Genomic DNA, 55,682 nt, shown 5'->3' with positions numbered 1-55,682 from the left:
TAATTGAATGATTGATAGGGTCTACCTCCAGTATCTTGTCCCCAGCACGATAATGAATCCTTCTTAATTCATAGCACAATATTCGGTATCACAGGCGTTAGATTTATGTTCATTATTTAGCTTAACGGACCAAATCTGTGTCGATCTATCTTCACATACAAAGTCAGGAATAAGACCTATTTCTTTTCCTGTTTACAATTTTAATAACATTTTTCACCGTAGACTTTTGATGGTATTTTTAGTAGCGATCCTCTGGTTAACATACAATACGGTATCCTGCATTTCATTGATATATCCGCCATTGGAAAGGGTTAAAAACAATACCCTGTTATTTCGGAATGTGTACAATAACACATTGTAATATTATGCATGAAAACGTATATGTCCATCATATCGATGTTATTGGCTGGGATATTGCGCTGGCAATTTTTACAAATAAAGCATCGCTGTAAACTGAATTGTTTAAAGAACACTTTTGCTTTCTATCATTTATTCTTGAGCATAGTGCTTTATAATTATCCTAAGGAGGATACAACCCCCTTTTATCTTTTAAATTAAAGTAAACATTTTCTCTCATTTCATGATATTTACGACAAAAAATAAGATCTTTTGATATGGTGGCTAGTAAAGATCTTACTGACTAGTCTGGTCATATGATCAAGGTGGTTTGTTTTTCTTGACCACACATTAACAAAGATAAAATGTTTTATTACTGCTTAACGTTATTTTTAAGGAATGTTCAAAAGTAAAAAAATATCCAACGATCCGCGATATTTAACAACCTTGACTTAAAATGTATCTTGCGATGAAAACACATTTGAAATTAAAAGCAACCAATTATGTGTATAATTGTTTCTATTTCTTCAGATTAATAAAGAAATGAATAATATTTGGCAAAGAAATTAATAATCTTTCAAAAGAGTAACTAATAATAAAATATGAGAAAATAAAAATAAATTATACACAAGCAGAAAATGCTATATATTTTGTTGTCAAGACAATTACGGATCAGAACTTGGTACTTGTGAGACTGACAACAACAGAATACAACTAACTAAACTTATGTACAGTCTCTTAACATTACTTGGATTATCCAAATGATTAACGCAATTGTACCATTGCAGAAAAAATTTTAAAAGTACATAAAGCTTTCGCTCACAGATACAAATTCACTGTGTACTCGTGTTGAATCAAGTGATTTCTGAAATGACATTAAGCAGAATATCAACTTTTGTGATGGGTGTGTTATCTATAAAGAGGATATTAAGGTACTTGTGTAAATCAGGAAGAATTTCATGATGCACTATCTCTTTAGGAATACTAAGGAAGAATACTAAGGAAGAAAAGAAAGCATGAAAGGAAATAAAGAACTGCTGATAAAGAAAGGATATAATTTAAACTGCAAAATCAAATAATAATAGTACTAATAAATGAATAGTAAAATATGTATTAAATATAATGTGGACAATCCTTTAAGACACTGGTATCAATAATTGTTGCTTTCAGTGTAAAGATTTAAAACGTTCTTAATAAAAACACTTTGTTAATACAAAGTATGCACATAAAGACTAAGAAACATTAAATCAACTTTAGAAAGAATTCTGTTAAGGGATAGTTACCAATTAAATTGATGTAACAAACATTACTCTGACAATAATTAAAGACATTACTTGTATTTGACCCTAAAGACTAGAGAAATTGCTTTAATTAAAAAAGACTAAGACTTATCTATGCTATAGATGGCAAGTCAAAGCATGATAAATTGGCATCACAGATGGAGATCAAAATAGATACGATCCAAACACGTGAATTTATTAGAACCAAGCTGGAATAATTGCACTATGTAGCAATAACATATCCAGATGGAAATGCTAACATAATAAGACGTTTTCATCTTTTCTTATAATATAGGTTTGTGAGTATATTTTAGTGAATAAGTGAAGACATAATATGATTCTGTCTGTCTAGTCTGTAAACAGGAAAATACCTCTCAAACAGTTCAATAAATCTCTGTGAAACACGACGTATGTATTGATATGCGTCTTGCCATTAAAGGTTCCTCGTTTTCAACACTGTTTTGTTTTCGTCCGTTTCTCTGCCCATCCATTGTCCACATTTTCGTTTCCAGAGCAAAATGTCAGAATCCATTTAAGCTATATTTGTCTTAGACTAGTAATCCAAGTGTGTATTGTGATTTTTATAATTCTTTAGTGTAATTATTTGTAATAGTATCATCCTTTTACATGTTCATCCAACCGTCATTCACACTTTAATTTCTGGAATAAGTCCATCGCGGCTCAAATTAACCCTATGACATTTGGTACATTTGATGAAAGTCATTTCCCTGCTTTCAAAGAACGAACATCCCATGTATAAAATCTACCAAAAATAGTATGTCTTCTATGAGTCAGCTGTATGAAAACAGTATGCAAACAAAAACATAATTCTGCACACCTCTGATAATCCCCTAATTATTATTCATATCTATATCAAAAATGCAAATTAAATGTGTAGAGTCAAACCTGAACCATGGCTGTACCAGTACTTAAAATATGTATACTACTATTACTACTACTAATACTGCGAGTTTTTATTGTTATCGATATATGTATGTTGTCTGCAACTCTTTTACATCAGAATTTCAATCAAGCAATCAGAAAAGGTTGCGCAAAAGTACTTTAATTACGTATCGAACTATGAGAATGGATAGTTCTTATGAGATGAAGGTAAGAGTTTAAAAATTATATTCTGCGCCATCTTCCAACAAATTCTAATAAGGATTTGTCTATGCAGACAGGAAGGAACCTTTTGGTTTAAAGATTTCAATGTCAAAATCCATCAATCTCTGCAATCCATATTCAGGCACTAGATGCTAGTGACAACATAAATAACTCTAAAGAAGGGGGCGGAAATATGATGGTAATTGATTGCCCGCTGTAATGTTCTGTACACATTTTGTACCACGTTTAAATGAAATTGACCAAATGAAACCAGTTACATGGTCCATAACTCCAGCACAGTTTGAAGATTTTGCAAATCATGAAAGTACATCCAATTTTACTGTCTTACGTGTATTGTGTTGAAAATATAGACCCAGTGAATTGAAATATAATATAAAAAGTAGATAAATGGTTTTTGTCTGACTACTCAGCCGGAAAATACAGATCAATTCAGACTTCTAACTGTTATGACTGTACCTATCAACCTAACAAAAATGATGAAACATCTTGTCTTCCGTGTGACTGTGTTACATACAAAACTCAAACTTCCCAAAACCTCTAGTTTCCTATATATAGGCCTACAGCATGTATAACATGCAGTGCAGGCACTTATCAATCAGAGGCAGGATCAGTTATCCAATATTGAACACTTGCCCCCCACCACCACCACCACCACCACAGAATGTCACCTCTAAACGTTTTGTGGCTTTTATACTAATGTTTAATGACTGACCACTACATGTTTCCCCATGTATGTGCGCACCCTTGCACTTACTATGAACATATGAAGAAGAAAACAACCAACGTATGAGTATTGGAAATGGCTTACATCAACCTTAATAAATTGTGTGTGTTGTCTCTGAAGATAAGAACTTTAAAGTATTTTGTATGGCCATACATAACGTTCCAGGTATCACGGATGTAAAGCGGATTTTATTAGACATAAATTGTTTGAAATATACGCTGCAGACGAATATCCTAATATAACCTGATATAGTTCCAATAATGATGACACATCATGAGGAATATGGGGAACACTTAATTTCATTTTCTCTCTTCAAATAGTTTCTTACCCTATTAAATTCGGGACAAAGCTCGTTACAAGCTCGTTTCAAGTATCTACAGAATACACGAGCATGCACTCAATATCCTACAGAGGATTGATTAAAAACAAAGTACTATGACACTGGTGACAATGTAATTCCATTTTCTTTTCCAGGTTATATATCGACTCTAATGGCTAGTGGTTTATGATTTTAATTATCAGTTATGTTGTCTCCTGTCCTCTGCGTGTAATCGTCGACTACATTATCTACCGCATTATTTTTATCTTTGAATCCATGAACAATTGTCAGTGGCGTACTAAGGCTAAATGGCGCCTGGGGCGACGATGATAACCGAAAGGGATTTTAGCGCCCAAGACCTCTTGCGCCCGGGGCAACCACCCCATGCAGTTCTGCTAACACCTTCTATAAAACATTCCAGGATTTAAGGCCATTAGCTAGTACCCTACAATTATTGCTGTCTTTCTTAGTGATAAGCATTTATAGTTTTATTTCCACTCATTTAGTTTATCGATATTCCTGGTTACTGGTGATTTTCACACTGAATTTTTCATTACGACCACTTTACAGACTCTCTCTCTCTCTCTCTCTCTCATTCTTCTATTATCCAGTGTGCAGTGTAACATGTTCAGTCACGAATTATATACACAATGCACTCATGAAACTAGCATGGTTTTGAAGTGCTTGTATAAAGATATTGAATATTCCAGTGCTGTGGATATATCAAGTTTTTGATTTGCTCAAGGCTTATGAATATTATATAAGTATGGTTTGAACAGTAGAAAATTGATCCTAAACTACTTTGCTCAAGTGATGGATTTTCAGTTATTAGTCAATAATGATATTTACAAATAACATGACAAATATCCATACTCAAGATTTCTTCTACATTTTTCAAATGAATAAACACTTTGATCCACTTCATGAATATTCGTTTCACTCTAAACTATCAGATAGGTGTGCCGCTTCATTTCACGTAAGCAATGATTTGAACATTTTGCTTTCGTGTGCTTTCAAATAAATTTGAAAAAAATATACTTTTGTCCTGAGAGAATTCCATTTGATATCACATATTTATTTATAAACTGGCTGAAAGAAACGACACTTATGAGCTCCGTGCCTTAATTAATATCCATGAAGGTGGACAAATTGTAAACTGCAAACCTATGATGCGGGCAGCTGCTACAGCAGTAGGTTTGTATGTTGTGTAAATTTTGTTGATAATATTTGTTTCATTCTTCATTTGTCAGCATTTAAATGATATGTATTATCCAAAAATGGTAAAGCATCAGACACGAATAGCCGAAACATAATTGTTTACATGACTCTACAGTGATAAGAATTTTGTTCCGTAAAACTCATTTATCAACATTTGTGTGATTTTCATCACAACTTATTTTGTTTAAATAAATATCTCATAGACTAGGCTATCGTCTTTTATAGTGTACCTGTTTGTCAGCTTTTGAGATGTATATGCAATCAAATCTTAACTTTTTCTTTCATTTTCTCTGTAATTTCACTCATTGCCTTGCTAAGTTATTTTTGCACTGTAATCGCCATATTCAGTTTGTCATGTGTACCAGTTTTATACAGATTTCGATTATAGATGTACCTTATTTTACCTCTTCTATTTTATATATCAAGCCTGTGTAATTGTAGTCTTTTTCTATTGTATATTTGTAGACATCTGTAACATTCTAGAAACTTATTATCTTTCAACGAACCAAACTATCCAGGTTCCTTAACACTGCAGTTTATATAATATTTTTTTCGTCCATTTATTTTAAGGGTACTAAATTTCCACTCGTTCCCAAGATTTAACTGATTCATCATGTCCTTTCCAATTCAGGAATGCAAATGTCTTGTTATTTCTCCCCTTTTAATGACTTCAAATATGTTGTTCATACAACATGCCATCTCTATTCCTCTAACTTCAAGTCATTCTTCCTTGCTTGCTTCACCCATGTATTTTAACCTATGATACATGTTATTATATCCCTCAATTAGCTTTGGGTAACGTCAACCCATTTTCTGGTTTTATTTTGAGTAAACCAATTCCAGTTTTGTTTTGGATCGGGGTGGGGGTGTCTGCTGTTATATATTTCCAATACAAATGCTGTTTTCTCTAGGTAAGTCAGATAGTGTCAATGCTTTCCTGCATTAACTCTGTTATCAGTATATCTGCACGCTTTCTCTCTTTCAATATTTCTATAACACTTTATGTACGTCATCTACCTTTATCGTTTATACTTTATCAGCCAAATATATTTATAACAGACATTTATCATTGTCAAAATGTGTTGTGTCATATACTAGTATGCCAACGATGCCTGCCACTGGTCATCCACGTGCTCTCTCGCGCATGCAGGTTCCTGGATGTAGAATAGGCCTACTGATATAGCTCCTGCTTGTAACAAGATACGTCTAACTGAGGCAACCTGTACGCCTTGCGCTGCGTTCTGTGTCGATGGATTAGAGGATCCTGATAGCTGAGCAAAGTAGATGATCTGTTGTTCCCTCTCAGATTCAGCACACTACCTCGGTTTCAGCATCAGCTAGACGAATGGTCAGAATGGTTCGGTCTCATGAAATGACTACTACGGCCAAATATATGTGGTGATGTCAATACCACCATGTTTTGCATGGTATAACAATGCAATAAGTCAGAGTAAATATTTGTCCACTGGTTGGATTCCGGTGCGAGCAGGAAGCAAAAGTAATGAAATAATATTTTTCCATCTGGGAAAATGCGCAAAAACAGACAATCAATAGTGCAATACCTGCTCTACAGTAAATCATGACTAAATTTGACAAGTGCTTTGGAGAAGAAACTGTGTTAAGTCAAGTCAGTTTGTCGCATCTTCTCATCCTAGAATGGACTCATGGGAATCAGAAAGTTATTAATTCCTCGCCTTTCGTCATTCCAGAAATATGTCACGGTCTGGTTGGAGCGCAAGAGAGTAAAACGAATTTCAATTCGGACCAGTTACTTGATGAATGCAAAATTAATATGCTCAAAGATGGTCGGATAAATACCCATCAATGTGTCTCCACATAAATATTGAAAATGTCGAGGTGTCGTGCGATATAAGGATTTAGATGGCCGTAGTGAGTCTGTGATGTTTAAATGCTCTCTGATTTCAGAACGTATCCCAAGTGACACTAATCAACATTTTCCAAAATGGCAAGTTGATTGCCACTAACATTCAATGTTGAAGTTTGATTGCGATACATCCTCGCATGAATGAAATATTCAAGTAGACCGATTCACCCCTAATCCCTTGCGATGAAGTAACTATCAGAAATATTATCGCAACAAACACCTTGCGTCTCAGATATGCATAGGAAAGCCAGAGTGCATCATCACACAATGTCAAAAATCTCATATAAGAATTGCCAGGCTAGCCACTTCTAATACATGAGGCACTGCCCAATGTAGAAGCGGGATAATTAAAATAAACTTGAGCTTCCAAGAAGCCGGTAAGCTCTGGAAACCACAACTCAACAGACGCTAGATCCTTCTTGAAGCGGCTGGGTGGAGACCAAGCCTACAACAAATTCGGTCCTTATCCAGACAGACATTATCAGGTCACCGGGTGAATCCAAGTTTACAGTATTAATACTCCCACCCCAACATGTGCAAACAACCATTGAAACTGTTAGTAAAGCATATACTCATAGTAATGAATGTATCAGTGTGACAATAAAGAATAAAAGGCTGCAAGCGATTTCTTGTATCTACCCAACCCACAAAAAGAGCATCAATGTGCTGGCTCCAGTGATAATTGCAACAGTGTGAAAAATAAGAAACCCCTAACTACTAGCTCAAAGTCTGTTAGATAAGGACAGCAACAAAAATCAGTCAATCAAATGGTCACAACGGTGATGCATACTAAAGACAAAACGATACACGAATGAAAGACTAATAAAACCTTTTGAAATGAACTGAAGATTGTATGTAGCCCCTCAATCCATTTCTAAGCTCAGAAAGTATAAAAACTGGGGAGACTATGATCCCACGCCATGGAAGCCTACTAAATGTTCTCTGCTTTTCATAAATATGTTTGACACGATAATATAATGGAAGTCCCGATGATTCAAGGCAAATATTGATACGGTGTGTTTTTATTTATGGATCATGACCCAATAATTTTGCCCTCATGAGATTATATTTAGAAAGCGAGAGAGTTAATGCAATAAATTGTATTGCATACAACAACGTTTCAAGTAATATTGTTAGAACCGATGCAGGAGTGTCCATCATCATTATTCACAAACTCATCTCAGTCAAACACAGGTTATATCTTTTCTTGTGTCTATACAGACAACTCTTACTCTGTGCTCAGCATATGTTACTCGTACATTTCAATCACACATTGTCTTTACCATTTTATTGAACAATTATAAGTACCTTTAGTCCTACTTGGCGACTTTATCGGCAACAATACTTTTCAGAGTTGCAGAGATATCAGCAAGAGAAGAAAAAATTGAAGACTTTGTTTCACTACACAAACGTTGCTTTTATTAATGATGAATCGTATACCTACTTTCATCCTGGCTCAGAATCCCGTTGTAATTAGATCTGGCTATTTGAGACTCATCTCCATAACAGTTCTCTTTGAAGCTTGATGTGGCCTATGGTGGTGACCACAAAAGAAGTAATGGTCTTAAAATCTGCACGCGTACGTGTGTGTGTGTGTGTGTGTGATTTGGGTTTTTAACGTTGCTTTAAACATTTTCAGTCATATCGTAATGATGTCTGCAGTATGGGAGATTATAATTATGTCTAGCACTGAGGCATCATGGCACATACATGTTGCATCATCCGAGGCGGATGACCTAACCAGTTAGCTAATCGAAGCGGTAGCTCTTAAACTTAAATTGCTACGTCAGAGATGGACATTGCATAAGGCAGATTGGGAAACGAGACCCTACAATCTTATTTGCAAACATATTCCATGCCCAAGATGGATCCTTTTGCTATTCCTAAACGTATCAGCGAATCGGTTTGATCATGCGCGCAATAACCAGTCAGGGAACAGGACGAAAACGTAATTGAATACCGCATATCGGAGCTTACCTTCGTCGTAATGTCAGAGAGAGCAATACTAAAATAGGAAGATTATACGTCTCCGTGTTTAATTTTGTTCTCCTCTGTTACAGCTATCTGAAATATATTACGACAAAGACTCAACCTAAATAAAAATAGAGATTACAAAAATCAAGCGCTTACAAAAATCTGTTTAATTGGCTCTTGCTATATCAAACAATTCAAACAAAATGGTTAAAACATTCTCTAAGCATTTTCCACCAAGAAAACCATTATATAAACTTCCATCGTGACAAGAAAATAAAAGAACAGATTCCTTTCTGCTAATGCTAAGGTTAAAATAAAAGAACTCGCTCCTAGAGACCTAAAGACTTTTTCAATCGAGACAATGATAGTTCATCATGGCCAGATTATATCTATTATCGAGTTCGGAAACACCGGGTGCATCTCTCAGCTCGCTACTAAACGTTTCAATGTAACTCAATAACTGGCGGCCGTCGTTTGTCATTGCGGGAATTATGAGATAACAGTATATAAACCTGAAAGTGGTTATACCAAAGGCTCTAGCCATCGTCTTATAGCACTAGCACAAAGCTATGGGACAAATTATCAATGAAAGACTCATTTTGGTATATTGAATCCAGCAAGCTGCTAACAGGCATTCGATGTGAATTCAAACGCCAGAGGAACTTAATTGACCATCTAGTCATATCTGAAACATTTAACAGAGAAGCTTCAAAGAAACGAGCATAAATCAGACATCTGTCTTTGATCCTGGAAGTGCGGCAAATTGAATTACTTATTAAATCTAATCCTGCCACATTCTTTTACGTCCAACATTTTCAAAGAAGGCAATTTAAGAGGTACGGTAGGCTTCTCCGTCTCTGAAATCTATCTTCAGAATATGAAAGTACCTCGGCACAGACTACTTTTAGTCATCCACCCTTCTCACATGACAATTAACGACACAGTAAATGCCATATTCGATGAGCGGAGTGCTGAAAATACGATGCTGTAAATCAAACAGTATTTTAATTATTAAGAGTCAATTAAAGATATAATTCAGAACAATTTAGAAAAGCTCAGAAGAAAATGGGTTTATATTTTTAATACTCTAAACTGTTTCTATCAACTTGTACCGACTACATCAAATCCATTATGACCCAGAAATGTAATCATTGATCTAATGTGCTTGATCCGATATATAATCAAACTTAGATTTTTTCAGGGAGCATTAAAATTTCTTCGTCATGTGTTGTTATCCTCTTTGTTCTCCATAAATTTCGCATCTCTGTTTATTCTTATCTGACCTTGCCAAATTTGCTAAAACCTTAAATTATTCTGTAAATTTAGCAAAATATCATTTTGTGTATTTAATCCCGTCAAATGCGTGTTTTATTCTTTCTCATCTCGTACTGCTATAACCATCGTGACTTTAGGGTTGTTTACGCGTATCTGAATAATATCATTATATATGTAAGTAGGTAAGAAACCTCATTCAATAGTCATTGTGTCTAACAGGTTATCATAGCAGAAACTCATTCGTTCATTGACACTCGTTCTACTAGTAGTACAAGGATAATGATATTGTTTGATTCTAATTAGGAATAATAAATTGCATTTCTAAATTTAAATTAATAGACAAACAGAAATCAAAGAGTGGAATATTAAATGCACTAAGCTATATAATCTCAAATATGTACTTTTAATGGCCATATATTACAGTCTCTAATGTGACTGACTACAATTCTATATTTATTATGTCTATTGTTTATAAGAAATTAGAGGGAATAGTTCGTTGATAAATCTGAAAGATTATTTACAGTATTAGAGTATAACCTATTTCTACTAATACCCTACTAAAAAGAGATATGAAAAGACGTAGAAAAAAGTAAAGGAATAATTTGTAATGAGTAACGTTAGGTATAGCAAATAAGCTTTAAATGCAAACACAAGCATGATACATCATACGTGTGCACTACGGTAATGCATAATTATGATACGATATTTAAAATGATTTAAACACAACAAATCACTATATACACATTTGCGTTGTACGTGCATTTTGTCTAGGATGGAACATATTGGAGCTTACTGTTTGGAAAGGGGCGTGAAGGTGAACAAAATGAGGACAAGGAGGTATCAAATCATTCCAAACTTTCTATGTACAGTAAATTCAAATTATGAAAGTGATCACTCTTTATAAAATTTCATCATGCGAACGATTTTTAATTACCCTTTTCGATCGATACTCTTGTCTGAAGACACTTGCATGAAGAATGTATAGATTTGTAGCATCGCAAGATTCTTATCAGAAGAACAAACACAAATGGTTTTGACAATAAAGTATGTGATATGTGATATAGTAACTGCATTCACAAAACCTAAAATGTGGCCGAAAACTGAAAGTTCAATATTAACTTGTAGGATCAACTACTATAAAGAAACGAAGTATGAAAATCAAGAAATAACTGACAATTAGTAAAGTTACATTTAGGTAAATTTATCTATGGAATATATACTGTAAAGGCAAACTCATTTTTTTTTAAATCGCCAAAACGCATATAATATGGCAACAACTAAAGCGGACGGGGTGTAAAGAATTTATAAGAAGTACATTACAAAGGGCAGTACTTATGGATGAGACAGTCCACAGGGGAGTTAAACAGCGTCAATTCCACACAAAAAAACTAATTATACATTCGATTAGACCATCCATTAATCGCAGCTATACGTAAGTTTCACAACTGTGGTTATGACTATCATTCAGGAAATTAGTCTATATTTCAAATTCTTCTACTGATAACAGCTGTGCCCTTGTTCTCTATGGTAACATATCGTTTAGCTTTTGGATTCTATTATCGTTGACTGCAGCAAATGCTAGTTTGAGCCATAAATGATTTTAGAAGCTTTTTGTTGCTCGTGGTACTTTTGGGTTAAATTGAACTTTTTAATATTCACAGCTTATATATTTAACTGGCTTGATGCAAATGCATCATAAGATCTACGCCGCTGTTTGCCGCAGACATGTTCCCTTAAGTGAGGCATATATCATCTTAAATCCACTTTTGTCTTCAAATGATATGTGACGGGGACCATCTCCGTCAATTACGTTTGAGAAGGAATTCGTTCGGAAATACTGATATAGACATCACCCGAAGAAAGTTTACGAGACACGTTTTCAAAATGAATTCATCTAACGTGCTGAAATAAGTACAAGAAGAAAAATTCAAAGAAATGAAATGATTAACTTCAAAGCCTGGATTTGTCACTAGTAAATCTGAGAGGACTGCCAAAATACTGCATCCAGCATTTTTATTCCAGTAGTGAAAATAGTTCAATATGTAACATTCTTTGTAATCATCACAACAGAAGTCATTACGTGGTATGCTTAATCTGTGTTACAGGCTTATCCCAAATACATATTTTAATACTATATATACAGATCGATTAATTGAAACCCTAAAGTTTTAAATTCAAGAGAACTCCATTATTGACGCTTTATCTTCCGCTGCTTATACGTATGAGTTAGAAAACTCTGATAATATATTAATGATTATTTCCTAGTTATTCATTATACACAGAAAATTTACCCCGACAACCCACCCCAAAAGAAGAAATTATGGCTTCTTCAACTTTCAAGCTTGTGTTACGCCAATAATAAATCATATTAATTTTAACAAAGAACAGAATAAACTGATAAAATACATTATTTTAGACAACGTTTCCCACTTAAAAGTTATACTGGCATAGACGTAAAACTCAATTGCAAATTTCAAACAAAACTGCTCAGCGGACTGAAACGAAGATTATAGTGACCGATTGCAGCTTTTGAAGCAGTACTCTTAAGTTTGAAGGTTACTCAGTTTCGATAAAGTTTTCATAAGCTGTCTTTCCAAATATCTCCAAAATTAAAAAGATACATTTATCTTTCATTCGCTAACATCTTCATCACGCTTTCGGTAGACTGGGGCTGTATATAACTATCATTATCCATCCTAATTAATTACTGCGTGCACCACACAAATATGAAGCTTCCAGTCAAACACTGAAGTTCCAGTGAGCGTTCCCAAACTAGGCATCATGGGAATGGCGTTCCTGCTGTGCGAATAATGCCAGTGACCAATTATTTGTAGACACGTGTCTTGCTTTTTTCTGACCTGTGATATTGTATACCTACCTGCACATTGATTTTAATGATTAACCGCAAGGCCACTGTAATTATAAGATAGGATGAAAGTGACGTCGCAATTTGCTAAACGCGTCACGCCATCCTCGTTCTTGACTGGATTTTAATATGTGCATAGAGAAGAAAGCTAGGAACCAGTCGAACTTCCCATGTGCTAATCAGCGGAGACAATGAATTAAAGCTTAAATAACCTAGAAATCTAAACATAATTACAAAAATTATATTTTCTGAAAGAGTATGAGCTGTGTGGAGCGTGAGGGTCCCTGGTCGGAGCTTTCCTATCCAATACCAATAAATATGAAAGATTGTATTATTCTCGTTCTGCTTGGCAAGTGAGACAATGACAATGTACCAGTTTTATTCACCAAAGTAAATTTGTTTTGTGCAAATACGTCCAATATGTACAATATTTATAATTAATTGGTAATAATTAAATACAGAAATCTTCTGGTATATGTATCTGTTCAAACTATTTTCTTTTAGAAATAAACACAACACATTTCAGTAACATTAGTTATACAATCAATTTACGAATTAGTAGCTTGGAAAAGCTATGCTTAATAATAATACAGATTGTTTCTTATCGTCTACGGCAAAACAAACATCCACGGAGTTCCAGTTACACTACAAGCTCCATGGCGTGTTCTTAGCCTCTCCACTTATTTCTTACAAATCTATGCCACGAGAAATTTTCCTCAGAACTCGCCGGATTGTTCTTGCCGAAATCCATGGAAATTATGTTTTTATCATAATCATTTGGCAGATTTCGCTTATTCTAATTAAAGATGCGATCTCCAGAAATACAAAAATTGGAGGTTTTTACAGTTTGTTTCTGAACTGGAATCGTGGTTTTCGAAATAAAAGAAAAGAAAAGAAAAAAGTATAAGCTTCGTTTGTAAAATCTTCTAACTTTATATTGCACTGATGGACGGGGTTTTCTATGACTAATGGTGAATCCAGACAAGCAAAATGGTCAATAGCACTGGAAGTAACATGGAAATGCTGCATAAACTAATATAGCTGGCAACGTTACAGCCATCTGTTCCGCAGGTTTTATAGCACAATGTTATGTTGTCTATTCCCCGGTTGATGCAAGCCTCACCAGCCGCCACCGTCGTACAACCTCGGATAAACTTGATCTGTCGACCTGCAGCAAAAAAATTAGAAAATTTTAGTACAGCCTCGGATAAACTTGATGTGTTGACCTGCAGCAAAATAATTAGAGAAGTGTACACACTGTAGAAAATATAAGCAAGATTTCATGGAATACTGATACCCGACCCAAGGTCCATATCACACAGACCGGCTTCAATCGTTGTCATTAAGTGTCTACCTTTCGCAAATCTCTGTTCGGCCTTACCACTCGTTAGAAGAGTACTTGATGTGTATCTGAATATTAGCGCACTTTCAAGCTGCGATGCGGTAGAAGAATTAATATTTAAGTATTAATGGTACAATTTAAAAATGGTTACATAAATAAATGAATTTTATTTGGTATGACGAGATTCTTTATTGTCTTCTTTTACATCAGCCTTTTGGGCTGAGTAATCTGTGAAATTTCACTCTTGGACTAAACGTATTATGCAGCAACCATTTCTTTCTTAGGCTTAACATGAATCTGACCTCTAACTTTTAGAGCTGAAAAATCTACATTTTTCTTTATTACCCAAAGTGACATTCATACAGTTTGTACAATGCACGTCGTCTATGACAATGGATATTCTCCAGAACTAATTCCTTTGAACAATTATCACCATGACATTTGAATTGTTGACCCAAAAATTCGATAAGTCTATCTCATATTTTAGGTGCAAGCACTCCACAAACCAAATTATTGTTCCGTCTCCGTGACTTTGACCTTTGACCCCCGAATCGAAAGACTTTTTTTAACTCAAAGTATAAGTCAGACACAGTTTCGTAATGCATACGGACGAAAACTGAAAACGTCTGGCAGAATCCATTTTTCAGCGGCTTTCACCCTTGACTTTCTGACCCACAAATTATCAAGATCGTTCCTTACCCCCAAATGCAAACCATCCGCACGGTTTAGGCCAGATCTGTTATGTAAAACAATATCACTTATTTCAGTAATAATTACTTTGACCTTTGACCTGAGGATCACCAAGTAAACATTCATACGTTGATCGATGTATATAATGTTGAATTAATGTTATTGTGCCGATACTGTTTATCGTCCTGCAGTCACAGTGACCTTTTTCCTTGGTCATTTAAGCCCAAGAGTTTTTACTTACTCAAAGTTCAGGCCATATGCAAAGTTTGTTAACACAATATTCTGATAAATCGAGCTATTGTACAGAATGAAAAGTTGTGACTGAAGAATGGACGAACATCATAACATAGTGCTCTACTCCTTATGGCGGGCGTATAAACTATCAACAGCAGCGTACATTACGATGTAACCTAATGAATATCCCATCCAAATGGTAGTGCATATGCATGCGGCTATAAAAATGTTTTAACAAAATCCTGGCAATTACAACAACAACAAAAATTTGCAATGTACATGTTAGATAACATTGGAAAGTGATAGAACGTTTGCTAACAATCATAGTCTCATTTCAAAACTTATTGACTTAAAGAGCAAAATAAATAAATTTAAACACTGTTATGAAACAGACGACAAACGATCAGTTTCTTGCAAAAAGATTAATCGTCCAAGGCAAGCAATGTACAACGTGCACATTGGTTCTAGACTGCATGACAAATTTGGCCCAAAAAATCCAAGATTAAGGTTTATTTTTTAAATAAAAACTGCTTGAGTAATTATATTTTGCCCGTCCACTTTGTATATTTCCATTGTTGATTGATTATTTTCATTATTATTTCTACAGTATGCGCTAGTTTCAAAGGACCAAACAAATCACGCCGGTGTAATCTTTCAGTTGTAAATAATATGTGAAATCTCTCCCTAAATCTTCAATCTTTGATTATATTGTTATCATCGACTCGTATTATAATTGGGGCTGATGTGGTAATCCTTACTACGGTCGATACATACGCTAACGCTCTGAGCTGTTCTACGACATCACTTCTCCTGATGAAAACAAGGCTGAACTGCCAGCTTGTTTTCTTGACAATGATAAATGGGTGATCCTTTATTAGAAGAGTTTACCGCAAATTGTGAATTGAATATTGCGATATGTACGTCGATAAATTCCTAATTTATACCATTACTGTAAACAAATCTGACTTAGTACATAATTTTGCCTCCTTCTGTCTGGGTTTTTTTCGGGGTCGTGGTATTGTTGGAATTGGGGGAGTACTCTATTTACATGCACTCAAAATGAAATATGAAACATTGCTTTATTGTTTAGAATCAGCTGCTTTTTGAAGAAAAAGTAAAGAAATCATGAGACAGTACGTTTAACTGAGAAGGGTTTTAAATATGGACTTTTGCTTTTTTATTCGAAAATTTCAATGTACTATTCACAAACTACCCTGGAGAAAACAGAACGCATACAAAAATACGAAGTCATTGTTTTTGTTATAATTATCAATGTGGGAAATCAAACACTAGTAATATGTTAACCTAAAGCATTTAACCACCATGGCAATAAGTATCCGTGTTATCTCTTAAGAAGTATTTACACGCTATAATACTGTGATTTTCACAGGATCATGCATGCTCATGTGTGAGTAATTACGCCATTGGATACATGAGAAATAAAAGCAATTACGTACTATTTTTGAGAAACTTGCAGCGTTATCTTCGGATGCTTCGGATCAGATCGGGTTCTTCAATTTAACCAGTATTTTTGGACGGCGCCGCATTACAAAATGAATACTGATCTGCGCATAAATGCCACAAACAAGCTTCTGAACGAATTTCTAAAAGTTATGAACAATGCCGTACTCGGCATGACCAGGAATATTTAGATAGTTAACAAGACAAGCTTCGAAGGGTCATCACGGACCATGCATTTCAGTCACACAAGCTATTTAGTAGAGAACTTGTATCTGTCGAGAACAAGAAAGATAAGCTGAAGATGACCAAACCAATCTATGTCCGTGCTAGATTTGTCAAATCTGATCATGTACGAGTTTTATTATTACAAGATCAAACTGTTGTACCAGGATCGTATCAGGATGCCCTATAAAGGCCCGAATTCAATTATGCTTGTCACCACTGACGATTTATATGCGGATATGATATCTGACATATTTGCAAAAGAATCTGACACAAGTGATTATCCAAATCATCAATCGCCCCATATTAACATCAATGAAAAGGTTGTTGCTCAGTTCAAGGATGAATGTGTGGTAAAGCCAATTGACGTGTATGTGTTACTGAGTCCTAACATGCACTCGATCGTGGTCAAACCGCAAAGCGGTACAAACATTAAAAAGGTGAATTCAGCTCCCGGGTTGTTGTTTTCAATAGATCTTAAGTATGACAATTATGTGAAATGTTTTTCAGCAGTAATGCGAATTCGCACAAAAAGCAAATCTGATCTGGTCTTAAAAAAAATCATATAAATGTGTATTGTTGCACAATGGTAAGTTTGTCTCATATCAAGCGATGGATATTTCACGATGAAATCATCAATCATGTGTAAGGGTACCGCGAAATTGATAGCTAGCGCATTAAAAAAGATCTTGTAGTTAGTTCTTTCTAAGCAAAAATGTCTTACAATTCTAAGGGAAAAAATGCTCTGCTTGGTGGTAATGCTTCTCGTTCGTCAGCGGGTGCTAAATTATAACGTTTGAGCTTCTCTGATCAATCAATCCGATAGACTATACCAGGTCAGTAGCGCGACGTTTCCTCTCCCCCCACCCCCCGTGCATAAAAAACATCGAGCAAAATTATTTCAGAGTGGGTCTAATACAGGTTGTTGTGCAAATGACTTATGCGGACGGTGACAGTCTTCAGCTGAATCGCCTCAGCAGTTTTTAACTTAAGCACACGCGGTATTGCATTATTTAGCTCTTGTAATGGAAGTGATGGAAGTCGTGTTACCCTTTTGCGAGATTGCTGCTTGATCGGAGATGGAACACTCCAAGACATTAACAATTCCTATGCGTACTATGTCTGAAACACCGTTCCGCACGTGTATGGTTAAATCATTCCGCAATAGTTTTTTGCAATGTGTGTTAATGTGTCCAACACAATCAAGTACAGTTTATTTTGTTAAGAAAACAGCAACAGCTCCAAGAACTTATTTCCCGGGATCGACCTGTAGCAACCTTGAGTAGTGTTTGTAGTGAATTTATATAAGTACTTTTAAGCGCGTCTGCGACACTTGTTTATCCTTTGGACGTTAAATGATCAGCTTCCTTGTATCTGCTGGCAACATCTAGAATGATCAACCTGTATATGTATGAATGTTCGCGTACCCGATCTTGTAGAAGAAACACATGATTAACCTGATGAATTTCATTATGTGTTCTTGCATCAAACCATCCACGAAAAATCGTTCTTGATACGGGTAGATAAATTTACTACCATGTTTCTTTTGGCTAACCGTAATCAAATAATTCCATGGGTGACTTTTGTCGCGCTCGCTAACTTTTCAGCGGCCGTTTTCAATAACAGCGCGAACGTGGTATATTTTCGACAAATTTCGTTCAGAAACTGCGATTTTCTTATTCATGTGTGTTTGTTTATTATACCTATATATTTTAACTCCAATCAGTTGATTTAGTCCACCAAATGAATCATATTTTTCAATAACTACTTTTATGATTAATCTGTCTCCAAGTGTAAAACTGATTATGGATGGGATCTATATTGTTGAAGCGCACTGTCTGCCTTAATAGCAAGAGTTTGTCGGTAACATGTAGCATTAATGCAGTTTATAGATGCTACTTCAGGCCTATATCGATTGTTAGAATCAAGTAGTTTATTCAGCTATTTATTATGCCCACAGTAATTGTGTTCTGGGATATGTTTTTCACCAGGGTGGTCCTCATACCTTTGTTAATGCAACATCGATATCATTTCGAGCAATTGTTTTAATGAATATTAACTTTCCTCAACACCGAATACAAGTTCCTGTGATCACATCTCAAACTTTACGTGTTTGAACCTGCGTTGGATTTGCAGTGCATGTTTTCATGCGGCTTTGCACTCACTATGAAGGCAATACTGAGTTATGCATCATGAGAGAGAAAAAGCTCCACTTTTATCGTCATTGAATTTTCCTTGCAGGCAAAGCCCAAACTATCCACGTACAGTGACATGTTTCCATAATCAGTTCACGCGTTAGTCATTGGTCCAGTTTGAACAGGGGAAACCCAGCTGTCATTGAAAATCATTTTGATATGGCTAACGCGGGGTTGGTTGTACTAGCTGTGCCGTTAGCGGACGATCTGACATTTTATTCTGTACTCTGCGATTTCATAGAAGGGCTTCAGTCGTAGCAGAGAAGCAAATATTCCACTGTTGATTGCATTTCCACAGTAGATAAAGATCCGATCATTGACGACCTTAATGCGAGTGAGGATAATCTTGTTGTGTACGACGATGTGATGCTTGAAAACCAAGACAGTCCCCCGAGAATATTCTGTCGAGGCCAATGCGAGAATAAGGGCGTGATCTTTGTGACTCAGTGATACAAACACGTGTCTAAAGGAATCCATGACAAGTTGAAGAAGTTTATGATATTTCGTGGAATTGACGCATATGATTTTGCAAATATTCATTGGATTTAATGTGCCGCGGGATGAGTTTCGGAATAATTTTGAACGGGTCACTCAGATGTTGCTCAAATCTGAATCAATTCGGGTGTATTTATAGTGCTTTTTAAATGAAGCGGTTGATTAAATTATATATATATATATATATATATATATATATATATATATATATATATATATATATATATATATATATATATATATATATATATATATATATATCAGAGTTATATGTGTATACAACCTATAAGATCACTTTAATATTTCCCCATTTTAATTGCAATGTCTTTATTTACTTCAAATGTTATTAAGAGAATAAGACAGCAGTTCAAGGCAACCGACAGTTAATAGCTAATCTTCAGCTGTATGATACTCAAGTAAATCGAGGTTATCACCTTCTTGGAAGAGTGTAACTATCGACCTTTTGTGCGACAATGATAAATGAATACATCCTCCCTTAAGGTCTGCGTCTTCCGAAAATGTTGCCTGCAATACTCACTTGTAGAAATTGGCTGGGTTTTTTTCCCCATGTAAAGACCATTAATTTCCTTCTCAACCAATTCTCCATAAACCCCATGACACTTAAATTGGATATGTAATCCCCTTTTCTGTGTCACTTTGTCCAAAACTAATTGTTTTTGCAAAACACTGGAAGCCTCTCTGATCGCAAAATTAATATTGAATTACAAGAGATTTAGGCCTTAACGGGTATAGAAATTAAATTTCATGTCAAGTCATAACGCAGCAAATACTTGCAAAAGATTTTTGACTACTTCAGAAGAGACTCGGGGGACGGGAAATTGACTGTAATCCATTGTTCATCATTCGTATAAATCATTAACAAACGTATACGGTATTAAATTAGTTTGCCATTATAAACTGCCATGATCTATATCCGATTATGTTTTGAAGTATATTACAATAACATTACTAGAAATAGTATATGTTCTGCAGTTGTTCACTATACGGCTCCTCGAACGATAGAACTGATATGCAAATGAATGTGTGACTATTCAAAGGGGACGAGATATAAGAATCAATGTGTATATTCCTCCTTCCGTCCGTCAAACAATCCAGCGAATGCGAATTGTCCAGAATTCGTTTATGGATTTCCATAAACTTGATAAATATTATAGTCATCACAGGATATTAGGCATATCGGCAAATTCCTTTATTTACATAATTTTATATATGGTTTGCCCCTTTTTATTACTTGGAGATATATTGTCCATTGCTTCTTGCAGTTGAACGAATCTTGTGAATGCAAATAATTTCAGATTTTAATTAATCGTCATGAATCTCTGGAAATATTATGGCAATTATTTGAAGATATACCTATCGAATCTTTGTTATCCTCTTTAAATTATTGTTAGAGTTGTTGCCCTTTCTGTCGAGCAGCTTGACCATATCCACTGAACACAATTTAGTTCAGCAGGTGTTAATGGCTTACTGTGAAATTTGGTATATCGTATGATCATTATTTGAAGATGCACGTGTTTTAACGTTATTGCTCTCTTTAACTTTGAACTGGTAGTGGTGTATGACAGAATTTGTAAACGCTACCAGTCTCTCAGTTTTTGGTAAATTGCCACGAAACTTGGTAAATGTTATGTTCGTCTTCTGGAGATGCGTATATGATCAGATCACTTTGCTTCCGCAGTTTTATTAGAGTTATTGACCTTTTGACCTAGAGTATACATGATATTAAATTTATATTCAATGCCGACCTAGAACTCTACATGACAGGTCTAAGCAATGGTTTGTAAGCTTTAACCTTGCAAAACCGGAAGTCATGCTTTTCAGCAAAAATAATTACCCACTCGTTCCCAAATTAAACTTCCAAAACAAATCGCTGGCTTTTGTTGACAGTCGTAAACATATGTGCTGTACACTTAGTGCACATGAAATCTGCATACTGAGAACACTTTCAAAAGCATCTAAACTGCTAAATATTACTGAGTATATAAAATTTACTTGTCATATATTAGGCCCATATTAAAATATCTGATATTTGGAATGGTAATTATAAAGGAGACTCAACTAGATTAGAAAAATTTCAGCTAGAGGATGCTAGGATAGTCACAGGTTTAACCAGAATGGCCCACACGTGCAATATTTATGAGGAATACAGATGGTCCCCACTCTCAGAAAGAAGAACATCTCACATTCTACACTTTTCATAGACGTATTAATGATTCAACAAGTTATTTAAATTAACTGCTCCTCTTTTATGGTAGGAACGTCAAGGTACGATTTACGAGCTCAACAAAAATGCCAGACTTGAAATAAGAAATAATCTTTTCTTAACTCTTCTATTCTCATTTGGAACAATAGCGTTCCTACTTATCTTCGTGGTGATCAGAAATACTATGTTATTCATTCTAGGATCAAAAACCAATGTTATTCATTCTAGGATCAGAAACCAATAAAGCGACCTCCAAAAAGACAACCCCTTATGCAGCTCTGACGTAGAAATCGGAATAGCATACTATATTTTCATTTGAACTCAACACACATTTCAAAGGTGAAATCTTCTAGTACACTCCTTTATATGGCAGACCTGAACTTGCAACTGAGCAAATTTTAGAATACATTTAAGTTTTTTCAAAGGTACATTAAGAACAGATGAGTTTTAACTAATGATTCTAAATATAAAGCGATTCTTGTTATTATTAGTATTACTATTTCTCAGACTGTATAATGACAACTTGATAGTGATTTAGGTGCATTACATACTAAATTATATTCCTTCCGACGTTTCGTAACATCATTGTTTAACTGCTTTGGACATGTCTCTTTTATTCCTTTGTTTTAAACTTTATTCTTTAATTATCAACCCGCCTTTTTGGTTCTTGTTCTTGTTGTTGCTTTTCGTCCTTTTTTCTTTTTCATTCTTTGTCTTTTTCTTCTGCTTGTCATGAATGATTAATTTGTACTAGTACATTTGTGTGGCGAACGGTATATACTATGATGTGATAACTTGTAGCTTAATCCTCTTTGCATAATTTAGCAAATAAAATATGTTTAAGTAGTGTTTTGTTTTGGATGTGAGTAACGCCTTCGCTTCTGGTAGTTCTCACTGAAACCACAGTCTCAGTCAGACAACATATGTATCATAAAGTGAAACCTTTGCGAATAGGCCTACTGCAGAGTAACCTAATCTCAACTGGCAGTTTTCTTAATCGATGAAGACTATTACTGAAAATTACTTTATTTGTCTTATACAAAGCTAAAATCTAACACAAAGCTTTCAGCATATCCTTCTCTTATGGTCTCATAAGTCTTGGACTCTGTTCTGCTTTAAGTTCTAACTGTAATTGTCTTTATCCTTTTCATTTCCTTAAGCAGCTTTAATCGACCGAACACGGTTCAATAAGAGACTCAAATTACTTCGTAAATAAGAAAAGAAATCAGGCTGCAAGACACACAGGAAGGAAATCAGCCTCTCTCTGCGTTGCTGTGAATTTTGGTGATATCGAGGAGATGGAACGAAAGCGTATCTTTATGCATTGCTTAACACCAGACTTGTCATCTTTCCAACCAAGTGAATGTAAGAATGTTTGCTTGATTTGTTTACCGGAAGAGCGACCAGATGTAAATATCGATCAAGCTGAAGTTTTTTTTATTTTAACATCAGTACTTTCTTTACATTGACAGGATTGGCTTCATACTGATTTGTTCCATTCTGTTATTGTTTTAGACTTATTTATTATAACTGACAAGATGGCTTTCTGACTCTTCAAGTTACCACTCCGTGCCTTAGATGTGCACCCTCACAAGGACAATAAACTCCTACCTCGTGAAGACACGTATCCAAATGTCATTTATGAAATATCAAAGAACACATCTCCAGCAGCAGCTGGCATAATTCTGCATACTAGCAAATCAGCCGACTCTGACCTCTCGGTTTGTTCCCATTCCGTGCAGATTTTGCAAATAGGGTGCCATTTTGGACAACTCAAGATACGTGTAAATACTCAGGGCATTCCAAAACCTTTTAACTATATAGGTGTGAATGATGCGCAGATCAAAATTACAAGAGATGCATATAAATATTAGACAGAAATGTGTTGCCGGTATGCGGACTTGTCATATTAAAAAGAGAAATATGTTGCCGGTATGCGGAATTGTCATATTAAAAACACTATGCAACAGTTTTCTCATTGTCATAATATTCCACACAAAAAAATGTCACTTTTTGTAATTATGGCTTCCTAAATTAAGAGTGCATATTGTTAACTAACAACATAAAATACAAACTGAAACGTTTTTAATAGTATACGCTTTCGGCTTTAGATGGTGACATAAAGACAAAAAGAGAAAATACGACCTTCCTTGGAAACCATATAAATCTGAGTGTTCGTTTGAGATTCAGTTTTCATTTTGAGCTAATCAAGTTTGACGTTACAAGTATAGCTTTCTTTGTGATCGGCTGACATGCAATTCTCATGTGTAACCCAAGCTCAAGTTTAATTAAATAAAATCTCAAGCTGAAGCCCGGTCTCATACATTCCCTCATCAAATTATAAGTCATTGCACATAAAGTAACATACACTGATGTTAATTTCATATTTCAGACACAATTTATGAAGGAGCTACTTCTATAAGCCTATAATAAAATACAACACAGTTAATATGGTTTTTCAAAATTTAATAAAGACAATCGAGATACAATACTTCTCTGTCATATTGCATAGCTTTTTTTATTCATATTCAATATTTCCTATTCGGTTGTGATAGTTATCTTTAATATCCGATATTTTGCATTATATCCTATGTTTCCCATTCCTGTCCTATAAACCCAATTTATATTCAATAGTTGTCTTAAAATATTGCATATTTATCATTTACGGGCAATAATTCTCATTCTTATTCGATGTTTAGCCTTTGTGTGAGATAACTTTCCTTCACGTTCAATCGTATTCATTTCTATCCAATAATGAGCATTGTTATTCAGTATTATATATTCGTATTAAATGTTTACCAGTTGTGTGCAATAGTGCATTGTATTTCAATTCATTAATTTGCATTATGGGTAATATGATATATCCTATCTGGCAATTGAAGCGTTGTGGGTAATTAATACCATGTGAATTACATGATGGAAGTATGCTTTCATACCCAGAGCCAAGTAATAAATATGCCCATTCAAAATCAAAATACAAAGCTGAACGGTAGACCCTGCTATACGATTCCAGTCACGTGACTCGAAACCAAGAGGAGTAGGAAAAATTAATAACAGACGAAAATAATTGGCTTTGCTCAAACTATACAATAATGTGACCTTTATAGTGGACAGGTCCACAATCCAAAGAAGGCTGTGAAATATTACTCTTGTAATTATTTGATCCGCGATGATTGCTTATTCATAGGTTATTGGGATTATTGTGAAATTCGTGCTACATTTTGTAATTGGATATATCCTACATGTGAAATTCTAAACTTCTCTCCACTCCTTTATTAATACTAAAATATTAAAACTAAAAATACATTTTATATCTTAAATAAGGGAGGAAACGGTAACGCAACTATTTAGGCAATAGTAAACTAATTATTAAAATACAGAGTTATGCATCAATCAACATAAATTGCATTTGGGTAAGTGTAGAGGTCACCGAGAGCTGTTGAAACAATACACCTCCAAGATATTTCCGACGAATGCAATTTTAATGTTTATAGGAATGATAGAACATGACATAGTAGAGGCGTTTAATTTAAATATCTCACACCAGTGCATACTGAAGTGACCAGTGAATCAGCACGCATGACATGACTAGTTTGTTTTTGTTGTTGTTGTTCTTGGGTTGAACGCCATTTTTTCAGCACACGATAGGCTATACATGGTGGCCAGTATTAATGGTGGAGTAAGAACCCGACGAAACCCCGGAAAGAACCACCGACCCACAAGAATCTACTGGCAAGCTTTCTCACATAACCACATTGGCCTAGTCCGAGACTCGAACCCACGCAGACAGAGGTGATCCGTAACGGAGAGCGCTTTAGACCACTCGGTCACTAGGGGACCCTTTACTAGCTGGTAAAGAGGGCTTAGCGGTCACTGTGGTGATATTCTTTTAATGTAAGAGCAGTTTAAAAAGGTAAAATATTACAAGAGCGGACACATTTCATACAGGATTTTAATTATAATAATATTGATTGGATAAACATAACTGTCAACCTAGGGAATACCAGTTAGCATGTGCCTGGTTGATATTAAGAAAGGCTATAGCTTGGAACGAATTGTTTACTATCCAGCTCCAGAAAGAAATATATTAGTTCTCGTTCTGACCTAGATACCAGGTCGATTCTCATGCATTCATTCACATGATCAATTGAGTGGCCATGATGTTACAGCATGTACTCTACCTTGACAAGTATCTCTTAAAATATACTCCACGGACATTATATTTGTTTAGCAATGGAACTTTTGAGGCAATGAGATCTGGAACGAACGACTTTGCTAAATTAAACGCCATGGAAAAGAATGGGATTTTACTGGAAGAATATTGTTACAAATGGTTTTTAACTACTACAGTTGATAAGAAAAATTTCCTTCTAAACCTAATAGATCAGTTCTGTCCATACCGTTGATAACATGCAAAATTAGAAATCTAGTTCTTTTAATAAACAGCTCTCATCGTGATAAAGAAAAAGGTACCAGCAGTAAAAAATGAATAACAAAATGGAAACAGTGAAAAGCAGAAATTAAAGTACTAACAATTCAGAAATAAACTAGGTCAACAACATTATTGGTTAACCTAACCTCAGACTGGAAACCATTCTGGAAAAATAAGGAAACGTCAACCACCAGAAGAAAAGAAAAAATGATTCACAGTACATTCTAAGACAGATACCACAATTAGCAGAAAATGATGCAGAGACATCTGAAATACTGAACGCCCAATTATACAGTGTTTATTCTCACACCTGTAACACCGCTTCAAGATGTATATTTCCCAAAGTACCAAACATCAATAATATAGCACTAACAAGTTTATAACCTCAAACTCTTCAAAAGGTTATTGTCTTAATAATTGACAGCTAGAAATATTTATTTTTTTAAATAAAAACAATCAAACAAAGGTCTTCATAGTAGGTGTCAGTGCTTACACACCTTTCAACAACTGGCGGACGTTCGCAAAATTCCAGAAAGATTGGTCTCTGACAAAAGTATGCTGCAGATCAACTCAAATCCAGTAGGATACCAAGATACTTCAAAATGACATTATTTAACTAAGCATGAGATGGGGCATTCAGTTCCAGCTTAACAAATGTGTTATAATGCAAATGACAAGCTACACAATAACATCAAATCAGTATGTAATATTCTGTGGAAGATTTGAACAAGTAAAATGAACATGAGTCACAGTTACTAGTGATCTGAAATGGTACTTGCAAATTCAAGAATTATGCACCCAAGTAAATTGTTTTGATTTTATCTTTATTAAGACTTCAATTATCAACGTGGCTACAAAATGTGAAAGAAATATATTCCACGGGTTTAATTACGTGTATTATTAGAATATGCTCGTCCATTCACAGGTTTTACAGCTGAAATCGAAAAACTCCATAAGTTATTTCCATCAAATTTGTCTTTCCCACCAGAAGCATGACCTCGGTATTGAATAAGTTGTCTTCGAAACCATTAATTCAACGTAGACCGGAAAAACCGGATAATAATTTTTACGAATGTTAACAAAACAAGACATAAATACTCTGTTCAAATTCGATCAGACCAAAGGAGCCATTATAAATCAACATGAATATACCTAACTGATCCCATAATTTGTTAGAAAAGCAAAGATTGGACTTCTTTGCAATAAATTGTATTCACAACTACTGAATCTTCACAAATCAAACTGATACATTTTCAAACTTTGGTACAATCACATCTTTTCTGAGCATTTTTGTAAAGGTTGACAATACGGGATACAGATAATGATCCAGCAACAACGAATCAGGAAAACAGTCTCCCGGAAATAACAGGTTAAAATACCAGACAAAAGGAAGGGCGTCAGTGGCAGTGTCCTTTCAAAACGACGTGCTTGATCTAGATATTTCTAAACATAGGTGAATAAAAAACTAACTGGTTAGCATGCTAAAATTTATTGTAATGAATTACGATGTACGCCATTGTCCAGGGCTAGAACTTGTATGTTGGGTTATAAGAAGGCGCAGTTTATAAAAGGCAATTAGGTATTTCTACCATAAGCGGTCGGCAGTCGAGGTATAAAGGGTCACTTATTAATCAGATTGGATAAAATCCTAATTTCAACCAATCAAATTGTTAGACTCCATATTTGACGTTAATGATAAATTTAAAACTTTAATCGTGAGAACATTTGTTTTGGCCAGGCAGCATACAGTAAAGGACTTAAAGCAATTTTATTACATCCTAACATCTATCTGTTGTTTTGCCCCAGTCGGGTGTTTGCTATTTTTTTTTTACCTCAAAACTATGTTATTGGGGTATTAGCTCATTATTTGAAACTACGACAGATCAAATTCAGAGAAAATATTCTTCAATTCTAAAGTCTCTATTCTGTTTACTTTCTGATTTTAAAGGGAAAATGAAGAGAAAGGCAGAAGTCGATGTTACGTCTCAGCCTTTGTTTCTCATCCGGTGTTTTTATATACATATTGAGGTTTCACCTGAAATCTCAAAATGACGCATCAAATAAACCAAAGCTGGGTTGATTCGTGAAGGCGTTTCAAGTACATTATTGGTTATATCGAGGAAATTTGAATCTACTGCCTTTCCCTTAGACAAGCCGAGATAGCCAATCCGGGCTGAGCTGGTCGGGTATTGAAACCGGCTACCCTTTGCTTACGAGTCTGACGCGCTACCGAATGAGCCACTGCGTCATTCCGTTAATATATAAGGTTATCAGACACATACTTCCAAAATACATTATTGGCTTGATTTTTCAAAGCGACTGAATGTTTGGAATCAGCTAATAACGTTGATTATGAGATATCAGAAATGCTAGATTTACTTCCATCGGGTACATGAACATTGGATTATAAAGGGGAGGGGGCAACTCTATAATTTCTGTCCTGTCTGTGGATCAAACTTTATTACCTCTTCATAGAAATGACTCCGTGATTTTATTGTAGAAACGCCCATATGCCAATAAAAAATTTATCACATTGTTAAAAGTGCCCGTATATTTATCCCTATATAAATTTAAGCTTCATAAATTAGATAATAAAAATAATATGTAAAAATTAAACCTAAAGTATAGTATGGTAAATTTTAACAAACGTCATTAATGAAACTAATACAGTACAACAATATAATACCACAACGAAATACCAAAGCTCAACCAGAATCAAAAAGGTCGTTTTCAAATACTGACTTGGACTCGAGAATGAATGCAGAATTACCATGTGGCTGCTAGAAACGTTAATGCTTTAAAATACCAACAAAATGTAATTTACCAGGCAGGCGACACCAGATTACCCACAATGCATGTTATAAAATATGAAACAAATTTACGACTGCGTACAAATGATATAGATCAGATACGAATGCAAAAATCACATATGACTGGAAGTTTTGGATATGAAGGAAATATGAATGGAAATCGTCGCATGCCAAACATAATCACTGAGTACGAAATATTGCACATAAATGTATCATAATGAATAAAATATAAAATATAAATATTAATAGCATTAATTGTATACAGACGAGTAACATTGGACGTGAATGCAAAATATCGAATATAAAAGATTGTTACCGTATGGGAAGAGTAAATATAACGTATATTTGACTTAATTTATATTTGATTTAATTTGTACTTGTTTGATTTGATTGTTTGTGGGTTTTGGAATCTTTTTATTTTCTTTACATGTCACTGTGATGTAATTTTGTTTACTAGAAATTTGATATTTTCCAGAAAGTTCAGTTTTACATGAATCTTCCATAAATACATAATAATAGAAACACTGTTTCTATTATTGACTTAGTTCCTGGTCTTATTTGAGGGCCAAATAAACAACTTTTATTCTAGGAGTAAAATGATTAGTTCTTATCAAGGATATACAGGGGATACGTGATTTTTATATGTAAACATGATCACGTGATCGTCTTTTTCGCAATTAGGCATTTCCAAAATTGCGAAATACTTAGGATTAATAGTGATGTTTAGAGAGAGATCTCAGAGTTTGGGGGCTTTTAAACACTTGATGTCAAGTTTTTTTTGTTGTTGTTGTTACCAGTATTGAACTTTTTAGATTTTAGTTTTACTTTAATTTTTCGGATTCTGAAAGATTAATCCGTTTCTCTGGAAATATTTTGTGCTCAAACAAATTTCTTGAACAAACACATTTCTTAAAATAATTATTTGGATTTCCAAAACCGGAGAATTAATTACCAACACAGAACAGGTTACAGCATACGTAATTGCCTTCCATCTTGGATTCTTCGTCGGGACTCTGATTATAGCATTTTATTATTAGGACTTCTAAAATATTATTCGCGGATTATTTTTGGATTTTATTCTTGAAGTCGTAGGTTATTGTTTTCATTTTTACAATTATTATTCCAGGGAAATAAATTACTGTATTTATCAAAGCTTGTTGTTTTCACTCTTTCTTGTGTTACTGTTTATTCGAGTCTAAACACGTAACAGCGGTACGTAAAAAATTCATTGCATACTGATAGATTTTCTTGAATTTTTAAATGACATACCAAGAACTACTTGTAATAAATGAGCACGGTATCTTTGAAATGTTCCCTTTCTTTTTTTCCACTTTGGCAGCTGGTTTCAATCACAGTACTGCAACGTAGGCATGCTCCCCTTTTGCAAAAGAGATGAAGAATTCATTCAAACCAGTATCCACTCTAAACCAAACTACATTAAACATAAGAACAGTTTATCACGTTGAGATGAATATTTTAAAATCACAACATATTTTTTGTTACCCGGCAAAACTAAAACTCACCATTCTTGTCGTATTCCTTGGCCTCCATGCAGTTGACTCGGCTAGACTCTAGACATGGCGACGCCACTGGTGGGTTGGTCTGGCAGTTTGGGTCCTCCGTCGAATCACACTTGGAGCACAACAAGGTACCCGCTGATGCTGAAGTTATGAATTATAAATATGTTAAACTATAAATTCAACACCAATTTCGCAACAGATAGTGTTTAATCAATCCGGTCCAGTGGTTAGAGCGTATGAAAGAGGTCCCGAGTTCGAATCCCGGCCGAGCCATCCTAAGATCAAATAAATAAATAAATGGCACCAAAAAAAATACATCGCTTGACGCTCAGCATTAAGAATTTGCTTGGACTGAATAGACAGTGGGCAAGATAAAACTTGTAAGGAAAGATTTAAGACACTCCGGACTCCATGAGTCATCCAAACTATGGGTGAAAGAGGCGGTGGTAACATGTCTTCCATCGTCGGAAGTCTTTCAAATTGAAGACAACGGTCATAGTGGAAGGGTTCCAAGATCAACTCAACGGCTACATGTTCAGCACAATATTAAGCTTGCGCTCCCTCGTTATGTCCATATTTCTGTATGCATTTGAGACATGGACCCTGACTGCAGAACCAGAAGGATAAATCCATACTTTGGAGATGAGATTTTATCAAATGATCCCGAAAATCTCATACTTAGACCACGTCTCTAATGAGGAGATGCTCATTAGAAGCCAAAGTGCAATTGGACCATATGAAGATATGCTCACCACCGTAAAGAACCGCAAACTTAGATGGTATGGTGACGTCTCACGCTCATCTGACCTGTCAAAGACGATTCTACCTGACACAGTGAGAGAAAATGTAAAACAGGGCAGACATAAGAAGAGATGTGAAGATAATATTAAAGAGTGGACAGTCTGAAGTCCCAAAGAGCAGTGGAGAACATAGCAAAATGAGAGAGATAGTCGCAAAGTCATCAGTGGCGCTCCTACGACCAGCCAGGTTATTGGGGAAATTAAATGATAAAATGAAAAATGTTTAATTATACCGTGCACTGTAGACCAGACTAATTCTGACAAAAGGTGGCCCTGGAGATGAAGGCAATAAATAAATAAATCAAGACCTTAATTATCTATATCGCTGGCAGGAGGGAATGGAGTGAGAGCCATATCTATATTTACACTTACTGTCTCAGAATGGACAACTGTGAAAACAGATTACTGTACAAAGCACTTCACATAATGCCTTCAAGTCGATACCCCCACCAATGCTATTTAATGATGAAAAGATTAGATGAAACAAACCGTGTCCCCTGGGCTACCAAACTTACAAACATGTTATTTCGTTTCGGTTTAGGTGATGATTAGCTAAATCAAGATGTTGGAGACGAAAACCAATATTTCGCACTAAGAATTAAAGATTCATCACTACAAAACTGGCAAAGCAATATTTACAACTCACATAAATGTGTGTATTATTGCATGTATAAAACCGAATTATGAGAGGAAAAATATCCCCCAGTGGATTATCGTCTTTTCTTAAGAAATTACTTGCTAAATTTAGATGCTCAGCGCATACACTGAATACAGAGACATGTTGCCAATGAAGGATTGAGAAAAATAATAGATATTGTAAATTAAGCTGGAAAAGTAATGTTTATTTGGTAGAAGATGAATTCCATTTCGCTTGTGTTTGTCCAGATTACGACCAAATAAGAAAGAAATACTTCAATGAAGTTTATTATCTCTATCCGTCTGTAGAAAAATTTGTATCCCTGATGCGTCACAGCAATATATTAATTATAAGAAATCTTTCTTACTACATCAATTTGGCTTTTCGTCTTAGACAATCTTTGAAAACTCAACGAATGGTGAATAATATACATAGAGGTAGTAACATATTTATAAAATAATGCACAGATTATTGGAAATTATGTATCTATACTCATGATGACCGCCATTTGTAACTTCTTTATATTTACTTATATTGTAATATGGACTCGCGGCCTAAATTACTGAATAAGTTATTATTATTATTATTATTATTATTATTATTATTATTATTATGATTATTATTATTATTATTATTATTATTATTATTATTATTATTATTATTATTATTTGACATAAAATCATATAAAAATGCAGCATTATCATCATGCAATTGTCTTAGTTCTGATTATTCCGCTAGCATTTATAAAGATTTTAGTACTTTATATTTACCTTCCCTTTTTCTACTTGAGATATACAAAAGCTACTTTACAATACAAATATAATTTTACTTGCACAGAAAAATAAGCTGGCCGCAGTCGAAAGTTTCAAATTTAACCTCTTGGCTCTACACTGAATTTTGTCTGCAGAAGTATTAGGCAGCTAATGGCATTTTATACGCCTCGTTGCAAGCAACCGTAATCAAGCGTGAAAAGTTGTCATTAGGTCAAACCGAACCAATATTATTACTTTCGTTGCGTATGGATCAGTACATGTTAATTTGGAGTGCTGGTCCAAAAATTCACTTTTGAACGAAGTAAAAGTTAATGCCTATGCCTCAAGAGAAAATGTCTGTTTTAATGGCAATATCGGCAAGTTTAATCTAATACTTAAAGAAAAGCAACGATAAGAATTATTTCCGCTTTTCGTATACATGAGATCAAGTACTCCATATTCCTAAAAGCATTGTTAACGGTAATTATCGTATTGTCGGAAGCAATATACTAGTATGTGATTATGTTTTACATCAAAAAGTAATTCATCAGACTTGCATGGGATATTAAATACGACTTGTGTGCGACAGGGGTCAATTATTTGACCATACTAACGGAAAATGCTTGAAAAACGTTAAAGAATGAGACAAAAACAATTATTTTAAGAATTCCGCAAACTAAAATTCAAAACATATTCATATTACTTCATATAAAAATTGGCGCACGTCATGATAAAATGAAATAAAGAAATCGCCCAATCTTTAGGAATTTTAGCATGAAAGGCTCTCTCTCTTTCTCTTTCTCTCTCTCTCTCTCTCTCTCTCTCTCTCTCTCTCTGTTTGTCTTGCAAAAATATCCTATAATTGCTTAGAATAAGTTCAAGTCGAGACAGGTGCTCAATTTTCATGTAAAGTAGTTTAGAATCACTTGCTTCTTCACATACTAGACATAGGGTTCCAAGACGTAGCAGATGTGCTACGAGACAACAGCAACAACGCCGGATCGAATTGTTTCAATTAGTATGTGGAATCCGTAGTAATATTGAACTCTTTACTGTGGCCTGATAGGTTAATAACAGAGATAAGAATTTTCAGTTGTGTTCGTTCGGTATACTCATTGTCCCTTTACAATGACTTATTTGGACAGTATACTTTTAAAAAATGTCAGTTTTATGAATTACAATAGAATGTATGGCTTAATTGGAGTTTTGATTTATATTTTGTCAGCGAAACTTCCGTATTCTTAATCAGCTGATTTTTGCTGATAGTTTCTTTTCAAAGTAATGGCAAGACATTAAACTTCAATTTTAAACCATATATTGTACCTGAACACGTCTGTACATGATTGGGGGGATACAATTATGTTATACGATCATACATAGAAAGAATGAATCGTCTCCTACCTTATCACCTCACCCCTACCCCACGTCCATCAAAAACAAACATGCAAAGAAGCTCATAAATGGTTAGGCACCTGGTGGAGTATGAAAAACCTAATTTATAACATAGAAGAAGTATGTGGTGATCTATAATCAAGGGATACCATATCAAAAGAGGCCTCATAATTTGAAAAGCGTGGTATCAATATTCTTCCGCAGACGAATTCTATAATTACATCCATAGAGCATTGTGTCGTTTCGCCTGTAATAAGAAAGTACATAGATGGAATGATGTATTCGTGATGACTCTTCGGTGGAAACAGTAAGGGTTATAATTGCGTGATAGTTTCTTTTTGTTATGAAACACGTTGCCTCCTTAGAGAATAGAAAACGGCTTGAAATTCTGCTCCGATAAGTTAATATCACGATAGCCTGGTATTCAACATCAAAACAAATATGCCTCTTGCATTTTTTATAATAATTTTAGGGGAATTTTGCGCTTTTACGTAGCCCCTGTTCCATCTGCAAATTTCCCTTTTCCTGATTTAATGAAGTAATTTCATCTGTCAGAGGAATACACCGCGGTTATTTTTTTATTATTTATTATTCTTAGTTGTTTTTATTTTAAACTATATTACGTGGCAGCTGTGTCGTATCGGTTGCTTCTGAAGAAAAGACTATGATTGAGTGCACAGTTTACATGGAAGATGCTAAATGTCTGAGAAATGGAGCAATAAGGAATGGCAATTTCTGATAATCAAAATCAGTTTTCAGAATTAGGAAAATAACCTAGGTAACCTGCAATTCGTCAGCATTTCTGACTCATGTGTATTTTAATAATACTGACAGAATGACTAAATCAGCATCAATCACACAATAAAATGTTTATATAAATTACCCAAACATTTTTGCTTAATGACCTATAATGGTGAAGCTGCTTTAATTAAACCTTTTTGCAAGGGATATTTAAAATCTGTCAGAAAACCCGCTTGATAATTATTGAATGAAAAGATTTCAGTTCAGAATGAAACTTCTGTTAGATTCATATTAATATTCTTACTCGTTAATTTACAAGAAATTCAAAAACGAAAAGAAAATTGAGAGTTTGGTGTAGAAAAGTATTGATCAGCCAGCTTAGCAATCTGTGGAACAATACTGCATTTGTTTTGGGAATGTAAAATGATAAACAGAATGAGGAATGATGTCTCACTGGATTTGGAATAAAGTGAAAATAGATATTGTGCCAAGTGCAAAAACTGTTATAATGGGAGATACGAGTAGAGATGGAATATTTGAACAACCTTTTGAATTTTGTTTTCTTATGGCCAAATACTATATCAAGAGATGTAAAATTAAATGGAATATATCTAAATTAAATGGGTTGAAAGACTTTCTTGAAGACCACTATAATTTCAAAACATATTGCAATCAAATCTGAACAGAAAGATTTGGGAACAGTGGGAACCATTTATTCATCCAGTAAATAAAACAGATGTGTTATAATTCAAATAAATGCTTTAACAGTATCATGTGATAGTGTATAGTGTGTTTGTAATTTAAGCTACGAGCTATGAGCTAAAATAACTAATATTTATTAGGGTCCGATTTGATTGTATGCAGGAACGAAAGACTAATATATATCAAAGTTTATGTCACCTAACCTCTGCATAGTTTTATCTGTACATCTACTACTCTGTGTGTGTGTGTGTGTGTGTGTGTGTGTCTTTTGTGTTTCTCTCTCTCTCTCTCACCGCTCCGATGGCCTAAATGTTAGAGCGTCAACCTCGGATGCAGGGGCTCGCGGGTTCCAATCCCGGCCGAGTCATACCGAAGGCTTGAAAAATGGTACTTAAGCTGCTTCGCTCGGCTCTCGGCATTAAGATGTCAGTGTTAGGACTGGTCGGCCTAGTGTCAGAATAATGTGACGGGGGGGGACATCATGATATATGTCTACGGCATGATGCCCCAGTGCTAGATATCACTATAAGCTGCCACACTGTTGACATCGTAGCGATAAGACTGAACCATTGTTAAAGCTATGTTAAAAACCCAGTTCTCTCTCTCTCTCTCTCTCTCTCTCTCTCTCTCTTTGTAATACTCAAAATCGTTATTGTATTTTTATTTGATTTTATTCTGATGCCTATGACGACGGAACAAGACCAGTTCCATTCATATTCTATTAATATGAATAGTAGGGCCACGTCAACTCGAGAATACGGCACAGAGGTTATGAATTTTAAATATGCACGGAATAATTATTCCAGATTACTTTAGCAACATGAGCACGCACCCATACTTAATTATTGGCGTGAACTGAAACTTCACCAATAGTCTAGTGAAGCTTCAAACTTCACCAATATCCTAGTGAAGCTTCAAACTTCACCAATATTCTAGTGAAGCTTCAAACTTCACCAATAGCCTACTGAAGCTTCAGATGTGACGGACAGATCATTCTTGCCGACCTATCGATCAGCGTCTCTCTTTTGGGCTGCTCTGAGAGGTATTAATTGTAGGAACGTAAAGCTTGTGGCATTTGTCGATGATTACAATAACGATGATCTAGAGCCACACAATCAGCTCTGCCCCGTCCTTCGAGCGAAGGATATAACAGAGAACGCTTCGTAGTATAATCATTATATATCCCAGTATGCATTGCCTGTCCAACGTAGAATAGTTGTACAATGCATATAATACACTTTTTGTGTCCTCTCTGTACATTATCTATATCTCATCTGTATGTCATCTCCACCATTTCAACAACTGATCTTTTCAGCCTCTTCTTATCTCTTTATCTATGGTCAACTGCTGCCTGGCGTACGTGATTTACACTGTATTGCATATCACACGTTGTCACATAAGAAATAAAACTGACAGGGTCCAAAAAAATAAGAGTAAAGTAACTTTGGATTTCATAATATACCTCTCCAGGACCCAAGAGAAACAGAGGACGTCATTTTGAAAATTTGTAACCAAACTTTTCGCTGGGGTTTAACCTTTAATGATATCCACAGATTCAATAAACCTGGTAATATACTGTACGACACAGATGACCATGTCAATACTTACCAGACTTTTGCTATGTTCCAAACGTACAGGACTAGGAGCAAAGTGATAAAAGAGAAGAAACATCTAAAGGGAATCACTGTCACCGAAGACCTAACAAAACGAAACAATGAATTAAAACAGAATCTTAAAGTCAACAATAAGGACATTTTCCAGTTCTAGACAATGGATGGCCGTGTGTTTACTAAGAAGCACTGTCACAGTGAGAGAAAAAACAACAACTACATATTTGACAACATTAAAACTTGGCGCCGGCCCCCACTACCAAACTCTGAGTACATAACACTGCAAAACAAAACAGATTTTGAATATATTGGCTGTGAGATGATTTTGGTTACAATTATCTCTTAGAGCCAAATCAGCTATAATCTACTTGGTATACAGGCCGCCAAATTCAACAATAGATTTATAGGAGAACTTTTCGTCCAGTATTAGTGCTGTGAGTGATTTATCTCTGTACATGGTTATTACGGATAATCCAGAAGCCGACCTTCTTAGATAATTGAACTGCACAATCTCTTATTGCAAAAGAACATGATTAACATAAAATAAATTAACCAACTCTCTTCTCCACTCGCACAGCGACCCTGCCTGGTCTGATTATCGTATCAGATCGGATACACTGCCTGTTGAAGAACATATCAGTGATCACAAGGCCACATTTGTCAACATAAATTAGATTATCCCAAGATTAATTAATTAATTAAAACAAAAAGTCAGTCTCTACAACAAAGACAATTATGAAATATATTCAATATATTAATTGGTAATTGCACATTAAATTAATTTTTTGAATAACGTAATTGCTTAGAAATTAGGTGCTTATTGTTTTTTTAAAGAAATCTGTTTTCTCAAAAGTGCATTCAATCTTGATTAGTGACAATTAGATCAGGCAACAAAATATGGTTTCACTCAGGTTTAGGATGTGAAATCAGATTGAGGAACAAAGCATTACATACTAGAGGGATTTTTATTTAACAGGATATAAAGCAATTAAATTGAGTAATCTAGTTGAAAATGAAGCAAGAAAATTCTTTTTCAAGGCCTTCGACGTCTGTCTGTTTGAAAACAATAAAATGAATCAAAAATTTTATTGGAATGTAATGAAATTTATTACGAACAAATGTATTGGATCGTCAACAATTCATCCTTTCAATATTAATTCGAAACTATCCTATGCAAATATTGAAAAAGCAAACTTCCTTGATAATTAGCTTTACTCAGTCTCCTCTTTTGATGATCACGAAAGAGAGTTCAGTTACCTTTCTTGGAGACAAACTGATGACACACATTAAATTAAATCCAGCTTAGTAAAAGCGAGATTATAGACATGATTATTACCCTACAAACAAACTCCAGATGATATTAAGAGCTTCTTCCTTTAGTAAACACACAAAGAAAACAGTATATTGATAAGTGAATTTTTGTGATTATGACATAATTAATGAGGTCATATCAGTTACCGCAAAAGAAACACTGCGCTGCCGATTTACGGAAGGTCGTAAATCAAAACAAATTTCCAAAGGTTTCGTGCACATTTGTTCACTTTATAGCATGCTATTAAACTGTTGTTAGACCACTTAGAGCTGCCACCTCGGATGCGGGAGGTCGAGGGTTCGAAACCTGGCCGAGTCATACCAAAGACTTATAAAAAATAGTACTAACAGCTGCCTCGCTTTGCGCTCAGCATTAAGAGGTTAGTGTAAGAACTTGTGTCAGGATAATGTGACTGGGTGGGACATGATGCTACATGTCTGCGGCAAGATGCCCCCCCCCCCGCTAGACATCACTAAAAACTGCCACACTGCAGATATCGTAACGATATGACTGAAACTTTTTTAAAGCTACGTTAAAAATCATAAATCGAAAAAACACACACGTACACACACACATTACTCTTATTGCAATTGTTTAAACTCCATAAGAATGTGTTATTTTAATTATTTAACAAGGTATAGTTAAACAATTTTATATTAATTGCCAAGAGATATATTTTTATACTATAGGTCCCGATATCGTTTAGTGCTCCCGAAAAGACAGAAGTCACAACCACATCATGTATATCCGTTCTCTTTTGAAAGCTTAGTAAGAGTTGGGGGGGGGGGGGGTTGTTGTTGTTTTAAATCGGACTACCTTAATTAATCAACATATACTTTAATGTTTACAGGACATCCGAAGCAACTCAGCTGGTAGAGTGATGGACTCGTAATGCAAGGGTCATGAGATCAAAACCCGACCTGGAAAACCTGAGTCGTTTGCTTCCATTGTATCTTTGAGAAAGGAACTTAACTCTAATTGCATTGGCATGCTATAATATGGCCGGATCATGTCAAGTGTTGGGGGTGTGCACCAAAGCAAATGTTTATGTGTCTATTCACTCAGAGTTTGCATAATACCCAATAAATGTATGCAAGAATAAAACAAATGATCAAATATCAAGTGATAAGCGCGTGTGTGTGTGTGTGTGTGTGTGTGTGTGTGTGTGTGGTTTTATAGTATTGTTTTTTTTTTTATTCTAGCTAGAGGGGTCCGGAAATCACCCAACAAAACCCGAACTGGTCGTGAATAATGTTTTTAAAGTGCCTTGAAGGTAGCGTTCTACAATTATTATGTACTTCTGAGACAGACACACAGACATACAGTCAGACGGACAGTCAGACAGACAGGCTAAGGTGACGTTGCTCGCATTGGCAACAGACACTGTGACGATAAGTACTTCTACACTACTTTCATGACCTATGCCTGTAATTTCTTTACATATAGTAATTATGGAAAATATGCACTCTCTAAAGCAGGCTGTCGATAAAACAGCTCCTCCAAAGAACAATAACTTTAGCATTTATTTAAATAAAGCAAATGAATTTTGCCAGATTAGACAAGACCAGCTTCTAATGAATGAATAATAAAATATAATATCCGTTCTTTTTTCCTTTTTTTTTTCTTTTTTTGGGGGGAGCGTCCTTGTTCGTTGTTTTTGTTGTTGTTTTGTTTTGTGGGTTTTGTTTTGTTTTTGTTTTTTTTTTTGTGGTTGGGGGTGGGGGTGGGGGTTGGAGTTTTTATTTTTTTAAATTTACTTTTGAAGTCCAGAAGGTGAAAATGACCAAACGGAGCTAGCAGCCTTTTGAAAGGTGACCATCTGAAGTAAGGTCAAGCAACAAAAATTACACCCATCTATCATACACAAAATTACACCCATCTATCATACACAAAATTACACCCATCTATCATACACAAAATTACACCCATCTATCATACACAAAATTACACCCATCTATCATACACAAAATAAAGGAAATCCAAAAGCTATTTTAATAATACATAAGATATAAAAGTCTGTTGTAAATTACCAGAGAGGAAAACCTGGGAAATTATTTTTCTTTAAAAACCAAACTATTTGCTAAGTGCGAACCTGTAGTACTCATCCTAAAATCAGCCAACCAACTGTATTGTTCACAAACATTCGTGTATTAGCTAATTAGAGAAATGACTCAAACAGTGATATTCTTTTGATTTCAATTCAGAAAATGGTGCGTGTGTGTATGTGTGTGATTTAGATTGTTAACGTAGCTTTAACAATTTTCCAGTCATATCGCTACTATTTATGTGGTATGGCAGTTTAAAGTGATGTCTATCACTGGGGCATCATGCCGCATGCATGTAGCATGATGTCCCGCCCAGTCACATTATCCTGACACCAGGCGGGGGCCCCGAGTGGCCGAGTGGTCAAAAGCGCTCTCCGTTACGGATCATTGCCATCTCACCCCTGTCTGCATGGGTTCGAGTCTCCAATTCGGAGAATGTGGGTATGTGAGAAAGCTTGCCAGTAGCTTCTCGTGGGTCGGTGGTTCTCCCGGGTTTTCCCGGGTTCTTCCTCCACCATTAATACTGGCCGCCATGTATAGCCGATCGAGTGCTGAAAAATGGCATTAAAACCTACAACAACAACAACAACAGTAACAGCATCTGACACCAGGCCGACGAGTCCTAACCTCTTAATGCTGAGCGCCTAGTGATGCACCTGTCAGTACCATTTTTAGAAGTGATTGGTATGACTCAGCCGTGGTTCGAACCCACGACCTCCCGCATACGGGGCGGACGCTCTAACCACTAGGCCACCAGAGCGGTACGGAAGTATTATGTACAATTTAGAAGATCCTCAATAAAGTATTTGTGATTTGCAGCAACCACCTCCCACCTTGTACCAGGACTCAGACGAAGGAATTCATTATTGTCATCTAATACAGCAAAAACATATCGCCAGAAGCTTAACATATATCCTTAACGTTATAAATCTAACTTCCATTTTTCTGGTCGCAAAGACATCATAAAGACGACTTTTTCGCCAATACGGCATGACACCATTCTGAAACATTTATTTAACTTCATAAAGAAATTCCAAATGTAACGAGTCATACCAAGACATGAATTGTACATCTATAGGTCGGGAAAATAATCTTTTGGAAACTCATGAAAGGAAAATACATTAGACCACATTGCATTTTATATTTCTTCTAAAGTCGAGCTCAGACGCACTCGTTTCTAGTTCAACTTAAATTTAAAAATAGTGCAAATACAAGCTAAACAAATGCCCAGCGTCTATCTTTGTATTTTCTTTTTTAACTTTGATTCCTTTATATTTATAAGATATTTCACATAAACTATTGCTGTATTTTATTTTGACAGATGTATGTTTTGACTGTCATTTTAACATACTGTCATCTGACTATAATTTGACTTCTCTCTATTTTGGACGTAATCATATTTACAAATTATAAGTTTATTTTGTATAGAAACCTGGTTTACTTGTTTCTTTCCCAGAATTGATACAAGTCTTCCTTTGTAAATATCAGCATAATGTCTTATATTAACATTCATATAAAAAGTAATGTAGTACTTATATGATGAACACAAGACCTTGGAACAAAATGTAACTATATTACAACATATTAAAAGAATGGCTTAGAGAGCTGGCTAAGCAGACTTTCACGTTTGACTCGTAATATTATATGAACAGTATGGACCATCTCTCTCTCTCTCTCTCTCTCTCTCTCTCTCTCTCTCTCTAAAGCTGAAGTCCATATATTTAAGAAGCTGGCACATCCAGTTGTAATTATCTTTTTATGAAGACAAAAAACAAAAGCAAACATGAAAACCAAGAAACGTTAAAAGAATTATTCTCAAGTTGATGGGATCTGCCAAGCTGTATTGGATAAAGTGTTGTCGCTTTTTCCACTTTTCATATGGTTTCAAAAGGTAGGCTAATGACAAGTTCCAAAGAAATTAGAAATTGCCCACGAAAAACACATTTTTGTTGTTTCTATATGAAACTGATCGGCTTGCAAAAGATATCATGTCACAGAATAGATATCATCCGACTGACGTTCTAGAGAATGGCGACAAACTCTTCAGGGAAAAGACGATCTTTTTCATGGTGACATAAAATAAGATCAAGAGTAATTGTATGGATAAGGCAAAAGAAAGTGAAAACAATCACGAGTTGTCTTGAATAAATATTAAGATGTTCCATCATCAAAATTATTCAGACATTTGGTGAAAAGTTTCTCGGGAGAAATTCCTTACGCATATGTTAGCCATTATGACAGACTTGGTAAAGCAAACAAACAGGTATAACAATGAAGGACGGATTTTTTAATCACTGAAGATTGAATCTGATACAACCATCTTTTACATATTATTCAAAGTAATGAATGCATAAAGATAAATCAGACAGACATTTTTTAAAAAAAGAAGAAAATTGCAAAATATTCGAACTTAATGAACAAATTCTGCTCGCTTCAAGAACATATTTCATTCGACATAACTGTTGTATTCGTCGCTTGGAGAACACATTATATTCGACTTAACTGTCTTTTGTATTCAGCTAAAGCTGATAACATATTACGCTTACATGATTTTTTTTTCTTCTGACTGCGATAAAAGAACAATCATATGACAACAAGAATACACCTGAAAATTTCACTTCCTAAAACAGGGCAGACAAATTTTTTTGGAATATGCTTATATAAGGCTAAACGATGTTCAAGTTAGAAAAAAATGTCATAAGAACGCAAGAGAGAGCAATAATCGTAATTACTGTACTTTCTAATCTTTTAATTGTATTCGAAGTAAGGGGACCAGAACAAGATCAACTCATATCACAAATTGTTATACTGCAAGCAAAGTCTATTGTTTAATAAGGAAGCGCCTCTGATTACCCTCGCAATTTCTTCACAAGGTGATTTAAATTAAAGATAAGAACCAGAATACAACATACAAAATAAATATTCGAGATGAGCAACATGTCCGTTTTAACCGTTTTGCAAAACTCAAGTTGCCTAATATCCGTGCATACAATAAGCATAGCTAACAGCCGTACTCGGGAAAAGTGTGCGCATGCACTAGTTTTAAAAACGTGTGCGCCCGGTGGAGCGGAAAAAATGATATCGATGCCTTGATGTATTTAATTTTTCCTTTGTCAGTGTCTATGCGAATAATTTCCCAACCTGTGACATTTTGTCAGTTGTTTCCTTTAAAATTTGTTTCTCAAAAGGGAAGAAGTGACGAAAAATTGGTAACTGCATCTCCTGTTATCTTTTTGGTCAGAACAAAAGCAAATTATGTCGGAGAAACCTCAATAAAATTTCATACACCAAAACTTTTGTGTAAGGTTCAAAGTTTTCTGTTCTTTTTGTTCTGTGTACAATTTTCAGTAGCTATGAACAACCTATATTTTTACAGACAATCAGGACCTCTAAAGATGTCTTTCCTGATGTAACACCATCATAGGCTCTGAATAAAACTTATTATATGATAAAAAAAAAACAACGTGTAATTTTAGGCATCCATTCCCCCTTTTCTCTCTCTCTCTCTCTCTCTCTCTCTCTCTCTCTCAATCAAATATACGGATCTGTTAATTTGTAACAATGAATAGAAATATATCCTAAATGAAATAGAAGTCTATGAGTTTTTACTTATGAATGTACATGAATATTCCTTGTGTAATAAGATTAGATTTAAACGTACGGCCATGATGCGTTAAGTTTTACCGTCCGACCACATTAATCCATTCTTTTCTAAATGTACCCGATAAAATTACAATCATTCAATCCCCTGTCAAACGGAAATTGTCTTCACTTGGATGGAGAGGAAACAACGTGGTGTTCCACAGTATCTATATCCATTATACTAGTGCAGAACACTCTATTGTATAGCATATTGTTGCGTGCTATTTCTCATAATAAAGTAAATTACAGGAACGCCCGCAGTTGATGTGAACGATTTGTGTGCTAATTACTGAATCAATTCCCAAGAGAAATCTGAATCGAGCTCCATTGATTTGATGTTAGTATTTGCGTCGTCAAATATGGAAGACATCCCTCCCAGAGATAATAAACAAAATCATAGAGAGGAATGTTTTGACAAGCTAATTAAATATCACGGTATTCTGGTAGTACCAACTACTCAAACTGATGGATTTCTTATAGACATCACAATCTCATTTAGTAGACGGCATATATCTTTCTTTCATGGAATACTACGTCTAAACCAAATTTTCTCTTTCTTTGGGGAAAAATGTATATGTGAGCAAAATATCCTGCGTCTGTTTTATTAGTATTCTTAATTCATGATTTCTTCTGATTCGCCCCTTACTTGTACAAGTGAGACGGAACTGACGTATAAAGCTTTATGCTTCAGATTTCTCTCGATTTGGAACTGATTGCAGTGGAATGTAAATGACTGACTTATTGAAAATTATGTAACAGCTGGCAAAGATGGTAAAATAACTAAACGACTTTCATTATATCTACTTGATCGACGGTGTTCACTCGCAAGGAAACTGTGGCGCCCCGAGTTTTCTTGTACAAGTTAATCGAATATTACAAGTATCCCGGTATTAACACCACCAAAATTAAAGTATCATAATAATGTAAATATGCTACGGCCGAAATTTCTACTTTTTTATTTTCATGAAGCAGAATTACAGTATTAGTCGAATACTAATATCATTTTTATTATCTTTTGTATTTGTCGAAAAAGCGGTGGCTCAGCGGCTATCATGTCAGACTCACAGCCGAAAAGGTGTGGGTTAAAATCTTGCAATCATACAGACCTGTTTAAGCTACCGTGGGGTGTATTGCCGTAACAGTGCTGGTGTACCGTAAAGCACCAAACCGAACCAAATCCTTTATATTAAAATATATCACTGAGCTTCTACGAACTACCGGTATTTCAAAGGGGAAAAATACTGGATATTGTATCAGGTCGCGCACCTTTTCGTACCTCTTGGACGTATTATGCAAGGAATCTGTTACTTACTGATTCCTCATTATTGTATGCGAAGGGTTGCGTCAGCAACCTCTTAACCATAACCATGAATATACATCTTCACCTATTTATTTGGCCTGTTTAAGCAGCTCCCAGCGAAACACAAGCAATTCCCTGAGGTGACTGACGCAACTCTTCCAATATGAAATCAGGAGCCAATACGTAACACACTCTCTTACCTAAAAAGTCCAATAGATTTAGAGCATTGCTGTCCAACCTGATTTTAAATGGCCCGCTAGAGCTCGAGCATTTTTTTATGCATTTATGTATATTAAAAAAAAAGTAAATGGCCTACTTTTCCAGTATATCTTCTTAACCAGGTAATCACGTGAGCTGGGATCAACAAAATGGAACAGCGTATTACAGCTAACGCCATCTATCGAATGATAATGACAAATAACCAGTAAGTTTGTATATTAATACATCCTGTCATGCAAAAGACACGAGCCGTGAGTAATTAAAATAAACACATTCCGCCAAAATTACTAAAACCGGAAACAGATATCTAGAACACGCTAGCGTGCCATTCTTTGTAAATAGTAATAACTATAAACATTCATAAATATATTTATTTCTAAAAATCTAAACAAAATGACAAGTAGTGCTTAGCGCAGCAAACATTCGAAAAGTTACGGAAGAGAACCGTACGTTTAATAAGTCATGGGAACTGGATTTTGTGTTCATACTGTCAATGATAAGCCAGTGTGTCTGATATGTCAGAATTCTATCTCTGTTTTGAAGAGAGAAAAAAAAACAATCTACAGAAGCACTACACTTCAATGCACAAAGATTTCGACAATCATTATCCAATTGGTACTAAGGTCAGAGAAAACAAAGTTGCTTCGCTAAAAATAAATCTTAATGACCAGGAAAGTGTTTTTCGTCGACTGTTGAGCTTAAGTGACTGTGCTACTGAGGCATCTATAGAGATAAGCTGGGTGTTAGCTAAAAAGCAGAGACCATATTCAGATGGTGAAACTGTTAAACTATGTTTCCAAGAAAGTGCAGGTTCTTTATTTGCTGAGTTTAAGAACAAAGATGAGATCAAGAAACAGATATCAAATCTTCAGCTGTCTCACCAGACGGTAGAAAGACGTGTTGAAATTATATCGCGTGATATATTTGAGCAGTTGCTTTTTGATTTGAGGAATGCAACCTGTTTCAGTCTAGCATTGGATGTGTCATGTGATGTCACTGATACAGAACAACTTATAATTTGGGTTAGATTTGACACGGGACATAAATTTAAAGAAGAATTGCTGGTACTGGTTCCATTGCAAAATACAACAAGAGGTGAGGATATATACAAGGCACTGTAGGAGTGTTTATTAAGAAATGGCATTGATATGAAAAAGCTTGTATCAGTTACCATGATGCCCCTGCAATGGTGGGACGGAGAGCAGGCCTCATCGGATTGCAAATGGCAGATGACGATTTTCCAGGTTTCCAAGCTTATCATTGTATTATTCACCAGAAAACCCTTTGTTCAAAACTGAAAGATGGTGCGCTCCAAAATGTAATGGATATTGTTGTTACAATTGTAAACTTTATACGAGCAAATCCTTTAAATCACCGGCAGTTTAAAACTTTGTTAGAAGAGTACGAAAGCAATTATGGTGATTTTGTTCTTCATACTGATGTTCGTTGGCTGAGCAAAGGGAATGTACTGGCAAGATTCTGGGATCGAATTGAAGAAATCAAAAACTTCCACACGGTGAAATCCATGGAAGAATTGTTAAATTGTCTGGAAACGCCAGTGTTTATTGTTATGCTAGCAATTCTAACTGACATCACAGACCACCTAAATAAATTAAATTTAAAATTGCAAGGGCAGCATCAAATATTGCCAACTCTGATGAAGGAAATTAGTGTTTTTGAAACAAAGCTGGGCTTATTCATCAGTCTATCGAATCAATCTAATTTTACACACTTTCATGCACTTTCCAAGTCAGCACAAGAATCTCCAAATCTAGTGAAAAGTGAACAGTTCAACATATCATTAGAAAAGTCAAAATTGAATTTCTCTGCTCCTTTCAAAGACATTCGCAGTCTGACTTCTCTGCTACTTTTTGCTGAAAATCCATTCAGATGTGCTATTTCTATCGTAGCCACAAAGATGCAGTTATTGGGAGGAGATGAAGTGCAGTGCAACTCGAAATAATTGAAATGGAACATAATATGGCTCTTCGTGACAAACACAAGGATATGCCGCCAACTGAGTTCTGGATGACATGTTTCTTCTGATGAATTTCCAAAAAAAAATTGAAATGTTGTAAAAAGATATTGACAATGTTTGGAAGTACCTACGTCTGTGAAGCTGGATTTCTGCAATGACCAATATCAAGTCAAAAAAAACGAAACTCTTTGACTGACGAACATTTAGAAAATCTAATGAGGGCAACAGTTACTGAATTTCAACCGCAAATAAAAAAAAATTGCAAGTACAATTCAAAGCCAAATATATCACTATAAACGTGCTTGAACTTTTATTGCTAGACGTTTGTGCGCTGAACTATTACAAAGTATACATACATTATTACTTAATAAATTTTAATAAAGATAAACAATTGTGAATAATTTTTATAGTCGTTGCTTTTTAATTTTCTGCTGCAGCCCTCGGCTTCAAGAAAACATTTTCAGTGGCCCATGGTGTTAAAAAGGTTGGACAGCACTGATTTAGAGCAAGTCCTTGATCTATCCCTGAGGTGAACTTTCCTATCCGTTCAATTACACGTACTTTGTATTTGACTAGAGTGGGGCATCAGAGAAAAAAAAAATAAGATTATGTATATGTTTTATACTAAGGATAATAATATTCGACCAATCTGTTAAATCTCCTTTATGCTATATTGTAGTTATTTTCAGTCGTAACATATATCATAACCAATCCGCAGCTGACAGTATAAATCTTGTTTTCATCAACTGTATCAAAGAGTACAATCTTGTTTTCATCAACTGAGCAGACAGCATAAATATTCCTTTCATCAAATGTCCCTTCTAAAAACAAAGCTTTTCCTATTTTCGGAGACGAAACTTTATCGATAAGCAAAACCTCTAGCGTTATTCTTATTTTGTTCCTTCTGAGTCATTTTCTAATTTCTCAAGCAAGAGGGAGTTGACATATGCAACTCTTTTATTCTTGCTATTTTGTGCAATTAACGTAATTTAAGCAACCTAATCTGCATTGATTTAATTTATTTTCGACCGCTCCGGTGGCCTAGTGGTTAGAGCGTCCGCCTCAGATGCAGAAGGTCTGGGGTTCGAACCCCGACCGAGTCATACCAAAGACTTTTTTAAAAAAATGGTACTAAAAGCTGCATAGCTAGATCCTCAGCATTAAGAGATTAGTGATAGGACTGGTCGGCCTGACGTCAGGACTGGTGACTGGGTAGGACATCATGCTACATGTCTGCGGCAGGATGTTCCAGTGCTAGACATCACTATAAACTGCCACACTGCAGACATCGTAGCGATATGAATGAAATTATTTTAAAGCAACGTTGTAAATCCAAATCTTTATATATAAAAAAATAACACACACATTTATTTTCAGATTTTCAAAAACTGACATTAGGTTGTATCTCTCATTTCTTCATTGCTAGATCAATAAATTGCTATGCTTTGAATTGTATGATGTGTGGCTATCATTATCTTAACGTGGTATAACATCTTAGAGATCAAAATGTATTCATAATTATATAGCACACTCAAACAGCAATAATGGTTTTTCAGAGATGCGTGGCGCCTGAGGTAAAATAACGTCTCAATATTTTGGAAAATGGAGAGTTTAACGTTCGTGACGTCAAGAATAGGTTGAACCATGAGCGCTCCTTTTCTACAGGTAGGGTACCTACCATGACCGTAAACAGTTTTTGAAAGTACAAGGTTCAATCAGTTGTCAGATTTTCTTACAGTAAAGAGTAATATTCGTGCATTCAGTCTTAATCTATCGGTTGTGTAATGCATTTTTTTAGCATTTCCTTGAATGAATGTTTTTAAAATAATTTCATGTTACATTTTTTAAATTAAACTCGGTTGCACAGAATGAAGTTTTCATAGCGCGAAGAAGCACCTTGACGTTCAGAAATGAATGTTGATCTTTATGGCTGCTGATAAGGAAGGGATTAATTGCCATGTTTCGAAAGGGCATGAAAATAAATGATAGTTCATAAATCTATTTTTGATGTTTAAAATACTGATCGCATGGCAAATATGATGATGTAATGAGTGGCTGTTAAGTCAGAACACAAATCGGTTGAAGCTGAATTGAAGTGTATATCTTCGAAATGGTTTATAGGATTTACTGCTATTATGTGGAACACGTATTATTCTAGCATACATCAATTAATTAGTGTATATTTGTTCCAGTTCATCACAAATACATGAGTGAGTGTGCTGTTATTCTTCTCTAAATATCCACGTGAACCTGTTTGTTTCAGTACGGAGACCGATACAGCAAGAACAGGTTCAACGAATGGAAACAAAATATAGGTCGGAAAGAGTAACCTGTCTATTTCAACTTTTCGTGTAGCATTTATAAGGGCCTGGTATTGCATTGTTTGTATTGTTAAAGAATTAAATCAAAAACAGAAAAGAAAAGACGGCGAGCGTATGTCATTTTAAACAATTGTTTAAATCCACAAAGACAATGTCTGACCGCAAGTATACATATTTATTATATGAACTAGACCCTCGACACTGTCCTAATACATAAAAATAAACAAAAGCAAACGATTAAACCAGGTTTTTGTTGTTTATTGTGTGAGATACGGACAGTGACTGGGAGTAGGGTTGATTAGCATAATAATTTATTTGCTTCAGTCTCCAGACGAATCACAAACGTTTTCCTTAATCAATATTTGAAGTTTTGAGCTTCATTTATCATGACTTTAACTCCCATGGTCATTTCATTGCAGAACGGGTTTTGTATTATGTTCAATCATCACGATACTTAAGTATCTAAGCATCCAAGTGATTCGTTCTTTAAAGATATCATGATTAAGGTTAATAAAATAAAATTATGCTTCTTCGATTTCAAAGTATTTTGTGCACGCAAATCTTCCCTATTCTTTTCAAAGAAATATTTTTCTCATCGGACAGTGTAAAGAAAAACTATACTGCATCGGAACCTTGCTGCCTCCCATCAGAACGTTAGCATTTCTGCATCGGCCGAATTTATCTAGCTCTCCAGAGTTATAAGGTAATAAATTACGTTCGATCGTCAGATGCCAGATTAACAAATATTTGTCTAAGATTAGAGAATGGATCCGAACGTTTACCTTGAATTTACATTAAACTTACCTTTAATCTTTGCGCTAGCAATAAGCTTTTGGCCTTGAAGGTCAATAAGCCTCTCTTGCACTTTAGTGCATCCGATGTTAAACATTTTTGCTACTGTGCATTTCAAGTAGCAGCTATTAGCATGCAGCAGTTTAAAAATCAAATTTAAAATTATCTATCTATGAATTGATCATGTTGTTCAGTGCTCGCTTGATTTTATTGTCTCTGCTATGGACGTTGTTTTCTGAAAGTTTATGCTAAGAATGTATCGCTCTATTTAAAAAAAAGGTGAATTTAAGTGAAAAGAAAGTCTTGTTATATACATTATATACTTCCCTCGAAAAAGTCTATAACTGTTAAGATCTTAGTACAAACAAAGTACTGTAAAAAGACCTATTTTCTATTTTCCTAGTGACCATATATTACTGCAAAAATTGAGATTAAGAAGTCAAGAGAAATTCACGAATGTAGTTATCTGAGGTAAAGCAGGATGAAAGCCAATTTTTTTAGTTACTAATCATTATGTTTCCTAATTTTATCCACTAGCTCTGTTCCAATCCATATCTGAATTTTACCAAAGCCCTTTTTAACATACAAATTCAGGCTTGAAATAATTCGTTTAAATGTTGACCGGGCGATGCATGACATTACGCAAGCTTTAACACAGGCACGAACGAATATCCGGACGTCCAAGATTACTTGACCCCCTCGCTGTCTTTCAAAACTCGATGAAACTTATACCAGTAGAATATACACGGTATAATGTCGGTACAAGAGTGACTTACACAGTGTACGATATCACTGTACATCTAATTTCTTAAGGCAAAACTGACTCAGAATACCAAAAACGGAAGTAAAAGAAAAAGTACCTCACACGTAGGTAATTTAATTTCCTGCTACGTTCCTATCTAACTACATCAAATCATCTTTGAAAGGAAGGGGATGTAATTTGTATGATTAACGAGACAGCTGTCTTCAGTTCCCATTTACACTGATTCCTAAATGGAAAGTCTAGGACTAAAACAAAGTGGATTATCACCATGGCGTCTAATTTCCGATATGTTGAAAATTATACACCACATTAATACTCCTTTTTTGTACCATGCATCCGTTTATTGACATTCCTCTTCGAAATCGAGTTCAAATTCCGTTATTAAGTTCACAGTAAGTAAAACATATAGATGACCTGTAAATGCCAGTTTAATCGTTGTGTACATTACTCCGGTATATTTTTTAACTAACAAGTCTGAAACAAAACATACGCCTCTCTTAAAATCTCTTATGACTACACTCTCGGATATAAACAATTACCGATTTTTTTTTTTCAATCGGGCAGCACCTTCTAGAACGATATATAATGTAGTGTATTTCAGATTCTATAGTACTAACATCCTTCTTCCAATGCATGTCGAACGTTCCATTGGCCGAGTGGTTAGAGCATCCATCGGATGCGGGAGGTCGAGGGTTCTAACCCCGGCCAAGTCATACCAAAGACATAAAAATGGTACTATCAGCTACATCGCTTGGCGCTCAGCTTTAAGAGGTTAGTGGTAGGACTAGTTGATCTGGTGGCAGGTTAATATGACTGGATGTTACATGATGTTACATGTCTGCGGCATGATGCCCCAGTGCTAGACATCACTATAAACTGCCACGCTGCAGACGTCGTAGCGATATGACTGAAATTTTTTTTTAAAGCTGCGTTAAAGATCCAAATCACACACCTTCCAATGCATAACCTTGAAGGAATCTCCCCCACCCCAGTCCACTGGTGCAACCCTCATTCATCCATGACATAGACTCCAAAATCTGCAGATATGGTTTTGACTGGACCCGTGTCTATGAACTCCCGTTTTCTTTGTATCCTGTAGTTCAGATAAACGAGTTGCCGTTGTAAGTATACCAGTCCATCTTAAGGAGTTTACAACACATTCACAAATATCAATTGGAGTTCAAGTAACGCCACCAACTGAATAAAGCCTATATAGCCATTTTCAAACTGCGAAATAATGTATTTTACATATTTAGCTATTCCGAAACAAGGTTTTTGCTTATTTGTGTGTATTTTAGTATGTTTAGGGTTATGTTTTGTTTTGTTTGTGGGAGAGTGGGGGAGTATATTTTATTCTGCAAATTTTAATGAGCGTGCACATTTAAAGTATCTTAAATATTTCTTGAATGTTGTCAATGCAAATAATATACGGTAATTTAATTAAAAGTATACTTGAAACAATAACCAGAGCAGTAATATTGCTGCGGAAAGATTGGAAAAAATTCCAAAATGCTGAAATGTTCATTACCAAAATGGCACATTCCAAGTAGCACATGTGAACAACGTTAACACATATGAACAACGTGAATGAGAACTTGAATGTAAGAAATGATAGGAAAGGGAAAAGAAACGTCATGATTAAAAGAAGAAGAAAATCAGCTTTAGGTCTGGTGTGGCATAGAAAAGCGGTGGACCTAGGCCCAAATCTTTAGGTTTGGTGTGGCATAGGAAACCGGTGGACCTAGGCCCAAACCTTTAAGGTACAAGACGGGCGTCAATTTCATTATGCAGCCTTGTTAACGAAGATGTGCACTAAAACATTTTAGATATATTTTTGTTATTATATCTAAGAATATTACTTTTTTCTTACTTTCTAAAAATACGGGACAGTTAGATTTGAAATAATCAACTTGCCTATGTTAGGTTAGATTAAGATGCAAGATCAATATATTCAGAGTTGATTTTCTATGTAGACAGCTTTACTTGGAAAGTCCATAAAATAGAGAAAATCAAAAAACACAGGAAAACTTAAAAATGTAACCACAACTGAAAGACAGTTGTTACGTTTTAACTGTTGTTAAATAATATACCGTTAATGTTACATGAGCACATGTTTGGTTGCAAGCGCCATTTAGAAATATCGAGCGAAATATTGTAACGGTATAAAATTTTCCATATATTAAAAATGCATCAACATTAAACGAATAATCACGACCTCAGATTAAAATTCTGCTTACCAAATGGATGCATCAATCCTAGGAAAATCCAAGTAAGAGCTATGAATACTCCAAACTTCTGAACTTCTTTCAGTACTCGAATGAAAGAATTGCGGGGCTTCGAACACATATTCGGATGCAGTTCAAATATTCTATATGTAGTGTTGATTATCCTTGCAGGCGCTCGTGTCATTTAGGGTAGGAAGATTTCTATCACACAGAGACGTTACTCACTGCAGTCCTTTCTTGTTGACCGTATTCAATGTATTTTGTACATCTACAACAGTGGTGCATATCAATTCTTTCATTGAGCCGCCGGGAAACTGAACTTCCTATATTTATTGCGCTGATCGCCGTTTGTTTTGTTGGGTGTTGGCTCTAACTACATTCGCAATATGCTAAAGAAACAAAAAGGCAATATAAAAAAACTATTACTCTGGGCTTGTTCTTTGACAATCAACCACGCTGATAAGTCTCATTTGACTAGCAGGTGGTGCTGCTAGATTGTGGTTTTCTCCAATGGCCTCTAGCTGTTATAAGAAATTACTCTTCCCAGTTGTTTTAAGAACGGTATTCTGGATCACGATACACATTTTTAATTTGCACTAGCTTTATAGAGTTGATATTATTACACTTGTAACTAGTTAAAATAGATTTAATATAATAAGATGTATGTGTTTTAGCAGGGATTAGATTCACTTTATGTTTTCTTTACTACAGCAACAAAATATCCGGGAAAAAAAACCAATGTATTGCATATTGTTTCAGACATTTCTCTTTGAAATATGAACAATAGAGGTTCAAGGATATCCATAGTTTTTAATCGTTGAACTGTGAACTAAGTTTTGAATTCTGACCTAATGAATTCATATTTCCAGTTATTTCTTGATCAAGCTGGTCGATCAAACACATTTACAAGTCCCGATAGGCAATACACAATAAACAAAAGAAAAAGTTTTATAGAATCGGGGTACACGTGAAAATTGTCTTTACAATGAAATTATCATCAAAGTGACATAAGCATTTCATGAACTCAAAATTATCTTGATGAATCATTAAACATGTCGAGCGAAAGGGCATTCCCGTTATCGATTTCACGTAATATTTATTGGCAGTCATATATCTAGCGAGAAGAGATATTCTGGGTGCAATGTATGAAGCTGGTCTCTTCTTCAAATTTTACGATAAATTCAGGCAACTCCAAATGTGACTTTTAAGTGCACATACGAGCGTAACCTTTGTATGTAAAGTTGTAAAAGGTACTTTCTTTCATACATGACCACTGTTATTCAGACTGATAAATCCATATCATATTTTATATTACCCTCGTTTAATAGCACCACCTTACGCCGTAAATAACACCATCAAGTCACGTAAGGCTATAACCAAATGTCCAAAGGCATCAGATATTTTCAATTGTATTGCATTCATTCAGGGCTTTTAGTCATGTGAAAAATAGACCCTCACCTCTGTGCTCATTTCAAAATGAAATTTATAAAACTAAATTAATTATTTATATATTATGATCGCCAAGTATAGAAATCAATCAAGAAATTTAATTTTATGGGGGGGGGGGTATTCTTTTTGTAAAACCGGGACTTCCGACACAACGCTTCATTCGAGTTATGAAATTTGCTCCTGACATGGAATTCTTTAAACAAAATAGACCAGAACATCTTTTTTAATTTGTCAGATTATTTTCAAGCAAGATCTAGAATCGAATGTGTTTCATGATGGAAGGGCATAATCTGCAATACAGTGTAAACAATATTTTCAAACAACCAGCGGGGAAAAATGGTTTGTACATCTGTTCATAAGCGTAACGGGAGCGCT

General features: G+C 35.1%; 1 protein-coding gene across 1 annotated transcript; it reads right to left on the bottom strand.

Moving 5' to 3' along the window:
• Window positions 1-13,366: 13,366 nt before the first annotated feature.
• LOC149803413 (uncharacterized) lies at window positions 13,367-54,159 on the bottom strand. The gene is made up of 3 exons (XM_089951406.1): window positions 53,871-54,159; window positions 30,631-30,768; window positions 13,367-14,170 (listed from the first exon to the last, which is right to left on the bottom strand). The coding sequence occupies exons 1-3, from the start codon at window positions 54,040-54,042 to the stop codon at window positions 13,968-13,970; spliced, it is 513 nt and encodes a 170-aa protein (XP_089807532.1). The 5' UTR covers window positions 54,043-54,159; the 3' UTR covers window positions 13,367-13,967.
• Between the last annotated feature and the right edge of the window lie 1,523 nt (window positions 54,160-55,682).

The sequence above is a fragment of the Sinohyriopsis cumingii genome, chromosome 3, assembly GCF_028554795.1.
Source record: "Sinohyriopsis cumingii isolate HCF-2022 chromosome 3, ASM2855479v2, whole genome shotgun sequence".
Taxonomy (NCBI): Eukaryota; Metazoa; Mollusca; class Bivalvia; order Unionida; family Unionidae; genus Sinohyriopsis; species Sinohyriopsis cumingii.
Note: the sequence above shows the minus strand (reverse complement) of the source record. Positions and strands in the feature narration are given on the sequence as shown.

Coding starts and splice junctions, on each gene's coding strand:
- LOC149803413 (XM_089951406.1), bottom strand. CDS start 54,042: ATGACACGAGCGCCTGCAAGGATAATCAACACTACATATAGAATATTT. Junction 30,769..53,870: donor AGGATTGATGCATCCATTTG/GTAAGCAGAATT, acceptor TCATAACTTCAG/CATCAGCGGGTACCTTGTTG. Junction 14,171..30,630: donor CAAGGAATACGACAAGAATG/GTGAGTTTTAGT, acceptor TTTTTGCTGCAG/GTCGACAGATCAAGTTTATC.